This window comes from Sinohyriopsis cumingii, chromosome 18 (assembly GCF_028554795.1).
Source record: "Sinohyriopsis cumingii isolate HCF-2022 chromosome 18, ASM2855479v2, whole genome shotgun sequence".
Classification (NCBI taxonomy): Eukaryota; Metazoa; Mollusca; class Bivalvia; order Unionida; family Unionidae; genus Sinohyriopsis; species Sinohyriopsis cumingii.
In genome coordinates, this window is record NC_142978.1 from 3,369,509 (window position 1) to 3,441,597 (window position 72,089).

Sequence of the window (72,089 nt, forward strand, 5' to 3'; positions counted from 1 at the left end):
TCCACAAAATCCCAATTCAAATTCACCTCTTCTGGAAGTAAGTCCGGGTTAACTTGGGTAGTCGATGCTATTCCATCGCTTTTCGTTGCCACGGCCGGTGCACCCCAATTCATCGTCTTCTGAGTTTCAGTCATGTTTGAAAACTGTCGCATTGATTGACTGTGCACAGACGCTAGCGACTCTATATAGGGAATGTGACGTCACAGACAGCTCTCTTCGGATTGGACGTGTGGTGACTGAATTTTGTAACGCGTGTTTGGATTGGTCTATGAACTCAACCCGTTTCGATCCTCCCTTCCCCTATAAATAACCGCAGTTCTCTGCATTCCTTCACCTGTTCTCGTCACCAAGATGTGGACCAACGTGGAATCCTCTACTCTAGTATCTTCAATGCTGTTCCGTACGGACTTACCCATGTATGTCCGATCATCGTGGACTATTGTCAGGATGACAGATACAAACATTTGGAAGAGAAGAAATCTACGTGGAGAGGCAAGGCTGTTTAAAGAGTGTTTTCATTTACGGACCAGAAGGGAGACAAAGTTTGAGGACAAGAAGAAGACCTAAGAGATGTTATGGCATTGTAACGGCATGGTATTTTAACATAAACCCAAAGGCCCTTTTCAGGGCCACTCCATTATCTCGAAAAAAAATTGACTTTCTTGCCTAACTCCCAATTTTCTTTTAATTTGTTGTATCAGTGTTTAGTCTGTTGTCTGTTGTCTGTGTTATATCCATCTCCCATGTTAAATTTCCCTTGACGCTACACAGACCCACATTATATTCCCATGTTAAATTTCTCCTGACGCTATACAGTCCCAAGATATATTCCCATGTTAAATTTCCCTTGACTCCATAGTGGATATACCCTATTTTAACATTAAAGTCCCCTTGACGCTATACCGTCCCACTACACTACTTACGACTGCACTAGGTATCCAGCTTATACGATTGCACGAAAGATTTGCTCATCTGTTTTGTTAAGGAAATTATTAGGAAAGATCTAAAGTGTTCTCAATGGGCATATTCTGGCAAGAATGCATGTCTCTGATAAGCATAAACGTAAAGCTAAATATTTTAATAAACTTGGGGTCAAAGGTAGTAAATCGTTCTAGATGGAAATATACATATAGGTAGAACAATATTTAAAAACAAAGGCAAATTGTATTGATACCATCGGTGACTATTATGCATGCTGTGCACATTTCCGCCACTGACGTCCCAAGGATATACCTGCGTATCGGGCTGATTAGTAAAAGTCGCTGCGTTGTTTCCGTAGAGTTCCCATTATAGTGATGATTAAATAGCCATATATCCTGATCCAGTAAATGAATGTGTGTCAAATCTTCGAAGTGCACGTAACATGTGTAACAAATTATGATGCTTTATTGCTGTATACGTCATTCAGGTTTACCATTAAGATTTCTAAGTTCAGATTTACGATTAAGATGCATAAATACTGGCTTGCAATTAAGATTAATAAATTCAGGTTTATAATTAGATGTTTAAGTTCATGATTAATGGTAATGCATTTACAATGTAATGCAATTACGAAGATTGTATAAAAGCAATGATATACTGCAGGCATGAAAGTCACTAGTCAAAATAGATACTCATCATACTAATGTTTTATACATATTGTTCTTCCAAACGTTTCTCTGTGTAACATACAAATAAGCAAATTACAACACAAGTTTTAATTTTCAATGTTTATTTTTCAATTTGCGATATGAAATGACTCATTATTGAGAGTAAAAGAAACCAATTTTTGTTTCCCCATGTCTGCCTCGACTTAACGTGATTCGTTATCCTTGATATCCTTGATCTAAAGTAACCATCAGGTATAAGCTGACTTTTGCGAAATGAGAGCTGTCGATATTCGGTGAAGAAATGTTGAATATGCATAGAAGTTAAGGGGGCGTAACTCGCTCTTTCGATGATGTAAGTGTCAGTGTTATATCTTGTGCATTGTAGCCATGCATTTGTACATATGTTGACACCCACTCATTGAAACACTGCATCCCGCTAGGTGCTGTTCTGACTTTAATGAAATTAATGCAAATGATAGTACAGATAATATGCATACACGATAGTACAGATAATGTGCATAATAGGTTGCTTACTGTGTGAATTACATGAACTGATTCATTAGATCATAAGCATATTTATACTTTAATCATACAAGAATCAATATAACAATTTTACAATGAAGGCTGATTGTGACTTAGACAAAATCAAAACAAAAAGATTACCGGAGAATTAGCAAACATTAAAATTACAAAATAGCAAATAGATCAAAAAGATACTTTTTCAGAGCTACACAGATAATAAACTGAAGTATTATTGACTACATCCATACACAAACAACCTAAATCACACCAAAATATTAAGAAATATTCACACTACGGATTATTATGAATCACTATATCGTAACTGTAAATGTCTGCTACAGCAACCAATTCAACGCCGTCCGGAAAAGCGATAACTGTTCAGCGTTTGCAATAGCAATAGTCATCTCCAGCTGACTGTACAAATAGTTGGTCCAGTTCCACCCTGATTTCTGCAAATGTCGGTCGCTTCTCTGAGACTATGCTCCATGCTCTTTGCATTACTCCATACCACCGGGTAAAATAAGTTTGATCGTCATGTTGCAGTGAATTGAAGTTCTTTATCTAAAATTAGACAACATATTCCACCAGTGAAAAATATCGTCTTGGTTTGCATTTAGAGCTTGGGTTTCTGACTTATATGAGCAATGAAACATGAAAATAAAAACCTAATATACGACTAGAATTGAGACAATCATTTCGTTTATCAGATGCATGTTTTCAGATCAGGTATCTTTTCATTTTTGTACCAACAGTACTGATACATTGTCGTAAATTCATATACAATTTTACATCTGTTAATGATGTGTGTGTGTGTGATTTGGATTTTTAACGTAGCTTTGACAAGTTTTCAGTCTTATCGCAACGATGTCTGAAGTGTGGCAGTTTATTGCATGTCTAGCACTGGGGCATCAAGCCGCAGATATGTAGCATAATGCCCCACCCAGTCACATTATTATGCCACCAGGCCAACCAGTCCTAACACTAACCTATTAATGGTCTGCGTCAAACAAGGCAGCTGTTAGTACCATTTTTATAAGTGTCAATGATGCAGATGAGATTTCGAACAAAACCGTGATTTCAGTGCCATTTTATTTCTCCAAGGCTTATTTAAGATCTGTTCATATAACCTTTCAATCTTAACGTGCCTCCTGTACAGGGCAAAATCACGTGCATAATATAAAATATGCTATTGCGATTTGATTTAAAAGGAAATACACACTACTCAAATATATCAACTGAAGATGAGTGGCGTCGGACGAAATTAGAAATACTACATATTTTTAACACTTTGTAATTAATCAAAATAATCGTACAGATCTGCATGTATCATTATTATATTACAAATTTTCAATGGGCTTTCTCGCCTCGCTAAACATTAACACATTGTAGTGTTTAAGCCTAATTACAGTCAATAACTTCCATGAGTTACTTTAGATGGATTCTGCAGTCTCTTATAGTCATGTTAAGACATATGCAGACATGTCATATGATGACTTAACAACATGGAATATAATATTGGTATGACTTTATATCAATTGGAAACAACTCCCATCCTTGAATAAAATTCACGACAAAGGTCACAAACTCTAACGACGTTTTTCCTGGACATAAAAACAAGCCTGATATAAGATACGAACTCAGCACATATATTCACTCAAAATCAGCTGATAAACAGCAGTATATTACCATATAGCTGTCATTAAAAAACATTGCACTTGGAACATGGTCGAAACTGAATGTGCAAGACAGAGCAGGTAATTTATGTTGTCACATGTGAATGAGGCATTCAGTACGTCGATCGGAAAAACTCAAAAGCTACGCAGAATGATTAGTCTTGGCAGATCGGATTGGATGACAGAGAAAAGTGTCTATTTGAGCTTGTGTCCTTGACAAAGAGGACTATCTCGCCACGGTTTCAATGCGTTCCGATAAAAGTTATTTGCTATAATCCTCATAGTATTTACTTTCAAAAAAGTTCAGATCAAAATAGTAAGCACAATTTATATACGAGTTTTGACCAACAAAATGCTAGAAACAAATTCTTAGGTCCTTGTTTCCTAGAACCATGTATCAGGTTCCTCTAACATGGAATTAAAGAAAACTTACGTGTCGTCAAAAAGCTCTGGTTTGGAAGGACTCTCTCTCATTTTTAGCCTTGCTGGCAGGTCACGGCTTCTGATATTCTGGTATGGACACTCACCTAAAGAAACCAATAGGCATACAGATATATATATATATATATATATATATATATATATATATATATATATATATATATATATATATATACATATATATATATATAAGCTTGTAGGGTGGTATATAAATATATAAATGACTACTCTGTGTACGTATTATTATTAAAGAAAATACATGTATCTAGATCACATATATAAATATGTGTGCATTGAAATGGAAGATGTGCATATTGGGGGGGAGGGGAAGAACGAACACAGACCTAGACTAAAGATCTCCCATAAAACCACTCCGTACGACCAGACATCACTCTTTTCAGTAGCCCCGGTGGTACTCTTCATACACTCTGGTGCCATCCATTTAATTGGAATTCTCTCCTATAATGATAATTTTAAGATAATGCTTAATACCACTAGTACCTTTACTTGGACATTATTCTCTTCTTATGCATACTTGTTAGTCTCTTGCAAGTTATAAAACAACAATTTATCTAACCACTGTATACTGAATCAACCCGTATTGTCGATATGTCATCTTTGGCCATAACAATTCTAAAGTCTAAGGTAACACATGGATAATATAATACTTTATATGTTTTGTGCTTTAAGAATGTTTTACTTTTTATATAAAGGAAAGAAAAAACAAAAGTTAAATGCGATGTTTTTATAATGGTAATTAAACTATGCCGAGCACATTAGTATTCAATGAAATTATTTGAATGCGCACGCAGTGAAATAGAAGAGTAAGCTATTTTAGAGTGTGAACCAGAATAAAATGTCATGCATTAAATTACATGTTAACAAAAATCATGTGAATCACAAATAATGTGCGCAATATTTTACACACTACCTACTAAAACGTTCTTGAATAGTATCTGAAAGCGAGATAAATTATATTCTGTTTCTTCGATCAGAATTGAAGAATGTCTCTAGTGTATATTTCCCTTATATTTTACTCATTTACTGGCTCATGAAATGGTGACATTGAAGGCACTGATGATACCCACCTTCTTCTCAGAATCTCCATCATTGTCATCCAGTACGAAGTTCTGTGGTCCGAACCCAGAAATTTTTACTTCATTCATGGAGGTCAAAAGAATGTTTCTTGCAGAAAGTCGGCGATGAACAATATAAACAGATCGTAGGGTGTATTACAAAAGGAGTAAATATATTGCAATACCGCAAGAAAAGGAAAAATAAAAACAAAAAGAAATTAGCATTGAAAAAAATAAACTATACATATAAAGCTCATTTACAGCCATCAACACTAAATATGTCCATTATCATACCTTTAGACCGACGAAAATAATTAAATGCCAATATGGATAAAATGTATAAGATACTGCAAAAAGGAAATAGTTTGCTACATGTTCACTTCTATCATGAAAGAAGCTATTTGGTTTTGTTATTTCGTTTTCAACTCAATTCCCCATTCATTAAATGTTTGTTGGCTAATAAAACTATAGGCTTTCTTATTTCCTTAAGAATATTAGTCCTTATACTAGTACTGATAGTTATTAAAAATGATATTCCACGAAAGCTAATATAGGTAATTCATTTTTGTCACTTTATAGCTTGAACAGTTTATAAACAGTTACCTTTATATTTTCTTTGTCATGTTGAGCCATCATTCTGCACAGAGAACAGTCAGATCGAAACACACACACACACACACACACACACACACACATACACACATACATGCATCCATACATACACACATACACGTATATATATATATATATATATATATATATATATATATATATAGAGAGAGAGAGAGAGAGAGAGAGAGAGAGAGAGAGAGAGAGAGAGAAGCAAACCTATCAGGCTCTTTGCGACCACGGTTTGACGTTGTTTGGAACTAAAGTGCTTTCTATATGTTGGCAAAGCGACCGCTTGTAAGCAAACTGTCGAAGACGACGTCATCACGATTGAATTTTAATGTCCGATGTAACACATTTTTATGTTTGCATTCTTAGAACTATTGGAAATACCGAAAGCTTCATGAAATAGTTTTGGCTGGCAATGCTCAAATATTATAATTATACTAATTCTACTTTATTGTATATTCTCTAATAAGACACAGATAAATGCAATACCTATTGCTCACAACACATATAATAAAAATAAAGATAAATATTACATAATGTTTATATAAGTAGACTTTTAAATTATCATCTCAAACGACATATTTACAAATCGCTTGAATTGCTCTATATTAATTACAACAAAAGCTGACAAATAATACGGGTAAAATATGGACGTGTTGCATAAGGAGAAAACCAAAGTGTGTGCTCGCCTGTGGACAAAAAATGCAGTCTAAAAGCAGAAATAAGGAAAGGTAGCGATTGTCCACTACTAGAGTCTGATTAATCCGAATAATGTAAGCCTCTGTGTTGACATGGACAATACAGTGACATGATACGTAACATCAGCATCTTTCTAAATGGATAGGTGGACAAAATATTGGTAATTAAAACAGATGAATGGTATAAAAACAGTAATTATGAATTTACCTAGAACTCCTCCAATTATTGCCGCGGTGGGAATTGAATTGATAATGATAATGAATATGTAGCACATCACATCGTAAATGATAAAGCAATGGTCATTTAGAATTATTTTGGCTGCAACTATCATAAGGACGACAACGGGGAGTAGAATGACAAAAGTAACTAAGACGCTTATGACTGAAGAATGTGACAAAGAATAACAAATGCAAACGAAGTCTTATTACTTAACTACTTTTAACGACAATAGCAATGGAACGCAGGAAAGATAAATGTCACTGCATTAGAAAACCGTCTTACTGGGGATATATAAGGACATAAAGCAAGGGAGGAGATACCGTTGATAAGTATACATTTCGAACCAAGACATCCAAATAGGCAACTGAAAATTAACAATTAGTAAAATTATAGTTCATTTGATGGTCTTAATGACAGCACTTTCCTCACATAAACATTAAATATATATTGAATGCAGGACAAGTAACTTATCTGCAAAATCGTTTGGCTACTTACTTTGATCCAAAATTTGAATTAACACTTGTAAGAGGATGAAAAACAATAGGATTCCAAAAGCTTTCCTTATCACGCCAAACTTTAGCCAAAATTATGCTCGATGACAAATTGCAATACCTGTTTGAAAAGAAAATGTGATATTCCCCATTCTTTGCTCTCCGTAGCCGAGACTGAAAGCTGCCGTGTAGCCGTTATCTGGATCCAGTCCTATTATGTCTACAAATGTAGTATTTCTGCTGACAGTGTAAACTTTGGTTGAGCCATCTTTCAAGTACAAGATGATCACAATATCCGTCCGTCCGTAGCAGGATTCAGCTTTAGGGAGATCCCATTCCAAGCGAACACCATTGGAATTACTCTTTGCTACACGAATATTTGTTGGGCCAGAGTCTGAAATAATCAAAAGTGAACGATAACGTCCATTGCTCTGCACTTGTGAAAAAACAAAAAAGTTGTTTGAAAATGTTATGACAATCGTGAAATCGGCGTCATGTTGAATTATCTGACATCAAAATGAAGAATAACTCAGCATTAATAGGGAACAAAACAAATAATAGCGGTGTATTTTATCCTTCTTTTCAGAACTAGGTATGCCTCCCGTATAACTTTCTACAACAGTGCATTAAATATGATCATTAACGAATATATAAGACTTGTGAAAACTTTGAAAACTGGAAAAGATTTATTGATTTTGAAGTCTCAAAGAACCGTATTAGTTAAAGGATATACAGTACGGGTAATTAATAACAACAATAACAATAATAATAATATTAATAGATAATAATAATGATGATGACTTTGTAATGCGCCTAATCTTTAGCTATAGCGCTTTGCAACATTAGACAACACATATAACATAAAAAAACATATATAACGGCCATGATTAAAAAAACACACCATGAAATTAGAAAACATAAAAAACATGCTGAAAATATTTAAGGTAAGAGAAATTATTATGTCTTTAAGTTTCTCCTTGTAGTCGAAATAAGTGAGTTTTAAGAGCACTCTTGAATGAGACCACTGTGTCTTTGTGTCTAAGTTCAGTGAGCATGTCATTCCAAGTTGATGTGCCTTCGTATGCAAACTAACGTTGTCCATATGACTTCGTTATCATAGTGGGAATAATGAGTATACGATTGTTAGAAGAGGAGCGTAAGTATATTGCTGGTATACACACATGGGTGAGGTTGGATAGGTATGTCGGACTGGAGTGCGTCAGTGAAACGTAGCACAGAAAGCACATTTTGTGTTTGATTCTGGATCGCATGTATAGCCAGTGTAAGGTACAGCGCAGCGGGGAGGGGTGTTCTGATCATGGTACTCTAAGTATGATCAGAACAGCTGTGTTTTGAAGTTTCTGGAGTAGATATTGAGATGAACCAGACAGAACTGAGTTACAATAGTTCAGTCTTGAAAGTAATAATAAACACACAAGTGTTTAGTGGCATCAGCTGAAAGATATTTGCGTATGTAGCTGATGCATCTCAGCGCAAGATATGCAGCCTTGTGTATATTCATGACATGTTGGTGCAATGTGAGAGTACTGTCTAGAAAACACGTAGGTTTCGTACTGAGTGTGTGAATTTAATGTTGGTTTTGCTGATATTTATTGTTTGAGGTAAAAGATGTGAATGAGAAAGTCTTTGTGTTGTGATCAGAATAGCCTCAGTTGTATCATCATTCATATGCGGCTTGTTACATCTCATCCATGATTTCACATCAGAAATGCACCTCTCTACACCTTGGGTGGCTAGATTTGTATATACGGGTGTCGTCAGCGTACAATTGGTGAGACACTGTATGATGATTTATGACACTTGAGAGCGGATGAGTGTATAGAATGAACAGAACAGGTCCGAGAACAGACCCCTGTAAACCACTACAATATAAATTAACTGGGATGGAGCGTATTCCATTTGCAGACACAAGCTGTGTCCTGTTGACCAAGTTTAATTTGAATCACATAATGTCTTTTATCATGAATGCCAAAAACATGCTGGAGACGGTGAAGTAATATATCATGGTCTATTTGTGTCAAAAGCTGCAGACAAATCAAGGAGGGTGAAGACTGTTATCTTTCCGCTATATACAGCAGAGACAATGTCGTTAACTACTTTTAGAAGAGTAGTTTCAGTACTGTGGTAAGGGTGATGTGCAGATTGTACAATGCTAAGAAGACCGCTTGAATTAAGATGAGAAACAAGCTGGGGTAGAACAACCTTTACTAAGAATTTTTGTATGAATGCGAGATTAGAAACTGGGAGGTAGTTCTTCCTTATGGCCGAATGTTAGTTTTTTTCAGCAGAGGCTTTACAATGGCAGTTTTGAAAAGTGATGGGAATTCCCCGGATGAGAGAGAGGTATTAATAACATCCGTTAGTAAAGGCAATACTGGATCTAAGCGATCTACGCACTCAAGCAGCAGTGATGTTGGAATTGAATCATGTTCGCATGACTTTTTGCTGCACTCTTCATCCCGACTTTGCACTACTAAATCCATAGAGACAGATTCAAGTGTTGCTAATGGTTGCCGCTGAAATTTCGTATCCCATCTGTATGGTTACGACGAGTCAATTGAAACTGTGTTGTCAAGCTTATCTCCAATGGTTTGTCCTTCGTCACGGAAGAAATTTGCAAACATGACCGGAAGGTCGACTGGAGAGAAGGTAGTCGGAAGTGGTGTACATGTATTATTTTATATTAGCTTCTTAGGAATCTCGAAGAGCTCTTTGTAGCTGGAACTTTCCATGATCTTAGTACTGTAATTTGTTGTTTCGCTGCATGGACTATGTTTGTGACATCCTTCTTAGCGGCTTCATAGATTTTCTTATGAATAGTGAGTCTTGTGAAAAGCCAAAGTCTCTCAGCTTTACGACGCATTAAATAGTGCATATGAAATAATTCATACATTTTCAAAAAAGTCCTACGGGAGAATTATATTTGACCAATCCATGCATGTAATAGCTTGGTAGAAACCGACATTAACAATATGAGAAGCTAACACAAACATTTTTGTAATTTGATATTTTTCAGTGACCAAATGAAAATACTATGCCGGCTAAATGTATATCAATAGAGTTGACAGTTATAGAGGTTAGCACGAAATGAGAAGTTAGTTCGTTTTCAAAATTTAATTTAGAGTTCTGAGTGGAAAGTATTTCCTCATACATGACATCAACGAACACACACGGAAATCCATAGGTACTTTAGTCATTCGAATGTATCAATCTGCGGTTTTATGGAAGAATGTCAGTGATTTTCGTCATGTGATTGAAATAATTCCCATGTATGCTTATTGTTGCAACTATTAAAGAAAGTTGCTGGGTAATTTATTATCTTTTCGGCAAGGGTAGCAAAATGCAGACAATTGAACTGTTAGGTTGAATTAGTACTTATGAAGATCCTCATTTACTGAAAGACTTTTTCGAGGAACTATATTAATGACCCACTATCACTGGATTAGCTCTTTATATATATATATATATATATATATATATATATATATATATATATATATATATATATATATATATATATATATATATATATATATATATATATATATATACATACATACATACATACATACATACATACATACATACATACATACATATATGTTAGACGAAACTTTAATGATAGGAGACTTACAATGTTCAAGTCCACGCAATTCATTTAATTTGTCCACCTACAAAAGAAACAAAGATGAGCGAGGGATCTAGCTGCTGCATAGATAATAGATCAAAGGCATTTATCACTCGATGGAAATGGTGCTAAACAAAGTATCTGAATGAGAAACATCTTGTTATTGTTTTCCTTTCGTGCAGTTTATTTATATTTATCAGTAGCTCAGTGTCAGTTGATCAAAGCGTATCATTAGGTAAACAAATACAGTTGATATAATCTTGGAATTTCATTTCCACACCATTCACAAGAAAAATGGGTTTTCGTGTGAAAATTAATAACCTGTAGCTGTAGATGACACAATGTTCTTGCAATGTCAGCATGGGTTTATCGTGGCAGAAGTCACTGTATTCAGCATTCACTTGATATTTATTAAGGTGTTAAGGAGACAATATATATATATTTTAAAAGTTGTCATGAGCGGAGAGGTTGTTCTCTAGCCCTAAAATGGGATCACTGAATTAAGTATTGTTGACAATAAAATGCATATTACGTACAGTCACGTAGAAAGTCTTCTTCAGCATCGCTTGATTGTACACTATAATCTGTACAGTTATGTTTATATGATCCAGTTCCTCCTCTGAAGTCATAAACCAGCAGTTGTCCAGGTCTAGTATCTGATGTTGAATGAAGCACTTATCAAGAACGCATTTACAATCAATGTCAGTATTGCAGGATATCTATAAAATAATATAATTTTCCTCATTATAAAAATAATATCAAGCAAAATATATAATTGTTAATATTAGGCGTATTCTTTATAAATTGTAAACAACTTGAAACTGGTAACGTATAACAATTCATTACAATAGATTGCCTTTAAAACAAAAAATAATAAATGCCCACATGCTACACACTTCCCCCATAAAAGCAAGATGACTTGAAAGAAACAAACTCGCCTTATGTAAATAAAGGTTTTGTAATTTTCATATTGTTGAACATTCTATATAGGCATTGCACAAGAACAGTGAAGCGAGTTAATATTATTTTTATCATTGAATTAAATTTAACAAACAAATCAATGACAACAGTATACACTACATGATCAATGGAAGAATATGCAGAGTTGCAATATACACATTTCCAACTAAAATTAAGAAACTTAGTAAACAATAAACAAACGGATTTTAAATGTTTTATCTTTGAAGTGGGACGAAACACAAGAACGAAAACTAGAAAAGTGCACGTAGGATCCATAATAAAAGTTATACATTGTTGTGTCATTTATGAAGTTTCCAATGGACATCTTAACGAAAACAGTGTTCGTTTCTTGTTCATGGACATACTGAAATATGGCCAGAATCTCGGGAGTGATGTAATTGCACAGTTACAACTTTTTGTACTTATTGTGCAAGCATATCTTTAAAACAGTAAATGTTTTAAGGAACCTTTCATAGCTGGCTATATGGGGGATGCTTTGTTTCTTTGTCTGCACCTACATAATGGTAATATCTGAAACAGGGAAAGGATTTTAACTTGAGGTAGTCCACATGGGTTTCGATTCTTTCTACATGCTTGATATCGTACAATTACTGACGTTTGATTAGTGTCACAGAACTGTGAGTAAATGTTTGCACGTGCCTTATCTATCAATGAAAATGTAGATGTGATTCATCCTGGCATCCTTGGGTTGTATTCTATTATCACGTATATCTTCATTGCATGCTTAACCTTTATCCATCATTGTAAAGTGTAAGGGCCACTTGTAAGCAAATTATTACATTGCTGACTTTAAATGATGTTTGTAGATTATACTTTAAGATAATTATATTTCGTAAACAACATGATTGTTTAGATTTGAGTTCAGGACCATGGTTCTACCCGTCGAGATTGTATTGTCCACCTGAATGTTGATGTTTATAAGTTATACAAAAGTTATTTACTAATATTTAATAATAACGTTTATCCTTAGAATAATCTATAATAACACTATTATATGGGATGGGAAAATGACCCTTAGCCTTATCGTATTATTGTCTTAGGTTTGCATATAAGGTTTTGAAGTAAACAAACTTATACAAACCTACCTTGATGCCACTCTTTGTGGAATCATTTTCATCTGTGTTCATGTTTAATTTGAGAAGTTTTTTATTTAAATTATTCATTGGAATTACAAAGTGCACCTACACGTTTGGACTACAACATTACTTTGGCATTATTGTGAATTCATTCAAAGACATTCTGGATTATGTAATTGTGATGCATAAAGACTATTGGTATATTTGCATATTCAAGATTATAATTCGTTCAGAACACCAAACGAATGCATTCGGAGCACTCTATACTTTTGGACTTTCGATATAAATTTTAAGATTATTCAGGATTTATTTACAATGATGTAACTTGCTTTTAAAATTTCACTTTACATTCTAGGGAAATACATTATTTGTTAAATGTTACTGAAACTTTTTGTCTTTCGTGTAATTAATTTACGACCAAAGAATCGTAACAAGATGAACGTGGGAAGCGTTGGCAATGGGGATTTCATTTTACATTGGGTTCTCAGGTGGTGTACATGACCACGATCATAGTACTTACATTCCCAATTCTCTCTATATCGTCATAATACCGATGAGTATTCTCAAGAAGCTTTATATTTTACGTAAACAGTCTATGTAATTTTAAGTGTTATTAGGAATCGTCAAACTCTGTGGACTTGAGTAAACCACATACTTCGGTCAATAGTTACGTTGACATGAATTTAACTATGCGATCTGTAACAACGCGTCGTCGGGATAGGGAGATATTTCAGTGTCTTTCCATAGGCAGGAATGACCGGGCCACACGAGAACGTTTTCTAACTATCTGTAACGATCTGTGGATCGCAAATATCTCGTGATATAGGACACGAATATAACGTGTTTCTACACCCCCCAAAAACAACAAACTTTAAACAGGCATGGATGTTATTACTGTAAAACCAGTAATAATTTTAAGTTGTTTGACTCTGAAATAAGTATTCTCTCCAACTGTCTCAATTTGTATCCATGCCCCAAACGTACAATGTACTAAAATTGGAAGAACGGCTTAGCAACTTCTACACTTTGACTCAGACTCGGGGCAAAATGTACTAACAATCCTGGAGAATGCAATGAAAGGAGCGATTAGACACATATAAGCAACTCCAAATGTATGCTAAGCCCCAAGTTAAATTACAATATAGATGCATCCTTGTTCGTGGTGGAATGAAACATTGCTAACAAAACGCCAAATTTACCTCCTACCATTTGGCACAATGGATATTTTGTTTACTTCCTAAACTACACACAGAATGGAACCCAAGGAGGTCAATCATTTTGGAAACATGCAGCCAACGAAATTATTTCTAAATTCGTTTATAATTATCTTCTCCGCTTCGTAGTAAAACTGCCTGTATCTACCCAAGAGTCTACACATTATCCAATGAAGATTGAAGCCTAACCTTCCAGAAAACACTCACCACAATGAGCGTTCGTACTTTATGCACTAACATCCCATACTAATCCTTAAACTCTTACTTTTTAATTTAGCAATCCTGTATTCGGCACCCAAAACAAAGGATCATTAACAGAGCTGCAATGGGTGCTAAAATCATCGAATTCCAATATTTGCATCGTATGACTCGAGCAAAAGCTGCTAAATAAGGCACAATTTAAACCTTTCCATTGGTGAGGATTTATTGACCTCGAACAAACAGTAATCGACAACGGCAAACGTGCTAAAATGTTTAAAATTTACAAATTGAACATCAATGTGATAATAAATTAAACTGTTGATTATGACTACATATTCATGGATAAAGTGTTCATGTTCAATTGAATAGTTTGGAAATTAAGGCCTCGGTAATTATTTCGCAAGAAACTTAAAAGGCGTTAATGTCATTGAAACATAGCGACATCATTATTATGGTTTGCGTTGTCGTCGTCATCGTTATTATCTTCATCCTCCACCTTGTTATCATGATGAGCATCGCATCAATCACCACCACTACCACATGTTGTTGTTACTAAGTCATTAATTATGAAAACCTTTAACATTCATCACAATTACCTTTAACATGTAGGCTATATAAGGTCTACTCATACGGGGAGCTATATCTTAAGACAGCTGTTTGTTTTACATTAACTTTGGAAGAGTCTTTTGAAGGTTAAAAGCTATAACAACATTTCGCGAAATACACTTGGGAGTCTCTTTACTCAAATGTGTGTTGCAGAGGACTTCGTAGATATACGTTTAAAAAAAAACATGAATTTCCACATAACATTTTGGAAAATATAACCGATCGCAGCTCAGATGATTTAGAACTGAGTTTCTACTATGATGATTCCATTTTTGCATATAAGTTTTAAAACATGACACCAATTGGTATCTTTTACATGCAGCTTTCATATTCTAATTATAAAAGGATCTGACGATATTGCTAACGTATTACTAACCAAGAAAGGTTGAAAATAATGAGGAAATCAAATTCGATACTTGCTTGCATAAAGTTCAAAGACTCTCGGCTGTCACTTTATAACTCATGCTTTCAGTTTTCCGTTACATTTCAAATAATCTAATAGCTATATCTCATAGTTTGGATTAAGATATGTTTGGACTAACCCATTTTGATTTTGTCAGATTCTGTCGTTCCTTTAAATGCTGACCTTCTTACAGCACTTTTAGCATCTTCAGCGCAAGTGTGTACCGATTTGACTATTGAAAGTACATTTGCGTGTAGAAAATTCCAGAAGTAAATGTTGCCATCAACACTGACCACTTAATCAATATTGGCACCATTTCATATTACTCTGTATCATTATATAGAGTTACCTATGTTAAGTTTAAATCAAAGTTGTCAAAAATGTACGATATCGTGTATCCGAAAAAGATTGAGTTTTAGAATAGCTTTTCTTTCTTTCTTCATAATATGTTTGATATCTTGGTGACAGAGACAATGTTTACCAGAGGTACAATCGTGCTTTGAACATGTAAAGAAGGCGATTTCAGTTCCGATGATGAGACTTTTATTTAATTATTGGATTGCTTGAAAGGCGATTCTACAAAACCAATATATTGTTTGCAACTATGAGTGTACATAGTTAAATCCATTATTCATACTAAACCATAACACAAACTTGCTTGACTTTTCTTATGCATGTAAATTCAGCCTCCGTTAGCTATTTTTATATTCACATGCAATTCTTTGTTGATTCCTCTAAATCTATGTTCTATTTTAATTTCCGCTATGTAGTATTAGTTAGATCTATATTCTTTTATAGAATAATTGAATTCTGCTATTTGATATTTTTACATTTCTCCGTAAGCTTTTCTCAGTTGCAATTGTGACTTTTTGCAATTAGTTGTACTTCTGGATTCTTGTAGCAAAACTTTGGCATTATTTTATATTTAAGTCTCACTCATTTTACATTTAGGAGTCCTAGATAAATCAGTTGTCAGTTAACCGAACAGATTCATCCAAACTTATTTTAATTTTCTCTGTTTGCTTCAACCAAATTTACACCTATGGATATGTGACAAGTGTTATTGTAAACAGAAATTAGTTTTGGTAAAACGTCAACCAAGGTTTAAGTGAAATGTATCCACATTTTGGTGCCTTGGTGTATCTTAAACCATCATACTACCACAACATATGCCGTAATGTCGCCGTAAATTGAAAGTATTGAATGTTTCCCATTTTTCCTTAAATAGTTATTATTTTCGTGATAAAATGCATTTTTGTCCTCACTGGATCCATTTAGATTTGCGCTCCTATAAACGTCCTCTAAAATACTGGGCAGGTCATCTTTCGTTTTCGTTTTCACTTTTAAACTCCAGTGTATTTTGGGAAGACACATCATTCTGCTCATATGAAAGTGCATTAAGTGCTGCATTTTGTATATGACTGAATGTCAAACATATCTGTCTGTCACTAATGATCCAGATACATTTTTGTATTGACATGTTGTTTTCGTTTCCAGTGCAATGTGCTTTTTGAATCTGCAGGAATATAATCCTTCAACTTATTTTCTTTCCTTTTTATTCCAATTAACCTATTCACACTACTAATATATTAGTAACCAACTAGACATCATGAGTCGCATTAAAACTGTCTTTGATATTGTTCTTTTGCGGTCGTCTGCGATAGTGATACGTGTTGTAGGTACACTATTTGAAACTGAACAAATTTATTGAGAATAACTTAAGCTTTATAATTTGTTCTTGGTTATTATCAACCTGCCAGGAGAAGAGGATTCATGCGCAAGAGGTACTTTATTTTGAGCAACGTTTCCATTTCCTTCAAAGCATATGACTAAGTTCTGATTAAGTCAATTTTTTCAGGCCTAAGTGAGATTCTGAACAACTATCTGATATATTGAGTCAAATATTTGTTGTTTTAATTCTAACGTTGTTTCATGTTTATCCTAACTAGGTGTCTAATACATCACTGTATATTGACCTTGCAAAGTTTATGAGATCTTCTCATTGTATTGCAAAGTTAGCACTATTGTGCACTAAATCACATGAAAATAGCAATGTTTTTCTTTCTTATACCGTACAGTCTTAACCACCCATCTGTCAGTGTGCTTATTTCGATGTTAACACAATTCAATAGAAGTTGGAAATCAACATATTTTCTAATGCTTTGCATTACACCTCTTATTCTTTGAATCAGCGTATTCACCATTTAGATATTTTTGTATATTACTTTCTAACTCACCAGCTTGGACAACACTTGAATAGCATGAAGGTTTTGAAAACAACCACTCATTATTTTCTGATAACGACATCATTTATTTCTCTAATGTTAAATTCATTCAATAGGTATATCATCTATTAGATATATGGCTGATTTAAATACATTGTTACTTTGTGCCAAAAAGTAAGACGGGCATACTGCATCAAATATGAGTTGTACTTTGCACTGTGAGGATCTGCTTCTGTGCCCCGCCGCTGTGTTTGTTGCTAATTGTCTTGGATCTGACGTGTTTTGCAATTTTCTTGATTTTCGAGAGACAAAAAAACAACCCAAAGTAGTCATCGTTTAGAGAATTTCAAACTCAGATTTTAATGTTCTCATATTCTTGGACAATGACATACAAACACTCAAAAATGATTGGTCCAGGTCAATTGATTTTCAATATCACTTTATGGGGACATGAAATATGCTCATCTGAATAGAACATACTCATTGCTTCTACATTTAAGCCACTAAGAAGCTAGTTTAGATAATCAGGTACTTTTACCATTTCTGGATATTTTATGGTTACCAAGGTGCAGCAAACAGACTATGCACACACTCACATTTCTTTGTGATGCAGAGGTTGATCCATTGTGTTTCACGGTATCGTTCCGCATAAGAATATATCCAATTTTATGAACACCACTCTCCAGATCAGCAGCTTCAAACTCGATCCTGACAAATGTGACATTATACAAGTTACTTTGTAGAATAGAGATTCATTTATTATATTTATCAGTTATAGTTTTAAACAAAAATAATTTGGTCATAATAAATACTTTCTCATGTTTATAAGTATCATATCATTCTGATACATTAAAGGCCAGGAATATGTATTTGCTAATATTACAAATTAAAATCTTAATTTCGCATTTATATTCCATATAAGATATTTTGCGTATTGAAACTAATGCATTCCTAAGCGAAAACTATTTCCTAATATATCAGAATAATTTTGGACCAGATTCATCAAGTCTAATTCTGAGTTGTTTATCATACGAACATCAACCATGTATGCTTATAGAATTTCTTGGGGGTGGGGGCATTTAATGGTGGGTCTAAAAAATGTGAACTTGTAATATTGAGTCTAGGGACGGTATATGTTTGAATAAGAACACTCTCTTTGGAACACGCCTCATTACAATAAATTATTTTGTTTACCTCGAGGTGTACATATAGGTTCCGTTCGGATGGTTCCGTGAAAAAACAATTGAATCGTTTTTCACCAGGGGTCCGGAAAAATCAAAATGAACTTCTGCTTTATCACTAATAGTATTTCCGAGAACGTCGTGGGCCCTCACCCAAATTCGTGCAGTTCTTCCGTCCCTCAAGGTTTCATTGAATGCAAATTTCTCGGCTAATCCACTGATGTCAAACCATCCTTTCTGAGGCTCATTAGTACCGTCCGACAAACTAATGACTGCTTCGAATCGGATAATGCCATGTATGTTTGGTTTTTCATCGACAGTTCTTTGACCTTCGTTATCGTCCAAACCAGGGAAAACGAATCTATGCAAAATAATTAATTTTATAGATACTAAAACTAGACATTATTTTTCCAAACTCACCCTGACATTAGACATTCTAAACTATTTAGAAAATCAGGACAGTAGTTTGAAACGTGCCATGAAATAGATACCATATATATATATATATATATATATATATATCTTGAAAATATAACATGCATTATAAACACGTTATAATTTTCACACCAACACATAATTATAGAATGGAATAAAACTACTATAAAAAGAGTACATATTCACTGGAGCTTTATATACATAAGATCATGCAACCTTTGAGCTTTTAATGGATAACCATGTCCAACAAAGTGAAGGATGTGGACTTACTAAAATGAGTTAAAACGTCCATGAGATTGTAATCTGCATTGGGTACAAAACCTGAGCTAGAATAAAACAGTAGTCGATGATCTGAAAGACAAGAAATCTGACAGAGGAAACACGACACAGTGACATTAACCTCACATTGTCCCCACGGAGTAATACTCGATATTACAGAAGAAAACCAAAAATAAGAACATGAAGAAATATGTAGTTGATTGCAGCTATATCTCAAAATTGCGTAGAAACGTGTTGAATTTAAAACTTCTACAAGCTTATTTATGAAAGTCTCAGCACAACTAAGGCTGCTGAAACTCATATAAATGTTGCGGCTGTTGAAAACACCTATACCCGGACCACTTCGACGCAGAATCGACAAAGAAATGTGCATTTATCTTCGGCGATTTTTTCCCAGGTAGACGTTTTGCACAGCAATGCAACTTTTGTTGTAATGTTTTTCCACGCATTTTAACAGAATGAGTTGAACTGAGAGCAGTATTTAAACCACATGGATGGACGAAATTCCAGTGTAGTCGCCGATATACAGATATTGAGGATACAATTTTCACAAAACGTTCAATTGATCTCAGTCAAACAAATGGTACAATCAGTAGAGAAATGGAATGGAGACAATGGAGAGAAAACATAACGAAAGTACCATACATGTTACGGCCATGTGTATTGTTGAGACCTCTATAGAAGCTGCTGAATCCAAACAATTTAGTTTTGAGTCTTTAATTGTTATGTTTTGAACATTTGAGTTATTATGTTGTGTTCGCGACGCCGTTGGTCCTTCGAGACAAAGGTTTTGGGACAAAAACTCTTTCACTGACTTCCCGAGCTTGAACTCAAGGTAAAACAACTGTTTTATTTATCATTCACTAAGATCAATTGATTATGATGAGTTTCAGTGACAGCATCTCTATTTATTTGAGTAAAATTTAAAATAGTACGATAGCCGGCGGCATTAAGGAAATACGACTTTCAGGAAATAAAACGGCCTCACACCACCATGAATATGTCCAGGCAGAACATGTCTAATATGACTTTGCCTTATAAACCTTCATAGTTTAAAAATGGGGCCACCTTTAAATTGCAATACCCGTGCCCTATAGTTTCAATTATTATTAAATATGAAATCAAATGCATGATATTTTAAGTACCGAAAAGTAGTCTATCGACACGTATAAAAACGCAGAAATCTTACTTTGAGCTCTGAAGTATGCCTTCTCTTTGAATGTCTTGAAATTGTATTGGATACGCATTAACTTTGTTCAGTAGTTTCCCTTCTGAGATGAACTTATTTACAAAATGATTTTTCCATTCAACACTAATCTCTGCCGTTTGCCCTGCTTTTGTCGTCTGCCACACGTAACCTGTCTCCGATTCTGCTGAAGATATATACAATCTGCTGTCCTCAAATGTGTTAAGGCTGATACTTGAATTAGGAGCATAAAGTACAAGTCTTCTTGCTATCTTGGAATTATTGGCTTTATCGGCTGCCTGGAGCAACACGGAAAACATGCCATCTTCTGACGGGGTGTACGTGTATTGGTATATGCTATCATGCGTATGGTTGAAGTCTGCAGAGTGGACAGGTTTCAGAGGGGTCATTTCTTGTAGATCACCATACGGATCTGGTGAAAGCTTGAAGACTTCAATGTGGTAGCGGTCCATTTTAGACAAGTCATCTGCCCATCCAGCCCAATAAATATTGACTGGTAACTGAGAATAGAGCATTGCAGAATTTCTATTGGAACCTAAATACGAACTTATAGATAGCCATGCAAATGGAATAAGTTTATTACTAGGGGACTAATTTGAGCAGCTTTTCAGACAAAGGAAAGGAAAGAAATTAATTGAATAGTCCCCTATTTTTGAAGCAGATTGGAAAAGGGCATTATTGCAGATTGGTTCCTTTCTATGGAGAACATTTATAATAACATGTTACATTTAAACGTCATAGTTAAAGTTGTCGGCATAAATGATTGGCTAAACATTTTCTACGAGAATATGCATAATCAACGAATTCATATTATACCTCCGAGCCAAATCACTTCTATACCTCTCGATGCAAAAATGACGTAAATGAATCAGTGATATTTTAGTTCGTGTAATTTCGTTTTCGTATAACCCGCCCGACAAATATCCTGAATAAGAGATAGAAAAATTGATTCATATAAGAGAGCTTACGAGGTTTTGGAGATGAAATTCGTTCATATAAGATAATGCCAGTGCAAAAATTGTACACATATTGCTTGTTGAATTTGCTCACTAAGGAGACAAACCATTGAAAATTATTAAGTTTATTAAGTGAACAGTTTATTCTGACTAATTACCTTGGTAAACTCATTTTCTATTTTTAAAGGAACATCATCTACTCTGCAGTTGACTGTGCTGATCGGTTCTGAGCAATGAATCGGTACATATAAATCAAACTTAAATTCCACTTCCTTCTGGTCAGTCAGACCCTGATAGATCTGGGTGTTCCAAATGGAATTAGGAACATCGAAGTTGACGAGTTTTCTGAATCCTCCACTCTTAGCGATGAACACAACGTCCAGCCTAGTGTGAATCAAGCATATATACATTCATTGCTTTGCTGATCGTATTGAAGCATCAGTAGGATGCAAATGTGCAAGTGAACATGATCTGCAACTTAACGTTATAATTCTGTGTCAAGTCAGATATATATATATATATATATATATATATATATATATATATATATATATATATATATATATATTCCAAAATAATAATAAAAATGTTGTTAAAGCTATTTTTTAAATTCTTAAGCAAAGAAACAAATTACAATTGCTTTATAGTCATTTAGATGAGGAGAACTTTACATCAGATGTAGGACATTATTTTTTCATTGGGTTTTAAAACCCTTGAGGAAAATTTTTTTGGCTGACTCTGAACATTAAAAGAGAAAATGTGGATATGATATTGTATATTACTGTAGAGAGAGAGAGAGAGAGAGAGAGAGAGAGAGAGAGCTAACTTACCAGTCACCGTGTTCTATAATAGTGGAGAACTGATTGTCAGTGATTATGCAATCGACGATGCCTTCATTAGGGTTCGTATCAGCGAGACCAGGACATTGATATTCCTTTTGGAAAGCTATATCTCGAATCATCGTACCTGGTAGAAAGTATAAACAGAGTTTCAGAAGTACAAATGACACATTAAAATTGAAGGAACATGTCCTTCTTAGGACTTGGAATTGGTGTAACTTGCAATTTCGCATTTTATTCGTTTACTATTCTAATGGATTTAACGCAATACACCAGGCTATTTGGTTTGTTGCACATATGTTTCAACGAAAGATAATAAACTCCATCAATTTACAATTCTGTTCGAATAGAGAGACGCATAGATTTCATTTTTCTCACACATTGAATACCTGAATATACTTCAGAAAAGTGATAAAACATATCTATTCCCATTATCTGTGAAACGGAGAAAAAAGATGAAACATTTGGAAAAGGCAAGGTTTATGTATTATCGAATATGACTTATTTGGCATTACTCTAATTGTTTCTTAATTTGTGTTAATATGAGGGTTTATTATATGCTCAGTTGTTTCGCTGCTAACTTTACATTATCAGAATCGTCCAGTGCAGTATTTTACTACACTGAACATTTTTATGCTGCACAACACGTGTCTAAAATAGTATCGAGTATTAGGAACTACTTTCTAAACAAAGCATGTGCACTCATGTGGTAGATGATTTCGGTTGATTATATTTGTTTATGAACAAAATAAACCGGCTGTTCTGCACAATTGAATGTAGAGATGATAAAGTTAACGATGTGGAAGTGTTCACTGTTTCACAAACAAAACTAAAACAAGCAAGCGAATGAATGTGATATTCGCAGTGTCAACAACAAAACGTGAGAGACGCAGTAGTTGAAAATCCAATTATAATCATTTAAAGAGTAATTTAGGATAATATTCACAAAGTTTTGATGGATCAGACTATGACCAATCCTCATTAGGGCACACAAACGGCACATACAAGTATATTGAGACCAAGGTATATGGCATATTTATCAGACATGTACCATTTTACAAGTCAGACAAGTAACTAAATTCGAGAAAAATGCAACTGAAAGCTTTGGTAAGAAACTAAAATCCTCAGAGCCAATAGGCGAAGACGACGACAAGCATTATTCCACTGGCTAAACGAAAGTCACACAACATCTGCTTTCGAATTTTCCCTCTTTAGCTATTTTGATGCAATGTTAGGGTAGCTATCGAAGACATATACTGTATGATACATGTCCTAGCAGGTGTTCCTCCAACCGCAAGAAATCAATTTACAGGGCGTTACATGTCTTCAATTGATCGTAATGACAATAGTAATATTTATACTTGCATGTATGCGTCTTGAAGTTATTATCAAATATAATTTGTTAGTTCTGCAAATCCGAATGACACGACCCATGACTTGAAAAATCTGATACAAACCGAAATGTTAAAGCAATTTTGAATACACTTGCAACTACCATCACGTTCTCCTTACAGCTCAGAACTAGCGAAATAAATCTGTCCAGCATAAGCAGAAAAACAGAATTGAGTTGGATCAACAGAAAACAAAATCCATCTATTTCAGACCGACTCGAAGACGTTTCGTTTCAAGTCACATTCAAGCCACATATGATTACAAATTTAAATTTTATGTAGAACAAAAAGTAGTTTTTTTAAAAAAAAAAACGAGTGTTGACGAAGTGAACAGGTTGATGGGCTGTGCTAAGTGCTCCTTAATTACTGTTTCAGTTTATTGAGGAATCTACGTCGTGTATTTAGTTTTAAATTCAACACAAAGTGAATTGCTTTGGTTCTTGTAGTGTATTCCTTTATTCGTATGCCATTAATAGCAAAATCAAATGATTACATTTCATCAGGTTACTGCATTTGTATAGAATATATGTACATAATATAGCTCATTCTTGTGCAGTATTACTGATACAAAAAATCTGTTCATATTTGCCTATACAAATTTAGTAACCTAGAAATCGTTTTTCAGTCATATTTTCCGGTATTTTAAAATTTGATGCCTTCAGTACCATGTTGTTAACGAGCGGAAAGTGTACATGGATAAGTTTTACAAAAACGTCCAACATCTGAAACTTCAAAATCTTGATGTTGATCATCAAATAATTTTAAATGATCTTATGGAATATTTGGAAAAATAGTCGAGTGCCTCTTACCTGATCTTGGAATTTTGGAAATGTTGGCCGTGATACGACCCTCCACAATACCTAGATGTGCATCATTAATGTAGTTTGGCCTATAAGGAAGTTGTGGTTGGATGTAAACGGAATTGAACTCAAAGTTTAAGTAGTTGAAATTCTTTTGGTTACTCCAAAACGTATGCTTATCTTCTGAGGTACCATCCATTGAATAAGAAAATTTTGTCGAGTTGTCCGTTTGTCTGACGTGAGCCAATGTAACCCTGCTTAGACTTATGAATGGCATCCCCTTGTTCCTGGTTACTAATAATAATAATAATAATAATAATAATAATAATAATAATGATAATAACAATCTGACTATTATTACAACAAAATAAGAGTTATTTATTTCAACTGTACGCAACTAATGTAATCAAAGATATTACGATGACGTAGCACACCCCTTACAAAAAGATATGCGATTTGGGTTTTGAATTTTCAGTATCTACATAAGATGTTTAGACCTGTCGTGGAAGTGGCATGTGGTGCAGTAGGTTACAGAAGCGTAATATTGTGACACCATAGTGTCCTGTTATAATACATACAATTTAGGCAACAAAGTCCAGTCCCACTCACTATAATGCCACAGCTTAACTTTTTTACTTTAAAGAAATCAAGAGAAGAATGTCGTGAAGATGCTTAATTTAGTAACAGGCCCAATAAAAAGGTGACGTGAAAATGATGCTGATTAATGTCGAGTTTGAATGGAACCAACAGTGCTAAGGACTACATTATGCAGTAGTGCTTCCACATGTTTCAGTTGTGCAATCGTTCCTTGTGCTGGTTACATCGCAAAAGGAGAACACTGTCAAGACTTCACAATTAAAGTATACGTTTATTAATTGTTTCAATCATCTGCGTCATCCAACCCTGCTCTTTGGTCTTGATTTAGACATAAAACATACCCTGTGTATATACATTGTTCTGCTCTTGCTTATCCATCTGGAAAGTATGCATCCATTTTAAATTATGTTTTACATTGATGTCTGAATATGCCCATCAGTCTTTTTTCGGGATAAGATCTTCTGTAATGAAAGAGTTCGCTCAGCCGTGCATGCATCATCCATTTCCAGCTGACTGTGATTTGTATGGGCAGGTACGACTCTCAACAAGAAATTTTCTTCTTACTAATGGCTTGATATTAACCTAATATATTTACACCAGAACTTTATTTAAAGTTTGCGGAAAGCTCTAATTTTTCATAATTATTTGTAGCAACAATGGTATTACGCCTTGTCAGTTGTCAATCAAACCATTGGCAAGCTCGTGTAGGTCTCCCCCTTGTAACTTCAAAATTTCATTATCTTACCATAATCAGAAAATAAGTAACAAAAAGCAAATATATTTGCATTGCAATTGTTCGTGTTTTCTCATTATTGATAGGGCACAAAGCGCTTGTTGAATCCGTGCCACTAAAGGTCTGACATGATTAGGGAGCAAATTAATATGCTTTTGCGATTTTGGCGTTAAGTATAAACATGTATCCACATTTCTGATCCATCTTGATCATATATATTCCAGATGTCAGTGAAATGATTGCTTGCCTAGCCAACAGGAGAAACACATGTCAAATCTCAATTCAGGACGAATGAATAGCGTTATTGCCAAATCTGTTCTTCAGTTCTAATCTCATGTTGCTGGTAAAGTCGATACGATTTGCGCTGTTTAAGTGATTGTCTTTATCATTATAATGTTTTCCTACGAATCTTTGAATCCGTTGAGATATGTAATGGTAGCTCTTCAAAGCATGAGTTATATATTATATTACAGCGAATAACAAAGGACTTCAATGTATGTCATCACGTTTGATTGGTTGAGAATATAAACTCTTGGTCGAAGATGTAAAAAATTAAACATTCACAATACTATCAATGATACTAATAAACCATCGTAAAAAGTATTATGATGTTAAAACAAGTCGTGGCATTGCTAACATTATATGCTAAATTAACTTTCCTTTCTCTCACCCATGTTCACTACTACGAGACCACCATGATAGATTTTAAAGGTGTGTACTTAATTTCCTCGTCATAAATATAAAGTTTCAGTATTTCAAAAAATTCATCGCTAGAGAAATAGGACTAAATAAGATGACCTATACGTAATCACCAGAACGTGAGTGTTAGTCAATATGACCTCCTTTTATTAGTAGTAATTAGTTTCTCTACTGATAAATAAACCAATAACGTTTCAGTAAATGAAAAAGTTTTTAGAACAATCGACCTAAATGACAACGGTTTTAAATTTGACGTTAATGGGAGCTATTAAAACAAAGCCAATATTTAAACTTTGCTTCGAAGGCAATTAAAAATGTAATGCTCTTTTGAACCACTTCCCTCGGCATCGACAGGTCTAATATTGAATCAATCAATACATCAAACCACGCTTTTCTGTAATTTATACATTTATGGTTTTCAATTTCTAAGCATCTTTTTTAAAAGACGCTCATGGTCTAAATTGTATCATCGCGCCCTCGTCAGCAATGTGTAGACAAGAAATATTCAAATATCTTGTTAAGTAAAGTACTGACGGTGTCCATCAAATATATCTGAATCACGATGATTTGTATTATATTTACACACACGTCGTTTAAAGCTTTATATTGATGGACGAAAGCGAACAATCCAGCAACACTAAAGAAGCATTCGTATACGTAAGATGCAATAATTTTAATTTAAAAAAAAACACTATGCGAGCAAAAGACACACACACACACCCCTCCCGAGTCCAGCAGCATACATCGAGACCAACGAGTCATTTCTAGAATGGAGCAAAACTAGAAAATAGTACTTTAGTACAACCCATAAGAGATAAAATGGCAATCATTAGCTTAAAGGAGGGAAGTAATTTTACTATTGTTACATTCGTGGTTTATAATTTCTCTTTATATCTCAGAAGTTCACTATCTAAGACCAACGCTAGATAGATGATGCTTTGCAAGTGATTGACGTGATAGAATTACGATTACACATTTAATTTAGAATGGGCAAAATGAAAAATCACGAAATAAAATTCGGTAATTTGTTTTACTTGTCAGACAGGCACTCTGACCAGATCCGCTGAATCCATCATCACAGTGACAGCCATTAGGAGAAATACAGGTTCCAGGGTAGCATGGCAGCAAGTGGGAACATGTAACTAAATTAAAATAATTAAACTTCAATTTAAAACTTTCTATGGTAAAAGTAAATAGGTGATTTATACTGATATTATGCTCGATGAAAAATTTAAAGTGAAGAATAAAAAATGTATACATGATTTATCTTATCTTATTTTTTAGAGCCAGCAAATTTTCAAATATATCTGGATAGAAGCTAATACAAACTACTTCTTTCTTTGAAAATAAATATAGACTAAAGAAGGTACCATCTCTGAAAAGAAAAGTATCTGAATTACATGACCATATTATAAAAGAGAGAAACATATTGTTAGCTAATATACTTGTAGATGCATAACAAACAAGTGTCAAAGTCAATTATATCGTATGTCATGTTTTGTGAATATTGATATCAAAATTTATTTTACAATTACTTTATAAAATGAATATTTTTTACATGTGCTTATAAGTCCGTAGAACATAGCAAAGTGTTTGCAAGAGAATAATGCTTACGATTAAACGTGTTTATGATGCATTTTGAAAGTGGGAGGCGACCTTAAGTCTCAAATCCAGAAATCTGACTAAAATTTAATTTTGATTTGAAATTAAGTACAATTTCTACATTTTGAGTATTCTGTTTTCATCCTGGTGAAATTGGGTAAGGAGAAGAAACAAAATACAATATAAAGCGACAAGGGTGCAAGAGGCGTCTATGTTCCAGATAATAATAATAATAATAATAATAATAATAATAATATGGTCAGTCTATCTCTATAGCATATCCTGGTTCGAAAAACATAAGTTTCTGTTTATATCGCAAAATGAGCAAATTCATAAAATAGCATATTCTTTGCATATACTTCCTCATTAAGGGTTGAACCTGTAAGGTCATATAGGTGACATTTCGACATTACGCCACAGATTTTGCACAGAGCTCGATTCTATATAAACAGGATGCGCACTTATTACACTTCAAACGTAATTTATCTACAAAACTATTTAAACTAAATTGCTGGAAAGCAATATTTGATGCATTGTGTTCTTTTAAATTTATTGTCGTTATATGTTATGATTCAACTTACATAATTTCTTTTGATTAGATATTTTATTAAAAAAATAAACAGATAAAACAATTCATAAATGGTTGTTTCTCTCAGCTGCACAAATGTTAAATCATCTAAATAATTTCATTATCAGACGTTTTTGAAAAGAATGAAGCTTTATCCCTCCGGAGTCGCTTTAATCAATGTATGCTGTAAGTTTTGATCATATATTATGCTATTTTATAATTCTCCAATTCTTATACCATTTTCGTGAAAATATAAAAGGTACATATATGAACAATTACGCAATGAACGAATAAATTAATCAATTAATTCAGTTCTGAATGAAGAAATAATTACATTATTGTTACGTGTTTAGGCTCTTACAGAACGTAACAGGAAAAACAATGAAGAAAACAAGTATTATAAAATTAACAAGTAATTTTTTTTCCCAAGAAAAAGAAGGTAAAAGTGAGCAAAAGATATTACGGTTTTACGAACCAATTCCAAACATTATCCAAGAATAATCAAAGGATTAAAAATTAGAAGTTCTAGTAATAAAATGTCATACTTAAACTGAGCTGGGATCCCGATGAAATCCGAAATGGAAGGCGATTAAGTATGTTGTGGTCAGCATCTTAGTGATGCATCAACAGTTCTTTGTTGAATCACATCAAATAATACTCCAGTGTTTGAATTCTGTGTAAATTTTAATGACTATCCTTGTCCAAGAATTAATTTGGAGAACAAATATTTTCAGGTAAAAATAATATCTTGGAATTCAAATAACTTGTAAAAATCAAAAAAAAAAAAAAAAATAACTCGCCCAAAAAACTGGTCACAACATTAAACAACTAAATATCTCCAGTCTTAAGGCAAGTAACGAATATTCTTTCTATAAACGTCAATAATAAATCTAGCTACGGCGCAAAACAGATGCAGGGATGTGGGTAAATACTCTGGAGAAACCTAACTGTTACACGTTTTTATTTGTCACGTATTCCAAGTATGGCATGGATTTCACTTTATGAATCTTATTCTGAGAAAGAATTGAAAAAAGTTGTTTACTTCAACTCTTACTGATTCTGAATCAAGGTCAGCATTAGATACAAAGCTTCTGTTATTAGTTGCTTACGAAAAACAGTCAGGTCACATAGAACTGAACTGAATTTCTGGCAAATGTCAAAACCATTACATAAAGTTACATTATAATAGCATGCAATGGAATAAAAAAAATTATAAACTTACAACACATAAATTAAATCAAATATAAATTAAATCATATATATATAACTAAATACTCGATTACTAAATACAATTATGTCCAACAAAGGATCAATGTCATATTTTAAATGAAGTTTTACAAGATAACCACTATTTTCACAAAGAAAACGTTTATCTTGTTCTCACTATTTATATTTTTGGCACCGTTGAGCAGCCGCCAGTTCAAATCTGCACTGTTCTCAAACCAAATGCTGTTGCTAGCTACTTACCACAAAGTGACAAATCAGCCCTGGAAAAACAGCAACGACGTCAAGTACGAGATGAGTGGCATAAATACTGCGGTCGGAAGTGAGATCAACTATATCAAAATATTCCAGATGCATTTACAACAATAGAACTTGAAAAGGTGATATTCAACATCAAATCAAGCAAAAACGCAGTATATAACAATATTCTGACTGAGTTCCTGAAGCATCTTGTCCCCAACGCAAAGGTGTGGCACGAAGCTTTGTGCACCAGGGTTGTTAGGGAAAAGTGGATGCCGTCTTTGTGACACCAGGCAAAGATTATTGCGATCTTCAAGCCTGGCAAAGATCGCCATAATGCGGCGAGTTACGGCCAATCTCCTTGTTTTCTGGCTGTTGCAAGGTACATGGGCGCTTGATTCTCCATAGAATTAGTCCGGACCTGGAAAAAATCATAACTGTTAACCAGGTAGGCTTCAAGCATGGCCGTTGCACTTGCGATCAAGTCCTTGCCCTGACTACGTAGGTTGAAAACAGATTTCATAGGAACTGTAAAACTGGATTTGTTTTCCTTGATCTAACAGCGGCATAAGACACGGTCTGTCATGCAGGACTGTTCTTGAAAAGTTCCAGAGTATTGCTGCAGGAAATTTATTTGCCGGTATGCGGACATTTTGGATTACACCCTATCATTTACCAAGTTTTACTACAATCTAATAAAAACGTCAAAACTCACTGCCCTAAAGATGGTGATAATCATATTATTTCCCACGTTTCATAGCAATCTATCGAAAACTGCTGGGCAAGTTGCTCTAACAAGATTGTGTCATACCCTGCATTAAAATTTTGATAATCATGGGAGCTGTCGCTGAACAGGCTTGTTTTTCATGATATATGTATTTGTGGTCAGTATTCATCTGCGTTAGTGTGTTCACCATACATTACTTGCTGTTTAACGAAAGAGAACAATTAGACTTTTTCTCAGTCGTACTGAGTCACTGCTACCACCTCCTTTGTTGTTGCACCTGCAGCCATCACTTGATATTCGCTAGTCGACCTGTTTATTACATAATAGACCCTCATTAATTGCATTAAATTACTACTCCTTCGAACCCCAAACTACATTATGATCTGGACGGCATGACCTGGAAAATCATTCATCGTTACCTAAATGTAAACAGCAGCGAGAAAAGAAACATTGTTTCAAAGCCGGCCGGCGTAAAACAGGAAAAAATTCCAGTTTTCTCCATTTCGCCATTTCCTTCCTAATAATTTGAAAACTCGAACAATAATTGGATAACTTAATTCAACTTCCTCTTATTTCATCAATCTTGAACTCTGACCAACCACTGAGCATCACATTAAACAACTGTAAGTCAATATTAATACAGACACGGGGCACATTGTGTACTTTATCAACGGCCAGGATATCTACGTCATTTTCCTGACATGGCGTAAATCCGTTGATAAGTCCAAAGGCGCCTAATACCTCCTGTTAGTCTATTAAGTCAATACCACACCACTCCAGCGGAGGTGGGTTTGAGGTTTTCGGTAAGAACTCCATAATACACCGTATTAGCTACACTACAACGTTCAGCTTCGAACACAAATTGTTTGAACTGGTCCAAACCACACTCACAATAGAACCAAGGTCAGTTCATTTTGTCTGCTTCTACCACCATCCTCCTAGGCGAAGAAAGTTGACATAATCTCTCTTTTTGGAGCAGTTTCCTAACATCCTGGAGTATGGAAATTCAAGAGATGGCAACCTGATTATTTTTGAAGATTTCAACTTTCACTTTATCTGTCCTGGAAAACCATACACATCACCAAACTCCTATATTCCATACACATGTTCAAACCAAACAGTTGGTTAGCCAATCCACCCATAAGCATGGTCATTTTAGAGTGAATTCTTCATAGACCTGATAATAATATCCTGCAGTCTTTGTTAGTATCACACGAAATTGCGTCATATATCATTTGCTTTATATGCTCAATGGATGTATCAGTCCCTAATCCTCCGTATTTGTGAGCTACTTAGATATACCTCCATGTGATAAAAACATTCATTTTTTGCACGACACCTTAGCAAACCTAAAAATGTTGCTACCTCCTACATCAGTGCAACTTGATAAGTGCTGTCGTTTATCGATTGACAAAGATACCTCACCAATCAAGTGCAGAGTATCAATTAAGAAGCGTTCTCCGTGGTATGGTAATGTTTGGAATCAGCTTTGCACTGCCAAAAGAGTACGTCGAAAGGCTGATAGGCTTTCGGTTTACACCAGTCTCACAATTCATAAGCAGTTCTATGAAAATGTTAGAAGAGTGTCACAAACATAGTTCATGCAGCAAATCAGCCTACAACAATCTCTGAAAATTCTAGCTGCAAAGAATTCTTCAAGATTACATGTAAGCTAATGTCAAGGAATAAATGTACATCATTTACACGACGTTTTCTTTGGTGCACATTCCAGAGCTGTTTACAAACTTCTTCCGTGACAAAGTACAAACCATTAAAAAAGGTTGTTATATCCCAACTTGTATCACACCATAATTCAAATATTTTTTAGCAATATACAAACCGCCTATCAGCCTCGCCTTAGTACTAACAATGCCATTCTGAGAGTAATTAACGACCATCCCTCTGCTTTGGATAGTAGAAAGATTACAGTCCTCACCCTCATTGACCTGTCTGCAACATGTGACACAATAGACCATGGTATATTATTTCTCGGTCCATATCATGTATTTGGACTTCACGATACAGCCTCAACATGGTTCAAGTACTACTTTACCAACACGAAAAAGCTGCTGCCGTAAATATAAAACATTCCAGCCCGCTTCATCTATGTTTTGGTGTTCCATAGGGCTATGTTCTCGGCCCAGTTATATTCATTATATACACTCAGTCGCTGTCAAGGTAGATATATATAGGTCGGTTCATCGCCAATGGTACTTTAATGACACTCAGTTATACAAATATATTTGACTAACCGAAATTAAGGCTACCATTTAAAGCGTATGTAGGTGTATTTCCAATGTGAAGTCATATATGACATGAAAAAAGCTGCAGATGAATGATGATAAAACTGAAACCATCCTGATCACCACGCGAAAACGTTCTAATTCACACCCTATACCTCAAACAATAAGTATCAGGAATGCCAACATTAAATTCACACGGTTAGTTTAAAACCTAGGTTTTATTCTCGACATCACTCTCTCAATACGCCAACATGTCATAAACATATTCAAGGCTGCATATCTGGATCTGACGCGCATCAGCTCCATTCGAAATTATATTTCGGTTCATTCCACTAAAACAGTTGTGCGTTCATTTGTACTGTCAAAATCGGATTATTGTAATTCGCTTCTTTCTCTTTCGTCTCAGTATCTACTACAGAAACAGCAAAACGTTCAACACAGGGATGTTAAGGTCATCCATAGAGTATGAATAACTGAGCACACCTCTCCTCCTGTGTGTAAACTCCACTGGCTACCCATCCGATCCAGAATCAAACACAAAATCTCTTTAGTATGATACATTTCGTTGACTGACCCAATATATCTATCTGACCCATGTGTACATCCTATTTAGAAACGAACGTAGTCTCATTGTTCCCCTCTATTAAAACCAAGCCATACGGATAGTGTACTTTTATGTAACAGATCCCATTGATCTTAGACACAAGGAAACTGTGGTCTTGGCAAAAAGTGCTCTAAACACTCATGTTTCGATTACAGGAACATACTTAAAAACTTATTAATATTTACTTCCTAAATTACTTACAGGTTGCTTTTATTTTGTAATTTCATTGATTTATTTTGTAATCTTGTCGGTAGTCATGCTTTTTATGAGTTATGTAATATTGTAAAGAGCTTAGGGCTTCCAAATTAGGCGCTGTATTAAGTCATCATTATCATCATCATTATCATCTATTTATTTATTTATTTATTTACTTATTTATTTATTAATTTATTTATTATTATTATCATTGTTAATTCTTCTTTTTTTCTTCTTCCTATTAGTATTATTATTATTGTTGTTGTTGTTATGTTCATTACCATCATTAACAAGCGACAATAACTGAACAGACAACAATGTGGAGAATATTTTAAGGCGAAGATTATTAAATTTACAAAGTTTCAAGGCGGTCATCAAAAACGTAGTGACTAGTTGCATTAACTACTTTGTGGCATGCGTTGTATCAAGAGCCATGTAAAAAGAGCAATAACTTTAAAATATATTGCAGAACAAAGCGATTTCTCCAAATGCGTATCGTCATGTGATGAACAGGATATTTGCATGACAATCCTCGAATACTGCGGGACCTATTGCTCTATCGAAATTGAATCATTCGTTTCAAGAAAAAGAGGAATTAATGATAATACTTATGAACATACATTGTGTTTTTCATTATGAAAATCGTAGGGGTGAAAGTGAAATTTTCGAGTGAAATTTCAAAACATTTTTAGAATAACTTACCTTGGGGAAATAAAATTAAGTGGACAGGTAGGTAACTGCTACGTTTCCGTGTGTGACGACTTTTAGAAATGTGGATAATACGATTTAATGAATTAATTTCAACTGTCAAAATTATTTTGGAAATGCCTTTAACGGTTCTTTGGACAGTATAACACGAGAGTACAAAATAGAATGAGCGAGCATAAATTATATTCGTTGTAAAAATACATGCGAGATTGGGCAATGGTACGTGTATTTTAAGTCTTATCGGGTCAGGCACATATAGATTCAGTACCTGTAATCAGTACCTTAATGATGGACCTGTATAGTGTTACGTGTGTAGGCTCTAATAAACAGTAACAAAATAAAGAGTGAAAACAATAATCTTTGAACATTATAACAAATAATTTATTTCCCTGGAAAAACACTGTAAAAGTAAAAAAGAACTTACGGTTTCAAGAATCAAAATCCCCAAAAATCCAAAAATAATCAACGAATTAAACTTTAAAAGTCCTAGTAATGAGATGTCCTATTGAATTCACGAATTCACGTTCAAGTCCCGACAAGAAATTGAAGGCCATGACGTATACTCTAGCCTTTATTTTACGTATTTGTCTACATTCGTTGTTGATTCACAAACAATATACCAGTGATTGAATTTCCGAATAAAATTTAAAGAAATGTCTTTGTCCAACAATTCTGTATGAGCACTCGAATAGTTCCAGGGAAAAGAATTAATCGTTCAGAATCCGAATAATTTGAATACAATTAAAATGTAAATCCAAACTGGTCACAAGCAAACACGTTTCCTGTGTCTAAGGTAAAAGATCAACTAAGAAATATCTCCCTAAACATTACTATTAAATCTAACTACTGAGCAATTTCGGAAAACTCAGAATTGCAAAATAGAGGCTGTTTACATATCTAAATCACGTACTTCCAATATGATCATGATAAAAACCAATCATATTACTCCAAGAAAAACATTAAAAAAGAAAATTGGTTACTTGTCTCAGTGATTTCTGAATCAATGTCGGGAACTAAGTCAAAAATAGAAACAGTGTTTCTATTTTTAGGTGTTTATGTAGAGAGTCAGGTCAAACTGAATTTTCTTAAAACATGTCAGATCAAATAAACAAGATTATATTACTTTGACATGTTATGAAATTAAAAAAGATAATCAAACTTAAATCAGACATTTAAATTAAATCAAATATAAATTAAATCAAATATACGTAACAATAGTAACACTAAAGTGACCAGGAAAGTCACACATACAGAACTAGAAATGCATACATTGCAGCAGTTCATGAGCTAGACAGAATAGGAGAACTTAATGCTAAATAATCAAGAATAACGCTTACGATTGGTTCGTAAATGTCTGTCACTATTTCATGAAAAAAGCGACCATTTTGGAAACAAATGCTAATATAATAATACGGCGGGGGAGATAAAGAAATGTTGCAAATGTTAACTGTTATCTAAGGAAACTGTAAGAGTTTCTTACGTGTCGTACAGCTTGTATAAGGTCCATCATAACCGGCCGGGCATGCACATTTGTTTGGAGCTACACAAGTCCCGCCGTTGTGACATGGTGGGTTGCAAACAGCTTGGGAGTAAAACAAATAGTTCAATTGATCTTACTTACATTCTTGCGACTTTTCTCTTTAGCAAAAGACGGTGTTGTGTTTAAATTGGTTTTCATTCAATGATCTATACTGAGTATGTTCATTATACCATATTACGTATTCCTCATATTAGTGTCTCTAAATATCAACAATACAAATTATGAAAGGCAACATTTTAATGTACTCTTATGATGCATGAAGGCATGTTTCGCCACTTCATGATGATGTTTACTATATGAATATAATTACTTCAACAATATACTTCCTTGTTCATTGAGTTTAGGTCTTTTTTGCATTGTAAACACGTATTGAATTAAGTCTCTTCAATATTCATCCAAATCAAAATAATTATATAGCATGTTTAGAAGCAGCATGCATAACTTGTTCAGTTCGAAGGAGTAACTGCAATTTATTCATTCAACTGATCCGAAAGGGAAACATATCAGATATGTTTGAAATCGGAATATAAATATACTCACGAATAACACAATTTTGATCCCCATTTGTATCCGTCCAGCCAGGAGAGCATCTATATCGCGTTTCAGTTCTCCACTCCAGCCTGTAACTTGTCTGAGTACACCTGATTCAAAATAAATTAAGTCTAGTTACCTTGTTTTGCTAGATATTTAAGATAAAGATATTACCTGTTTAGCAGTTTTTTCAAAGGGACTATAACTTCTGCCGTTAGTCGTCCTATATACATTGGTCAGCACAAAAATATAATATTTCTGAAATATTAATCAAATATGAGTCTATTATTTCAAATATTTTGAAGTTTTAAACCAACAATCTCATCGCAAGCACTTCTGTGTTCATTTCCACTCGACATTAAGGGCTTTGCTAATGTCAATCCCTAGCTATACATTTGGGACTCAAAATATCTCATGGTAATCCAAACACGTATCCTGGAATGTTGGATTAGGCAGTGAATTCCATAGAAACGAACGATATGCCAGGCAAGTTTGCAAACGGGGGTTTCCAACGTTGACCAAGAAAACTATGAAAAACTCTACTCGCAGATTATAATCTTTTTAATATGTTGATGTTATTAGGGTGTGCTTTTACCACTGTGTCATCTATATGAAAAGTATCATGGGTCATGAAAGCGCATTTACTGATATAAATTTGAAAATTAATTTTAGTTTTAAAATTTAATTGTTATATATTTCAAACAAAGTTTATGCAATTGTGAGTTTTTAGTGATCTGCACAATAATTGTCATAAAATAATTTCAAGACGAAATTTTCGATCGCTAAGGACCTTTATAATGGAAACTATTAATAATGCTGGGAATCAATATATAGTAGCTTCAAGAAGCATTCTAGCGCATTTTCATTTTTCCCCCGTATGGATGGTAAACTTTGAAGTGGATAGAGGAGTAGCATACATCTGGTATGTGGATTTTATTTTTAAATTTTGCATCTGACCTTTCCTCAAAATATACATTTCGCATAGTGTAAAATTTAACTAAAATTAATCTGAATTGACAGCCGCGTGACAGAACGTGTATGTAGTAAGACTTGTGTATGGGAAAATAGGTGTTATGTACAAATTGAAATATATGACACAACATACTATGCATAAAATACATAAAAAGTTACATAATTACATTACCTCCAATTTATTGGACTTGTGTGCCTTTTTCTGTCGGTTTTTGGTCAGGATATTTTCTTATGAATGACACTGTTTTATTTCTGTTTATGTTTGTTGTACAACTTATCAACATACGCTTTCCTTGTTACATCACAGCGCATCAAAGAAGCCAGTTTAAATGTGATTATCCCACTTGGGTAAATAAGTTAAAACAAGCAGGCGTACGGTGTCACTGAATTTGCCGCTAAGCGTTCTCTTTGAAGTTATACAATAATCTTGAAGGCAACTTTGATGGACAAGGAACGAAATAAAGTGAATAAATACCATTTCAAGGTATGTGTAATCACGTTTTTTTAAAAATCAGAGCTATATATGCAACATGTTACTCAAAGTGCGTACATGACCTATGTGAGTTGTACTATAAGCCTTAGTCCATCGGCTCTGAGCTTAATACACGAGCGTAAAACACTAGTAATACAAACCTAGACTATATTTAGTGTCTCAGATTGCTTCATTGTAACATTATGGTTATACATTGACATATGCCGCGTGTTTCCTAATACGATCGTAAGGCCTGAGTCCCATCTGTGGAAGTAAAGAATTCCTTACTTTTGAAAGTATTCGAGATAACTCTATGAACCTCTAATGGCCGAAAGCACTTGTTAGAACACTTTGAGAAGTCCATTTATGCATCACCGTTCATTACTTTCAAGTGTTGATTATTTAAATTGTCTATGATATTTTTGGGAAACCCAAGAGTTCATGTTTGGTCAAAATGGAATTAATATCTGAATTCACATGATTGCTAGTTTAAGTAAATACCGATACATGAATAAAATGCTCACATAACTGAGAGAAAATCAAATACATCAGATGTGCAAAGGAGTTAAGTTTCTCTAGTCCATCATTGATTACGACCATAGGAAACGCAGCTTTATTTACCGAATGTATAATGGAAGTGTTTGAGAAGGCCTAAATAAAGTAATCTTAGATATACAATCAAGCTAAACTTGATTAAAATACCATTTTCATGATATTATGTTTACGTGATAATGACGTAAACAAGGCAAAGTCAGAAACCATTTAATTTTATACCAAAGGTGTCATAATGTTGGCCATTCGATTGACCCGAGGTATTTGTTCGATAAGAAATTAAAATATCTTGGCATTATCATAACACAAGTGTAAAAATATGAAACCTCACCTTGGGACTTAATTCGTTACTTTAAAGTTATTAACTTCGTAAAGTGTATTATATAGCAATTGTAATAAAGCAATATTGTTGCTTGTTTACTAAGCAAAGGCAACCTTTAATATAATTTGGAACCCTTCTCAAAGTTTTTGAATCCAATGTGCTTTTGTTACAAACTAGAAAAATAAAATGATAAACTTGTTCGAATTTTTAAAACGATTTTAGAAAATCAGTGTGCCGGTTGTATATCATACCATATGCTTTGAACCGATCTGACAATTAACGTAAGAAGTACATAAATGGGAAGAATAATATCAACGTTCTTATCCACATATTTTAAAATATTATACGACAAAAAACTCGTGTTTTCTTTGTCATCATGATCAAAGGCAATATATCTAATAATAATAATAATAATAATAATAATAATAACAACGTTAATAATAATAATACTTACCACCACAAGAAATGGCAGGAGCAGTAGCTACTTCTCCAATATACGACATAGGAGTAAGGGCTAATATTCCTGTAATACCAATATCGAAATATATATGTAAATGGTACATCTCTTGTAATATACAATAATATACAATGCCATCATAAAATGTAATCTGATTTGTGTCAAGATAAACAGAAAAAAAAAAATAAAGTTAAAAGATATGTGCAAAGATCCCTTTCTCAGAACATTTTTACATTAATGCAAAGTTTTATAACTTTTTATCAGCATAGGGGTATTTAGCTGATTTTTAGTATCGAGCATGGAAATATACACTGGATTCCTTTTTTGTAATGGACTCAATGCTGTGTGAAAAATTGTAATGGCGGATCTCCGAGTCCAAACTAGAAATCATTGCTTTAAAAGTATTAAATTAGTACGTGTTATTAATATTTCTGAAGAACTTTTTGTCCTCCACAGACTGTCACGTGGTATATTAACTTCATAGAGAGAAGCATGCGATATATTTTGTGTGCACAGGACATGCAAATCAATTAAATTGATATGGCTATTTGTCCACTCCGGTGGCCTAAGTGGTTAGACCGTACGCATCGGACGAATGAGGTCGTGGGTTCGAACCCCGGCAGAATCATACCAATGACTTTCAAAAAGGGTATCAATAAAAGACATACACAAAAAATATAAGTTAATGAATCTTTACTACGACACTTGCTTCTGCTAAAGAATTACATGATTCTGTCAGTTGGCTATCCAAAATAAAACCCATGTGAATATATCGTAATATTTAATCCTTCCACATGAATCCTTATTTTTATTGTTGGATTGTACTCTTTCCAAGATTAATTTCTTTATCTTTTTTGCAGAGCATTAAGTCTCCTTTTAGACTCATTCTTGATGAATGGATTATTGAATTTGTTAATGTCGAATTAGCAGCTCAATTAAGAAAACAATTCTGTCATGCATAATTAGCAACATTCTCAGAAAACATACGTGTCGTATTGCAAGCAAATGTTCTCCAATGTATAATTTTGATTTGCGTCTTTTATCAATTCATATACGTTTTACAATCATAATCTTAATTCCCGAGGACAAGGTTAAATATATCTTGCATAATTCTCTGTTGTCATCAGTAAATCTAGTGGGAATTCTCTTTTTTTTTCTAGGGTTTAAAACAAACTGAGCGACAAATGTGTTCACGACCCCATTTTTAAAAGTCATGAAAATGTTACAATTATTTACTTTAAACATATTATTATTAAAACAAGAAAAAGGCTACCTGGTACAATTAAAATAATTAGTATAGCCTAGATATAAGAATGTGTAAATGTTCACGTGTAATAATTCTTAAGGTGTCAGTAATACAACTATGCAGTGAATTAAGGTCCTACGTTTCCTACATTCTTGTTTCTTGTTTGTGCGGAAGTTTATATTGTTTATTTCTTGTCACCCTATTTATAAGTAATTTTATGTTTCTACCTGACTTTGGCCATTGATTTTGTAAACAACATAATATGTAGCTAACATGTTCTCTATGCGCGTAGGCGTAATATCTAGATCATTATTAATGTAATCTGAGTCTGGGATATTGGAATTCACGCCATAGCAACCTAGTGTACCCGATATATACCAAGTTTTTTATATTGTAATTTTAGTATCTGGTGGACATGTTAAAATGTTTTAGAAATGTTTACTTGATAAAATTAATCATTCTTGCATTAACTTCTTTGGCAAAATTAGTCTTAGTGTTGTGTTAAGTATTTTGTTTGGGTGGAATTATTTTTACATAATTTTAAATAATTATTTACTGGAAATAAAAAGTGCCAATCAATAATAATATCTTTTGAGTGAAACATTAATTTGGAATCATAGTGAATTAAGGCAAGAACACGTATGGACTATGTTGTTATGATATATGAAAGTACTGTTAGCACATGGCCATATTTCAAGTTACCGCCACATCGCTTCATTCGCTGCTACAGGGACTTCAACAAATTCAATAATAAAGCTTATTAGGAATACCACGGGAATTTAGTTGGAAGTTTAAATATTTGTTTGGCTTTGTGATCAAACATCTAGTACAATTTTGGATTTTTAATTCACAATATTTCTTTTTAAACCTTGGCAATTCATTCTAGGGAAATAAATTATTTGTTGAATTGTATAAAACTTGATGGGTTTCGCTATTTTCTATTACCTAGTTTAAGACTCTAGAGTCGCAACAATATATAAAATACTTTATCCAAATTATTTGAAAACTGACTTATCAAACCGTGATTCCTTAATTTATTATTTAAGTAATCAAGTGTCTTCGTTTTGCATTGATTGAATCCATGATTTTTCCTATGATTTATCAATTCCAATATTATCTCCATACAGTCGTAGAAATTATTTACATTAAAATATGGACCTTAGAATATATGATGCTCATTCAACAAGAAACCCACCCTCAGCCAAAGCTGATTTAAACAAACAGATTCACTATGTAGCCAGCGGAGTATTCTCCTTAAATTAGTGAGTGCAGATCAAAATAGTTTAAAAAAGAAACAAACTATAAAGATTATGGTTACTATCAGGGGTTTTCTTTCTCTGTCCAGCACAATTTTGGTAGTAAAATTGAAACCAGCACTTAATGACATGGAAAACGCAAGCACTAAATTTAGCCACATCAAAATATTTCTGTATAACGTTTATTGTTGACAAAAAATAATTTTTACTAATTAAAATAATCATGCATTATTTGCATCAGCCCGATAGCTAATGGAATTTACCTATGCTTGTAGAGTTGCAATCATAAATAAAATGTTACCGCCAAAGTATGCAACCTCCAGCTGATTCTCAGGTTAATTAATTAATTGATTCGTTGCTAAGCGATTACATTGTGTTGATGGAGATGGAAATCGAGAATAAATGATGAATATAATTTTTAAGTAAAAAAAGACGATGAAGTTGATTTTGATGATTAACCATCGCCGTGTAGATCCTTCATATATCCAAACAAGACCCACGTACATTGGATTTCTTATATCATAAAGAAATAAATTGTGGAGCTAGGCCAGGAATAGGCCCAATTAACAAGTCAAATAAACTATACATTCCAAATGATCTAGCAGACTCTGACCGAGGTGCTATGGCTGGTAAAATCCTACGCTGTTCATAATCGCATCGCAACAGTTCAGCAGATAAGGTATTCTTACCTAAAATTGATACACACAAGTCTCACACGATACTTGCCCTAGCACATTACTACTTGTTAGCCATATATTGTTTTGTAGTTGAGCGGAGGCCTAATGGAAAATGCCAATATAATCTATAAACAATTCAATTTACATGAGACGAGTGCCACCCGCTGGTGACTCACGGACCGTACACTTTAGTTTTTTCCCCCCTTTTTCCAATGCCTGTAAAATGCTTTTAACAAACCACCCATTTCCACCCACGGCACTTTTGACACCATTAATGTGTTAGCAACGAGTTGAAATTGCAGTATTATAGAGATAAAAATACTTCGCGATTTACTATCAAACTCCTGGCTCAAACCATTGGATATATAACAGTTTGAGTTATTTACCTGAAACATGTAATACATGGAACGTAAAACAGATGCAAAGAAATAGTGTGAACAGAAGGCAAAATAAACAGAAACTTGTTTATATTGAAACGGAAATCTTAAAAAGAACATGGAACAAACGTTTACAGTTGTTGTCTCATATATTAGTACTAAAACACGAAATCATTTTACCTTTACACCATTAGTCTGATACACAAAAATGGTTCAACTTGCTGTATTTAAACAAGAAATGGGCCTGGTAGGTTCCGAAAAGGCTTCAAGCATCTACTTATAAAAAAACTACAACAGCTCTCATGCACATCATTGCACTAAAATAAATACAAAATGTACAATAATCCTTTTCTTCAATGCAGATTTCTTGTAAACAATAAATTGTGTTAGAATATGCCAGTAACATAATGAGTAAGTCTATTTAAATCCAGTTCCAGACGATAATTTAAATCTATGTATCAAAGTAATTCAAGAAATGAAAACAAATGAAAACGGATACTAATAGAAATTACACTGTTTTACTGCAATGAGCGCTGATTTTATAACTTTAATTTATGGTCGTGAGTCGCGTTATACATATAATGTTCATGTTTTCCTGATTGCTGATAGAAGAACAGAATATGCACCATTAATGTAACTTAATTTGACCAGATTGTCAAAGAAATACACATAGATTTTATGTTGTTTCACCATTCCATTTTAACAGACCATCTTAGAAAGAAATATCATCATCTGCTGATTGATTGATTAGTTAAATGAACGGGATTTTCGCATTATCGTGCATGCATCACGACTGGCTGTTTGATTACTCATGGTGAAGGAATTAGAGCCTTATCCCCCAGGCATTTATGTGTTCACAGAACACTGTTTAATACAGCCGCCAGGTAGTAGGAATAGTAGGAATAGTATGTCCCTAACGATCTGAATGAATAGCTATTCTGAGTGGGAATGAACCCAACACGGACTCATGCTCAAAGACGAATTACAGTCTGCCATAACTATGCAAGGGTGTCAACCACAGCAGAATGTGACGCCAGTGGTGATTGGTTGACTACTATGACATCACATCGGGGCAGCAAGATTTGGACGGGTGGAAATTGTTCCACATCCCCGTCGATGTAAGAATGTCCGAGAGAGGCAGGATGAGGCACGGAACTCCGCAAGCCGGCCATGGATGTTGTGTACTCCCAGAAACACGATCTCGTACTTATTTCAGATCTAGTCCAGTTGTATAAACGGACAATACAATGCCAATAATGTGTATGCCACCTGTGCAGTTATTCAAATCCGTTAAGTCAGAAATTTTGATAATGATTCATTCTAAGTTGGAATTTAGTGTACAGAGTGTACATTCGGTATACCAATTAAATACTAATCGGTCAAGTCGAAATGACTTATGAATGGTTTGTACCACGCATAAGAGAAAAATAGGAGAATACAAAATTTGATGGCGGTGAAAAACAGGTCAAATTAGGATACTAGAAATAGAGATATTATCAAAAGCAGTTTCCAGCCGAATGCATGACTCCCTACGGCAGTTTGTTAGGCACTCGATCTCTTCAATTTCGAATGATCCCGGGGTCCTTAGATGTAAGCAGCGCCTGATTTTCAGCGCTGCTATCAGTCAGTCCCAATGCATTGGCGGTCCCAGTCTTGAACGGGCCTCTCCTGAGGGATCAAAACCGCAACCGGACTGCTGCTTCTGAGCTGGTAAGAAACGGCTTGTATACTTCGACGGTAAGGTCAGCCTTTAACATCAGCAGTACTCTCCACTATTATTCAATAGTGAAGACCGTTGACATGAAGGTATTTATCGGCCATCTTTGTTTGTTATTCGCAATTCTCTAAGTACCCGTGCCCTTCATGCCGCTTGAAATTTCATGGACCTAATGCAACATTGACAAAGTACCAGTCTGAGGCTCTGAAGAAAAAGGACCCCTAAATGGCGCCGTAGGAAACCTGATTATATCCATCCCAAAGATGTAGTTTTCTGGTGAGGTATTTAGGCCATACTTATTGCTGTCACGGGCAACCAACTTAGTCCTTGTATGGCTGGTGGCTCATCAGTATCGTCATTATTCGTGGGAACTTCATAGCCGCCACGTGGGCAGCTCCAAAGTAGAGCTGTGCGATCTGTGAACATCATTCCTCAATGTGCCTCTTCTATATTTGGCTGCTCTGATCCAAATATTCCCATTAGAATCTGCGCTAAAGAATTGCCTCAAAATGCAACCAGAAACAGAAAGAAAAAACACAATCTCCCATACAAATGACAATCAACATTTGAACGTTAGATTCGTTTGAAGAAACATAAAAGCGCATTCAGTGTTTATGTGAAGTGACCACCTAAAATTGTAAAGCGATGAAAGTAGCAGATGGTCTAAGTTATGCAGTTTGCTTTCATTTTTCTGCTCGTATACAAACATTTGGATATGTGTTAGATGCTTACAAAAAGCATCCTCTATTAAAAATATCAACGTATTCTCAAATGATCTGTCAGTTTTTGAGGACGTCAAAGAAGGCTCAGATCTGGTAAAATCGGATATTTGTTCTTAACACAGGGATGTTTAGCAACAAAATTGTGGTAATTTCACACAATTTCATTAAATCATTTGTACATATGTTGCATTTGATGTATTCTGATTATGGCACATCCATAACAAATGCCATAATTAAATTACCAGTAATAGACAATTTAAAAACAGCTTTCATATATAAGATTGTATAACACCTCAATGCTAATTGACTAGTAATGCCTTCGTTAGAAAAAGAAAAATACACAATATTTGTTTTGATGAGTGAAACAACATAAACGTTTGGCAGATTTCAACTTATCTAATTAGGAAGACTAATTGAAAATTTTATTTTGTGTCATTACGGCGGGGATTATTAAATTTGTCAGCTGCATGTTTTCTTATTTTCACACATTGTTCACCTCACGTAAGACTGCCGATCAAATTCATAGGAAGCGATACATATGACAAAAACCAAGCATATCTTTAAAGGCAAAGTTATGTCTATATACAGTATATAAAACATTAACAAAATAAAGAAAATAAATTTTGCAGATTTTTTTAAGCCAAGATAAGTGTGTATAAAATATATAAAACAACTTTTAAAGTAAAGAAAATACACTTTGCAAATTTTTAATCTACTACAGAGATCTAAAATCTATATTCATTTATTTGAAGTTGATTTATAACAAACATATGGATGACACAATAATGTTAATCCGTTAGTACCAGAAGGGTTTTCAACGCCTAGAAAGTGTTGTTGATACCATATCAATGTACAATCGTTGATGAATCCAGATATAAATTTTAATGCATGCACCAAGCTTATTCCAAATCACAGTATAAAAAAATAAATTACACTTCCGCAATCTGCAGTTGTACTTGAGATTGGGAATGCATGTAAGTGAATTAAATCAATTGCTTGGATTTCTCCATCACATTTGGATTTCCCCAGGCATACACATGAATAGGATATAAGAACAAGGACCTCAAACGATTTTCAAAAACATGTCAAGTCTATGAATTCACACGTACAGCATACTGAGCATATAAATACTGTGTAATTATCATCCACCGTGTACCATGTCGATTGTTCGCTCATATGTTTTGCTGCTTTAAACATTTGGTATCCGCTACCGAAATAAAGACACCGCTAAGGAAGGTCTCGTATTATCGGTTAATCTTCTTTTTGCGTTCATCATCACTATCAGACATTTGTGGACAATTCTTTGAGTTTAGTGCCACTATTTTGATGTCAACGAATCTTACGCCGTGTCAGCTAAATGCCTATATATACATTCTACTATTATACAGTATGTTACATTACAGAATTTATTTTTTTACAGGAAAATTTGTTTACAAACACAAATATATAAGATACTTGTGCAATATAAATTAGCGTGATCAATAATAAAGCAGAAATGATTTTAGTAATAAATCTTTTACCATCTCGGTCCGTTTGTAAACAATAATGTCAAAGTCGCTGTAGTAGTATGCAAGTGAAATATCAGTAGTATTTTATTCTGACCTCCATCCGCTCACAATAAATGACAAATAATCACACTTATAAATTATATTCCATCTATGTTTAAATCCCTCTACTCCAGTAAGCGTTTAGTCAGGCAAAACTATATAAACTGAATGACGCATGACGAAAATAAATCAATACTGAGACATTGGTCATGTGACTCATGCATTAGGTCGAATATTCCATAAGCCTAATAACAGGCCATCGTCTGTTATTTGCACATAGAGCTCACACGACATGACATGTAGTGAATGTTATTATCGCTGTCCATTTTGTTTTAATAGAACTCGCCCGTTCACATTAAAAGAAACTCAAAGTAAAACCGAACATTATAACTATATCACAAGCATACTTTTCTGATTACTTATAAATAAACGTGAAGAAATAATAAAATAAGAAATAATTTTGAAGAGATCTAGTCATAGTGAATAGCAAGCACATAACATTGTCTGGTAATGTGCAATGTAATATATATTGGCGGTTAAAACAAATATATTTTGGTTTTCAAATCCTCAAATTTACGGGTGGATTTTGTACTGTGAGAATTATATTCATATATAAGTAAAAACCTCATCACTGTGAACTAATAAGAAAATATAATATACTCTCTAATCGAAATACGCTCATTGTGGCTCATTCTTCTCCCGTGGCTCCCTGCAAAAGTTTCTGTAAGGAACCAAAGATTTAAAATCTTTGAATCTGGCAGTGCAAGTTTTCATATATGCTGTTGTTCGAAATTGTCTTGAAGGTAATTCGCTATCAGGTTAGAAATGAAAGTAATAGCAAGGTTTAGCAATACGACTTTCATTTAAAATTGATCTCATCATATACTCTTCTGTCCAGTACCTGTTTGATTAGTGTTAAAGATCAGTTTTTCATTCGTTGTTTTATTCGCGACAAACACAAACACACCATTACATTTGTAACAATAAGAAGCAAAAACCTGTTTGCTTATTTGGTCTATCATTCAAATAAGCGAACCCTGTATGTTGTTAATTCTTTCAAAAAGAGGTTTTGAAAGTTAAGAACATTAACTATGGGGTAACATTATGGTACGATAATTCTCGCTTTCTTTGGCAGAAAAGTAATGAATTACGTGGCGTTTGGTAGGATTGGGGATGGTGCACACAATATATTTTTTCAATTACCATAGAAGTCCCACCCGGGCTCGATTTTGTAGGGAGTGAAATTAGTGATAGAGAGAGGTTATATTCAGAGCCCCAGTCAGCGATGCCGACAGCTAAATTATCGAGAATACAAAAGGTGAAATTCAAACAAATAACAATTTAATACAATTCAATTTTCAAAATATAATAATTTCCCAATCACTCTTCTTCCTCTCGACTAAGTGATAGCCTATTGCATCTGAGTTATAGTGTGAGATCGCTTGTCCACATGTCCTTGTTTTCTACTTATCTGTATCTCTCCTATCCCGCCAATTTCTTCTCTCCTTCCGACTTCCCTCCTAACCCTTTCACCTAGACTGCCCCTTTTCCAATTCATCTTCCTCGACTCCTTTTCCTCCACCTCCTTGACTCTGCTCTCTGACTAGCCTTCGATTCACAATCGACTTCTCCTCTAGTCTCTATTCTGTCTCTCTCCTAGAGAGTCTGGACTAAACCACACGGAAGTCTGTCCGCTAAAACTTATGTCGGGAAAGCACATGGACGTTAGCATATTTCCTTAACCATCTCTCCTCACACTAAACCAACAATCAATCATCAGGTGAAGGATAGTACATTTGTCGGTCACGCATTCGTACACATCGAAATACATTATTACATTGAGTCACTTCAGTATATATATATATATATATATATATATATATATATATATATATATATATATATATTGTTAATCTCATTATACTGCTCAATAGCAACACAATCAGACGTATTTTTGTACATTGCACTCCCGCAAGTGTACACAAATATTCAAATACCCATATTAACTACTTTTACACACTGCAACCATTATCCAAAGTTATAATTCAATTCAGCAGTTGCAAAATCTAGAATATCGTATTAATAATTGCACTAGTTTACTACGAGGTAACCAAACAGCGAATTACAATATTAATTCTAACCACGAGCTAGCAATCTACATAATTCTTTACATAATCTTAGCTCATTTCTCAAATAGGCATGTAAATTAAACACTACAAATGTAATTCTACGTACCAACGATTCTAGTAATGCAGTATACATACTGCACATAATTACAAATGCAATGCCGTAATATTCTGCAAATTCGAGTAAATACCTCACTACCCTTTACGAAGCTTTGTCTTTCCTTAGAATATACATTATGACTTTAAGGATTGCTGGAATTAATATAACGTGCATTCGCAAATGCAACTCTCGAACTCTCTTTGCGCAAACTGGCATCTACAGAGCGAACTGTTTAAGGATCGTTTCCTGCAATCATCTGATGTAAATTACAAACCGAATGAATTGTAATAAATGGCATGAAAAGCACTTATAAAAATAATATCTTGAAGGCAAATGTATTTATTTACTTTCTGGCCTATATATTTTCAGGAAAAACGGAATCTGTACCACGATGCCCTCAAGACCCTACTGCTCCTCCTATATCCGTTGTTCGCATACCATGTCCCTTTGTAACGGGATGTGACCAGTTCAAAACTATGGTCGTTTTTATCATTAGAAGTCCTTTCTCCCAGAAGTTCTATCAATAAGGCGCCCGTAATATTCATTTTAGGTCGACATAGAACGTCTGAATATAAATTCAAAATTATGAAGGTTTTAATGTTCATTGAAAATCAGAAAAGATTAGATACGTCTGTAAAAATTGTTTTGTCATAGACCTGATTTGATCAAAACGTGTTTGATGTTCTTTCTATGTGCGAGTTTCAGAACATGATGTGTACGATCAAAATCGTCTTTGCTGAGTGGAGGAAATAGAAACTATCTGCCCTGAAAAAATGCACTTATTGTCAGGTCATTTGTCGATCGTTTGTGGGCTAATGCATGTGTAGTGGTAATAGTGAAAAGAAGCTGAAACAACGCTTTGAAATACGTATTGATAATTTTTTCAATCAATGAAAAGACACATTTCTAAAATGTGATATACGAACCGTGCGCTAAAACAAAAGCGAAATCTTGATTAGGATAAATTTATTATACTTTATGTGTTATTTATACTAAAGTGGATTTAGTTGAGCATATTTATTAAAAACAATAATTCTCATTAAATTAGACAGTAATGCAGTTTTAAAAGAAAGCCAGTGTTCAATAATTATATTTATGAAAAGTCTGTTTGTGTAATGACTATATTAAAACAGGATTTTTCTTACTTAAGTTTTGAGACTTGTATTGCGTCTAGGACAAGTTTTATGTTGAATCTACATAAGCTCATCAATGTTGTATCTTCATCAAAATTGTCTATGAGAAATCATTAAAACAAGAGTGTTCAGGTTTTGAGAGTTTGCAAAACGCCCTCGACAGGTCATATTATGGTGTGCTTTGGTATAGGAAGTGGAGAAAAGAGAGTACCTATAATAATCAGTCGGATTTGTAACGGCGTATAATTCAGTGTCATATGCAGCATGCATATAAAACAGAACATAGATTTTTAAATATTTTAATAAACATCAATATATATTGGTCGTAAAAAACAGAACGTATAATGCAGCAACGGATGCATTACGATAACTGCAACCAATTCTATCTGAAGAGGTATTTTTGCCACTTTAATTGCTTTTGCAATTTCTATCACAAATGAAAGCGTATTCTACATATAAAACAAGAAATCAACAGTTTCAACAAAGATATCACACACATCTACAAGTATTAATATTTATATTTTCAGCTACAGCAATAATAACAAAAGCAAATACCATAACAACCACTGCGCGTTCCTCTATTACAATTACTGGCTAAAACATCTAGTGTCCTTTAAACTACGGATTTTTCAACCAAGTCAGAATAAAACACATTGACATAGCTTAATAAAAAACTGTTACTCGGATTCATATAATTCGTACAATGTTGTTCGTAAGAGACCGGATTTACACGCTTTTGCTACCTCACCCTCACCAAGCTTCTTTGACGGTTACTGGAAGTAGTATAAGTCCCGCAAGGACGGAATTAATATGTCTTTGAGCCACATCGCAGAAATGTGTTGATTTCAGTTCGGTGTAAGTTTTAATTTGTTATGTATGCAGTATGCTCTTTTCCATCTGAAATGCCCAAGTCTAAAGTTTATGCTGTAGAACTAGGTCAGAGGCTGGTGACGATGATAGGTACACTTTTGAATTACTGATTAAATCTTATTTATATCAAATAGGAAGTTATGTTGTTTCATGAAAGAGATTGGTTTAGATAAGCTTGTATCTACGTATCCAGATCTAGTTACTCGCGGATACATTGAAATGACACCAGTTTCGTTCGTTCCTTACTCCAACATTGAAAAGAAAAAAAACCAATGTAAACATGCCTAGAACAAAATAAAATGAAGCAAAACAAGTAAGGCAAGTAATCAAAAAACAAAATAATGGTTATCAATGGAAGTTAAATGAAAGTACTCGCATGATTTAACGATACGACTTTCATTTGAATTTCATCTCATCCTCTATACATCTCTCCAGTACCTGTTTGGTTAGTGTTAAATATGGGTTTTTCATTCACAGTTCTATTCTCAATAAACACAAATACACCATTACATTTGTAAAAATAGGAAAAATAAAACATGTTCAGCGTTTTGGTCAATTAGTCAGTTAAGCGAACAATGTATGTTGTTGATTCTGTAAAAAGAGGTTTTGAAAGTAAAGAACATTAACTATGGGGTAACTTCGTCGCACAATAATTATCGCTTTTTTGACAGCAACGCGATATATTACATTCTTATAATCGTTTGCTGTTTCTCAGTCACGAAACAAATAATGTACGTTTAGCAGCCCTACATGGCACATACACTTTATTCTTTGCCAAAGTTTGACCTTGTTTGACACTGATGCAATGCCTCGCGCTTCTCTGACAGTAAAAGCGCATTACGATAGGTAATATTTTAATGACATTATTAAATCTATAGCGAGAGAAACGAAACCATTACATTTCAAACAAAGTAGTTGCTCCAGTCCACACTGACATTATAAATGTTGCAACATACTTAAAATTGTAAACAGTTGTTCACATAAATTTTCAAAACATTGACACGTGTGCTATATAACATAAACATGTTAATGTCTGACATTTACTAGGTTTATGTTTTGTATTACCATACATGTTCAGTGTGTATAGAAGGTTGTTGTGGCCTCAATATATAATTCCCATTCTGGTGTTGGAAAGTATGTGTGGGTGAAAGACAGTAAGATGGTGTCTGGTACGTAGAGGACATGGTGGTCAGTAAGACAGTATGTTAGTCAGGAATGTTGGGGGCCTAACCTGAAAGGCGGAGTGTTCCTAGGTAGAAATGACTGCTGGTAAGCAGGACAGATTGTTCGTCACTATCTGCGTGGTTGGTCAGTGGAGGTGGATACAAGTTGTTAACACCGTTTATTGGTCAGTAAATGAGTTTTTGGTGGTATGTCAAACATTTTGCTATGTTGATAAATCAGTAAATTTTCAGTATAATCGATATTGTGTGCTTATAAAAGTAACCGATGATGTACCTCTCGCAAGGTCTTTTCTCACTACACATTCTGACCTTGTTTGGCAATGTATCAATTTCGTGTTTTCTTTGTAGCATATGCTATCTCGTTAAATCAGTAAAACAGCAGAAAAGTTATGCTTTAACAAACTTAAGGCACACTCAAACTTTCTCTTACATCCAATCTTGAAGGCCTGTATTGTACGTATACCCCTTCAGGAAAACCCCCCAAAGCATAACAAATCAACCCCCAGCCCCAAACATAAAACAAACATGGTCGTTAACAAATCCAGCTGCAAGTACTATTTGTATGATAATACTAAGAACAAAAATAGTCGCAACGAATATTACTCGCATTAGTGTAAATACAATGTATTGTATTTGCGGCTTTTATGTTCTCAATGCAGTTGGAACCAAACAAATTGTCGTTGTTACTTAAACTTTGCTTCTAATATTCATATCCTTATTTTATTTAAGTTCACAAAGGGTTCAATACGTGTTTACACTGCCTGATCATGTTTTAGTAATGGAAATTGGAAATCAAAGAAAGGATAAATGCGATACATTTTTAAACCACATCATAAAGCATATGTTTTAATTGTTCTTAATCGTTTATCTGGTCTTTGTGTAATATTATCTTTTCCATATGAGACGCTCACGTCTAACGCGCATGTTGTATAGCTAGCGATATACCTAATGACGATGATATGTGAACTTATAGATATTGATGAAGTATATCTTTACTAGGAAGTTATGTTGTGTTGAGAGAGTCGGGTCTAAAATAGTTCCAAATCGTGCCGAAGCTTGCCTCTAGAAAATGACAAGAAAATAAGTGATCAAGGTCAAAAACTGGCTCAAATGATATCATTGTTGGCGCCGAAATGGAATAAATCGTATTAGAGAAAAATACCCCACAGGGAACTTTACCGGCTATGTTGCGTGGCTAATATGCATATAATTATAAGATATGCATCGGCCGAAATTTGTGACAGTGCAAACGAACTTGAAGATATATCCTATTTCAGACTTATGGTAGTTTTCTACTTAGGCCTAACCGAATATTAGCTTTACATTTAGTCATAACCTCTATTGTTGGAAGATGTGCCAAGATTTTATCAAATTTACTAAGAGAAAAGTTTTATATGTTAATGATTATTGATTTATTTAAGGATCTTCACTACCTGCGATGATGAAGTGATACGATTTCATCGCTGTTGCATGTTCATTGATTGACATCAAGAATAAACATAACAATATCATTTCCTGCAATCATCTGATTTAGATTAAAAACTGAATGAATTGTAATAAAGCGCAGGAACAACACTTATGCAAATAATATCTTAAAGACAAATGTATTTCTTGACTTTCTTGCTTATTGTTTTTCGGTAAATATGCAATCTGTACCATGATGCCCCCAAGACCCTCCTGGTCCTCCTATATTTGTTGTTCGCATATCATGTCCCTTTGCAAGAGAGTGAAACCAATGTAAAACTATGGTCAGTTCTAATATCAGAATTCCCTTTGTCCCCAGAAGTTATATCAATAAGGCGCCCGTAGTATTCTTTTTTATGTCGCCATAGGATGTATCAATATAAAGTCAAAATTATGAAGGTTTTGAAGTTCATTGAAAATCAGAAATGATTAGATAAGTCTGTCAAAAGATATTTTGTCGTCGACTTGATTTGATCAAAACGTGTTTAATGTTCTTTCTGTTTCAAAACATGCTGCCCACGATCAAATTCGTCTTTACTGAGCCGAGGATATACAAAATATCTGCCCTGTTAAAATGTCACATATTATCAGATCTTGTGCCGATAATTTGTGGGCTAATGCAGGGGTAGCTGTAATAGTTAAACGAAGTTGAAACAATGCTTTGAAATACGTATTAATACCTTTTACACTCAATGAAAAGATTAATTTCTGAAATAAAGTCTACGAACCGTGCGCTAAAATAAAAGCGAAATCTTGTTTAGGATAAATTTGTTATCCTTTATTTGTCATTTACACTACAGTTCATTTAGATCAGCATATCTATTACGAACAGCAAGTCTTAGCAAACTAGATATTAATGCAGTTCTAAAAGAAAGACAATATTCGCCAGTAATTCTATTTATGAAAAGTCTGTTTGTGTAATGACTATAATATAAAAGGATTTTTCTTACTTAAGTTTTGTGACTTGTACAGTTATGTGCGTCAAGGGCAATTTATATACTGAATCGACCTAAGCTCCTCAGTGTGGTATCGTCATTAAAATTTTCTATGAGAAATCATTAAAACAAGAGTGTTCAGGTTTTGAGTGTTTGACAAGACACTCTCGACAGGTCATATGATGGTGTAATTTGGTACAGGAAGTGGAGAAATGAGAGTACCTATAATGATCAATCGCCTTTGTAACATATTTTAATTCATTGTCACATGCTTCATGCATATAAAGCAGAATATACAATTTAAATAGTTGTATAAGCAGCAAGACATATTGGTCCAAAAAAGAACGTATAATACAGCAACAAATGCATTACAATAACTGCAACCAATTCTATCTCAATAATTATTTTTGCAGCTTTAATTGCTTTTGCAATTTCTGCCACATCTGAAATTGCAGTCTACATATAAAACAATAAAACAGTTTCAACAAAGAGAACACTTCCATCTACAAGTATTAATAGCTATATTTTCAATTACATCAATAATAACAAGAACAAATAAAATAACAACCACTACTCGTTCCACTAGTATAATTGCCGGTTAAAAGAACTAGTACTGCGTAGACTACGGAAGTTTCAACCAAGTCAGAATAAAACACGTTGACATAGTTTAATAAAGAACTGTTACTACGATAATATAATTCTTACATTGCTTTTCATAAAAGATTGTATTTATATGGTTTTGCTTACTCACCCTTTCCACTCTCCATTGACGGTTATTGGAAGCAAAAGTCCTAAAAAGGACGGAATCAGTACGTATTTGAACCACATCGCAGAACTGTGTTGATTTAAATTCAGTTTAAGCTCAAATTTGTTATACATGCAGTATGCTCTTTTCCATCTGAAACGACAAGTCTTATGTTTATGCTGTAGAACTAGCTCAGTCGCTGGCGACGATGATAGGTACACATTGAATTGCTGATGAAATGTAAATTGTTTCAACTAGGAAGTTATGCTGTTTAATAAAAGAGATTGGTTTAGATAAGCTTGTATCTAGGTAGACAGGTCTTGTGATCGACTCATGGGTACTGCAAATTATATACATCTTACACCAGTGTCGTTAGGTCCTTACTCCAACATGTAAAAGAAAGAAAGAAAAACAAAACCAACAAGTAAACACATACCTTGAACAAAAAATAATAAAGCAAAACGTGAAAAGCAAATATTCAGCAAGCACAATAATGGTTGTCAAATGAATTTCTAAATAAGGAACTTTAAGCGGATACGTGGGTAATAGTGCAATAAACTTTAGGATATTTGGATTAGCTGAACGTTTTATCTCCTAATCTATCACTCGCACGTTTGGACTAGCTAAATCGAGCCATTTTCAGATGCATATATACGAACACCCAGTACAAGTTGTGTTTCTTCACTATTAGGTTTTGAAATGGGGGTTAGGATAATGTTCGTTGATGAGTTGTTTTTTTTTTTTGTCGAATATAAGACTTCTTCTATCATCTAACAACGTAGTTAAAGGCAAGTGATGTTTTGTACCATCGGCATTGTATTGGTCCTAATAAAGCAATCGGACGACAAACATATAATTATCATGGGTTTTTATACTTAACAGGCTGTTGATAAATTTGTATTCACCTCTTTGATGTTCAAATAGTACCATATTTATACTATTGTATGTATAAGGTTTCTAAATCTAGCCCATTGTTCTGAGTTTTGAATTATGAATCATGGGTTAATGTTTCTCTCATAAACTACTACCGCCTGCCTGATTTGATTTGTCCGCAAAGACATTTTGTAATTTTGAAGTAGTAATGACGATTGACGAAAGCAATTTCAGAATAAATCGGATTCGACCCCTCCAGTGGCCTAGTGGATAAAGCGTTCGCTTCAGGTGCGCGTGGTTGTGCGTGCAAATTTCGGGACGTTTCATACCAAAGACTTTTAAGAATGGTACTAGCTGCTGCCTCGCTAGGCGCTCAGCATTAAGAGGTTAGTCTTAGGACTGGTCGGCCTAATCTCAGGTTAATGTGACTGTGTGGGACATCATGCAACATCCTTGGCTGCATCTGTCAGCACATAAACAGTGCATTATGTATTATTTACAAATGCTTTTGCTGTTTGATCAACCACCTAAGCTGTGTACTGCATCAGACGCTCGTGGATCGGTGGTCTGTCCGGGGTTTTCCAGGGTTCTTCCTCCACCAGTTATACTGGCTGAGATGTATAGCCTATCTCCTGCTAAAACAAGACGTTATATCCTACTAATACAACAATAACATCAGATATTTTATTAGCACAATAACTGAATATCGTCGGCTATTAACACATTACTGCATCACTCCCAGACCTAAGATGATTTTTAGTACAAGTGCATATGTCAGATTTCCATTCAGTGTATCTATTCACAAAATATTAAAAGTCAAAATGAGTACTCTCAGAAATACCTGTTACATGTATCAGTCAATTAATTAGTGAACTACCTCCATCATAACATATGCTGCCACCAACACTTATAAGACCTCCACCTCCTACAAATAAACTTTAAACATAAGTTGCCACAACATATACCAATAATTACTAATGTTTCAAAAATAGCTACAACAAATGTAGCAATTGTTACGTTTTTTGATCATCTATTATAAATGTCCACAAGAAAACCACGATAATGCCTAATACAAATGCAGAAAAATTAAATACAAGGAAAATGACTAAATTCATTAAATGATACGTTGAAAAACCAAAGATTGGTTTGTGCAGGATTTAAACAATGTATGTTATACTGGTTTTTAATATGTATTACTATGCCATTAATTGGTTGTACCATTTAGATCGAGGTATTCATTGTATAATCTCTGTACCTATGCAACCGTTGACTTGATAGAACTTGAATTTTGGATTAACCACTTCAACTATCTTTAAAGCAAACTATTATGAGTTGAATTAACTTTATGAAAAATGTTGTTGTAACCGTGTACTTCCGCAGAGTTAAGTAGGTTTCTATCACTTCGGTTGCGATGTCGTCGTCAATGTGGGCTAAGTTTATTGTCCAGGCCTTTCAATATAGTGAATACAATTATCTCAGTACAAGGGGAGATTATTAATTGACGAGTTTTGTTTTTATTCGATACATAAGGTAGCACAATGGTACTAATCTGAGAATGATCTGCACTGTTTTGCATACAACCAAGAGGGTAACATAAGGTAAAAGACTGAGCCATATCGCCACTGTTTTCCATTTGGCGAACAGTGATACGTGTCAGACTGCATTAACCACAACTTTCAACAAGCAGATACCATCATTTGAATGCGAAACTGCCCACCGTTCTCCATCGTATGCAATAGTTGTGTTACTGTCTTGGTCGAGTGAGCGTGTGTGATTTGTGTGTTTGATTTGGATTTTTAACGTAGCTTTAACAATTTTTCAGTCATATCGCCACGATTTATACAATGTGGCAGTTTATAGTGATGTCTAGCACTGGGGCATCATATCGCAGACATGTAGCGTGATGTCCCACCCAGTCACATTATCCACACACCAGGCCGACCAGTCCTAATACTAACTCGTAATGATCAGAGCCAATCGAGGAAGCTGTTAGTACCATTTTTATGTCTTTGGTATGACTCGGCCAGGGATCGAACTCACGACCTCCCGCATCCCAGACGAACGCGCTCTAACCAACAGGCCACCGGAGCAGTATGGTCGAGTGAGAAAATTGCAAATTCGTAATTACCCTGTGTAAGAGAGACATGTGTTACTTTTGAACAGAATCAGTTATTTTGTCACTGGACATTTCGCTGAAAGACTAGCTGTATCTATAATTGTCCATCAGTCAGCCACACATTGTATTCCACTTGTTTGCGACGAAGTGCGTATGAGAGGATAACAAGCACTCTAAGTATAATGTGTGAGCATACATATTACCAAATGATTGTAAAATTTTTAAGTTGAGGACAACAAGGAAAAAAGGAAGAATTTGAGCATAACGAATACAGCTGTAAAACGAGTTTTTTATGGAGGCTACAGATGTAACAATTGTATTGAGAATTATAGGTTCTTTTGATCTAGCATGCATAAAGTTAGTTACAAAATTACTTTAACATAGTATGTGATAAAATAATTAGTTGAAATTCAGACTTCAGTATAAATTTGTAAATCATCAACCCAAAACCTTCAATTTGCGAGCTGATACCGCCATAACACAGGAACCATGCAAGTCACCAAAGTAGTGAAAGGGGTGAGATTAGCGACAATGGGAATTAGCATTAAAAACACCCCCTGGGTAAGATTAGCGACAATGGAAATTTAACATTAACCACCCTGGGTAAGATTAGCGACAATGGAAATTTAACATGGGCAAAAAACCCTGGGTAAGATTAGTACAATGGAATTTAACATTGGAGAAAGGAAAAAAAGGAAATATCCATTTTAGCGACAAAGACATTCGAACAATGGAAAAAAAAATATCGATTCTAGGGACAAAGGCAATTGAACATGGGGAATAGAGTTTGGGTCTGTCTAGGGACAAGGGGAATTGAACATGGGAATAGAGTTTGGGTTTGTCTAGGGACAAAGGGGAATTGAACATGTTAGAAAAAAAAACTACTTTAGGGACAAGGGGAATTGAACATGGGATTTTTTTTTTTTAATTTTTATAAAGGGGTAGGCAATCGAAAGGCTATCTCTTTTCGAGAAATGTGGGTGGCCCTGAAAAGGGCCTTTGGTTTTATGTTAATATTAATATTAACATAGATGGCATCTGTCACATCTTCTTCTTCTTAAACTCCTTCTAACTGCAGGTCCATACACAAGTACCCTCTTGAGGCATCCTTGTCTTTCTATGTAAACTCTTCTCATCCATAGACTAGTATCTGTCCTATCAACAACAGTCCACTTGGACCGGACATACATGAGCATGTCCGTCCTAAACATCATTGAAGACACAAGGGTGGATGATTCAACTGTGGTCCACATCGTGAGGCGACTAGAACAGGTGAATCAATGCAGTGAACTGCGCTTATTTATAGGTAGAGGAAGGATTGAAACGGATTGAGTTCATTCACCAATCCGAACACGAGTTACAAAATTCAGTCAGTCCGCATCCAATCCGAAGAGAGCAGTCTGTGACGTCATGTGGTCTATATATATTCGCTAGCGCCTGTGTGCTGTGAATCTATGCGACAGTGATTCAACATGACGGAAACTCAGAAAACGATCCATTGGGGTGCACCAGCAGTGGAGACCGCCCAAGGGAACCCGGACTTACTTTCAGAAGAGGTACATTGGGATTTTGTGGATTTTCTTACCTCGCAAGAATTTGTTCCGGAACCTTCGTCTCATTCTTCATTACCGCAAGTGGAGAATTTTAGACAGAGACAGAAAGAAGAATTGGAGAAATTTATGCAACGACAAAAGGAAGCGGAACAAGCTTTTCTCCTACAGCAACAGCAACAGCAACAAGAAGAGGTAAGAAAAAAACAAGAAGAAGAAGAAGTAGCAGCAAAGAAACAAGACGGTGAAAATCAAACGGCTACGGTACTGTTGGACATTTTAGCGGAGTTAAGAAGTCTGAAACAAATGTATCAGACTTCTTTATCACGACCGAAGAGAATACGACCTTCCCGAGCTAAACACGCCAACCCTGTGACTAAGCCTATCGTACCACCCTTAGTGATTTCAACCCAATCATCATCATCAGAAGTAGGCCTCGGCCGTGGCAAAGGCTTAAGGCAGTTAAAGTTGATTGCTTAAACTCACCCCTACACCAAATAAGGCCCTTTTCAGGGCCACCCACTTCTCTCGAAAAGAGATAGCCTTTCAATTTGCCAATAACTCAAAAATCAACAAAAAAAAAAAACATTTTACCCTTATAGTACATGTCTGTGTATGAGTGCGTGAGTGTAGCTTCTTATTTTAAAATCAAAACTCAAAGACACTTACCTTATATAATTAATGTATTCTTTTCTCCATAGTTACAATCAAATTCACAATTCACAACAGAACACTTTATAAATTACATTCACTTCTTCTGTTTCTTTTTTTTTACTCTCTCTTTTTTTTCAATTTCTTCACCGTCACAGTCTTTTCCTCCTCTTCCTCCTCACTTTCTTCCTTTCTTCTTTTCTTCTCCTGTTTCTTTTTCTTCACCTGGCTGCTTTCTTCCTCTGAAGAATCTCTCTCTTCTTCTGAAGAATCCATCTTTTCTTCCGACTCCTCTTGTTTCTTTTTTGGGCAACCTGGAGACCAATGTCCTTTTTCTTGACAATAATAACAGGTATCTTGACTTTTGTATTTTCTAGCCCCTGTTTTTGTTCTTTTTTGACGGTCTGGACACTCTGAAGACCAATGCCCTTTCCTCTGACAGATATAGCAAGTATCTTGACTTTTATCTCGAAAGGAAGGAGAGTAGTCCGTCGGCTGGTCTGAAGAGAATTTTCTAATGACCCCTCGCAAAGCTCTGATGAAACGTTCCATCTGGGTAGTCTCTTCCATCGTTGTGCTCGGTTGGAGAGTGAAATGAATAGTGAAAGGACAAGACACACACCCTTTTTATATACGCTGGTTTGCCATGACTATAAATTAGTATATGGTGTTTAAACTTGAGTCATTTGACATTTTTCACTCAAGATGAAACGATCCTATTCATTCGAGAAGAAAGAAGAAGAAGAAAGTAAGAGGCAGAAACGTGATCTATCGCCTCGTACCAGAGCTGAAGTCTTGGCACAAATTCATGCCAGTGATTGTGAAGAGGACATGAGTGAACCAGAATCCGAACCCTCTAAACAAAGTTCACCACCCTTAGTCAACCCTGAAAAGTACTATTCCATTCGAGAGACGGAAAAGCGCTCCTCTAGAAAATTTAGAACCACGGCTTACACCTACACAGTGAAGTTTAAAGATTTCAAGTCCGACGTACCATTGGAGAAAGCAGAAGGGTTTATCACCGAGATGTGGGATTCTTTGCTCACCGCACTCAAGCGACAATGTCAACCCAAAGAAGACGATCGCTTGACACTATCCATAGATCACGACAGCTTGAAATCCCCTGTTTGGATCGAGTTTAGCACACCCGAAGAACTAACCCCTTCCAAAGTCATGGACAAGATTCAACACGTACAACAATCTAATGACCAGGTTGACATCACCGATGGTAAAGCCACACTGAAAATGGCCCACGTCTCTCCTCCTCAAGGGACCGGACAACGCAATAAGGTGTTATTGGTGAACGACTTTCGCAACACCAAAAAGAGTCTCGTCCAAATTCACAATTCTCAAGACCAGATGTGTTTAGCCTGAGCCATCGTTGTGGGACGAACCTATGCCAACAAGAACGACACGGTAGAATGGAAAAGAGCCTGGAAAACTATTCGACAATCGGACCGAGCCAAACAACGAAACGAAGCAGAACTCCTGTTACAACAAGCTGGACTGTCCAAAGACACACCTTGTGGCATTCCTGAGATGCAGAAATTGCAAGATGTCCTAGCTCCACTTTACACCTTGAAAGTGCACCCTCAAGAAATGCGCGGACCTCTGTTGTTTCGAGGGAAAGACTTTAAGGACGGAAAATACATTCATGTATATTATCACGATGACCATTTCGATACCATTACCACTATCATTGGATTCCTAGGATACAGTTATTACTGTGAGAAATGTGACTATGGCTATAACAATCGAGAGCAACACAAACATTGCGGATGGAAATGCCCAGGATGTTTGGCTTCTCCACCCTGTCTGAGCGAAGGACAAGAAAGAGTACATTGTCCTGATTGTCTGCGCACGTTTGTCAGCCCTGCCTGTTACCAACAACATCTGAAGACGCAAGGTTCACAGCAGAAATGTGCTTGTCAACTGCTGAGACTGTGCCCTACGTGTCGACAAGGCCTACGTAATAATAATGCCAAGGCACACGTATGTTCAGGAAAGAAAAATGTCACATTTGTCACCACATCGTGGACTTGGAACACGAATGCTACGTGCAAAAATACCAACCCCCACCAGAGAAAGAGGACGGTCACAAGAAGAAAGGCAATTTCATCTTTTTCGATTTCGAATGCATGCAAGAGACTGGCATTCACATTCCTAATTTCTGCGTGGCTCATCGAGCGTGCGAGAAGTGATTTCAAGAACCTATCTTCAGTCATTGCCCTCACTGCAGCAAGATTCCAGGAGGGCGTGAAAAAATCTTTCGAGGACCGAACACGTTAGCCGATTTTGCCCAATGGGTCTTAGATCCCATCGACAAGACGTGGAGCCAAGAGGACATCGAACGTTACGGAGATTGTCATCGTCATGCCACAGTGATGGCTCACAATTTCTCCGGATACGATGGACAGTTTCGTCTCAGATACTATACGGAACAAGGCACCGAACGTCCTAAAGTCACTTTAAACGGAGCCAAAATCATTTTCATGCAAGTGGGACAAGTGCAGTTTAAAGATTCGATGAGCTATTTGGCCATGCCTTTGAGTCGAATGCCTAAAACGTTTGGAATGACAGAAATGGCTAAAGGGTACTTTCCACACTTTTTCAATACGGAAGCCAATCAACATGCTGTTCTACCCCATTTGCCTGAGGCTCACTATTACGACCCCGACAACATGCGTACCGAACAACGAGAAGCTTTCTACGCTTGGTACCAGGCTCACGCCTCCGACCCTTTCGACTTTCAGGAAGAAATGCTAAAGTATTGTCGTTCTGACGTTGACATTTTACGGCGTTGCTGTGGAAAATTTCGAGAACTGTTCATGGAACACGGAGGGGTCGATCCTTTGAAAGAAGCTTGCACCATTGCCAAAGCGTATTCCTTAGTGTATCGACAACGATTCATGCCTGAAAACACCGTGGCTGTCATCAGTCCTCAAACGACCCACTATGTCAAACGTCAATACTCGGTCAAAGCCCTACGTTGGTTACATTACTTGTGCGACAAGGAAGACAAATGGATTCAACATGCCCGCAACGGAGGAGGCGAAAAGACCATCGGAACGTATTCGGTCGATGGCTGGGACTTAGAAAACCCCAAGATCGTGTACGAGTTTAACGGTTGCTTATTTCACGGATGTCCCGTCTGTTACCCTGATCGTAGCACTAAAAATCAGTTTTTACAACGAACCATGGAAGACTTGTGGAAATGTGGGAACACGAGTACGATCACCGTATGAAAACCGATCCCGAGTTTAAACGTGCCGTGGAAAGTTACAAGCTCATGGACCCCCTAAACCCGAGGGATAGTTTGTACGGAGGAAGGACCAATGCCACCTGTTTGCTGTACCAAGCCGACGAAGAGAAAGGAGAAGAAATCAAATACTTGGACGTGTGTTCGCTGTATCCTTACGTGTGCAAATATTGTCCCTTTCCTGCAGGGCACCCACAATTGTTCACGGAACACATCGACCTGAAAAACATTCGACAATACGAAGGCTTGATCAAGTGTAAAGTTTTGCCTCCCACGAACCTATACCATCCCGTCTTACCTCACCATTGTCAAGGCAAACTGATGTTTCCATTGTGCCGTACTTGTGCCGAAACGTGCAACCAAGACCAACCTTGTCAGCACACCCAGGAAGAACGGGCCTTGACGGGAACCTGGCTCAGCGTAGAATTGTTCAAAGCTCTGGACATGGGATACCAACTGTTAGAAGTGTACGAAATTTGCCACTTTCCCAAGACACAACAATACCACAAGGGTGACCACACGCAGAAAGGCATTTTCGCCGACTACGTGGATGCCTTTTTGAAACTGAAGCAAGAAGCCAGCGGCTATCCTTCCTGGTGTCACACTTCCGAAGACGAAAAGACATTCAAAGAGAAATACTATGAACAAGAAGGCATCTCTTTAGACCACATCGAGAAAAACGAAGGCAGGCGGTCGTTTGCCAAAGTGATGTTAAATTGCTTGTGGGGTAAAATGGCACAACGACCGTGTTTACCCAAGACGGAATATTTGACAGAACTTTCCCGCTACTTTCAGATGATTCACGACAAAACCAAATACATGAAACACGTGGACGTCGTTCGCGAGGATTTGATCTTGGTCAATTACGAAGAAGATCTGGAATTTGTACAAGACGACCCCTTTGGAAATGTCATCATTGCGGCTTACGTGACAACTCATGCTCGCTTAAAATTGTACGAAGCTTTAGAACTGTTAGGGGAACGTGTCCTGTACTTTGAGACGGACAGTTGCATTTACATCCATCACCCGAGTCAACAGCACCCTGACATCGAAGGAGACCGTTTAGGAGCCTGGACAGACGAACATCCCGACGACAAGATTCTAAGTTTCGTCAGTGGTGGTCCCAAAAATTATGGCTACGAATACCGGGACCCACAAGGAGAATTGCACACGACGTGTAAAGTGAAAGGATTGACTCTGAATTATCGTACCAGTCGTGTGGTGAACTTTGGGGTATTGAAAGAAGCCTTGCAATCGGGAGAGGATGCAAACTTTAAAGTGACCACCTATCAACAGAACAAAATTGTACGTTTACCCACTCACCACATCGTCAGTCGACCCTTGGAAAAAGTCTATCAAATCGTGTACCAGAAGCGAGTGCGACTTCCCAATCATTTCACCTTACCGTATGGACACGTCGGTATTGGTCTGTATATAAAAAGGAACCCTAGGCAAGATCGATAGTTCATTGTGACTACCAAGACCGAGCGAACAAGATGAATACTTTCAGAGAAACACAAAACAAGTTTAGACAGGCACAATTCAAGTGTGGGGCTTCTGAAGTGGAATGCGATTGTGAGCCTTGCGACTTTTCAACCTGTGTTAGTGACGGTGCCAGAAGAACCCGTCACCCAGGACGGGACTGTCGTGGACAGGCCTGAAAGACCCTTTCGGGAGGACACTTGTGTGACCTTACCCCCTACTATAGAACTGGTTAGAACATTACCCAAAACATGTTGTACAGACACTTGTGTTTATTCCACGTTAATGGTTATCATGTGCCTTTTATCCTTATACTTAAGCCTTTGACTTTTATGTATTTTTGTCTTTCGTATTCATGTTTGAAACATTCAATAAACGTGTTCTGAAAAAAGTATATAAACTCTTGTCTTGTTTGTTTTCGTGTCACAAGAAACATTTCTCACACTATGGCTACCTCTGCTGTCTCTGCTCCCTCTTCCTCTACTGTCAAAGTCATCGACGAACACTTAGATCGTGCCAGTTGGGAGGCTTTGTATCTTCGCCATCCCTTTAACATGCTCATTGCTGGACCTAGCGGTTCAGGCAAAACCGAATTCGTCAAACGTTTGATCGAACATAAACATCATTTGATCGATCGGCCACCTCAAATGATTGTGTGGTGTTACAAAGAGTGGCAATCGGCGTACAGCCTCTTGCGAGAAAGTCAAGGCGATTCCATCGTGTTTGTAGAAGGCATTCCTAAAGAAGACGACGGCATCGTCTCTGACTCCCGTCTAACCCATTTGGTCATTTTTGACGACATGTTAGGAGAAGACGAAGAAGAAATTAAACTGTGGTTCACGCGCAAAGGGCATCACCGTAATGCCAGTGTCGTTTACATCACCCAAAATTTGTTTCAGCAAAGTAAAGCCCATCGCACCATCAGTCTCAATGCGCATTACGTGGTCTTGTTTAAAAGCCCTCGAGATAAATCGCAAGTGCAAGTCTTAGCCAAACAGTTAGGAACGCCTTGGCTGACTCAGGCGTACGACGATGCCACTCAAACTCCACACGCCTATTTACTCGTCGATTTGAAACCTACGACCCCCGAGGATTTGCGATTTCGTACCCACTTGTTTCACCACTGGTGCCAAGACGGAGGGCCTGTCCTGTACACGTCTCCGTCCTCGACTTAATTTCACTCCACAAAAAAATCTATAAAAACCTCAGACCCTTTTCGTCTGTTTCACACAGCGTCAACATGACGTCCCTTCAGTCGCATCTTCCCGTCAAATTGATTCGTGCCTTGTATGGCATCAGTCGAGAAAAAGATCCACAAACACGAGCTCGTGTCTTAGAAGCTAGTCTCAAAGAAGTCTTACGATGGTTCACGGTGACGGCACGTCAATTACTCCAAGGAATCATTCAGATTCCTCATCAAACCAAACGCTTTTTCGATGGAAACAAAGTCGCTTTGGTCCAACTGGCCGATCCCCGCATCGACACTCAAACTAAAAAACAAATCATTTTGAAACCTGGAGGGAGCGGTACTCTAGGAGGGGTCATCATTCGTTCTCTCTTAAGATGGGATCCTAATGCCCATAAACTTCTCCCCAAGAAAAAGGTCCAACGAAGCCCCAAGAAGAAGAAAAAGACCAGGTCCCCAAGAAGAACTTCTCCAGTGGCGGGACCCTCCTCTTACCAGACACCACCCCAGAAAAAGAAAAGAAGCCCCCAGAAAAAGAAACAGAGAAAAAGTCCCCAGAAAAAGAAAAGTCCACAGAACAAAAATAGTCGCAAGAGAGGCACTTCGGGCAGGACGCAACTTTACACTCGCAAACCACGACCTGCCACGGCGGTGACCGTATCTCCGGTAGCCTCACGTTCATCCACTTCTCCGTGAACTGAAGAGTACTTGGAGACGTTGATCACACCAAGAACTTATCCGTTGATGACCCCAAAAATTACTTCCCCAGTGGCAGGACCCTCCAATTTAGTGGCAGTGACTGCTGCTCACAAAGTTCCTTCTCCCAAAATCAAAGTTCAAGAAAGATCGGGCATGTTACAAAGTTTACTGGATTTGTCCAAGCAAGAACTGGCTCGATTTAGTCCGTTACGTACCCCTGCACGACGTGTCATGCCTGTCCTCAAATTGATACGACGTAAAGACAATCAGTGGCGACGCGTTCCAGTATAAAAAAGGTGTGTGACCAAGTAGGGTATCAGTGTTTTTTTTGGTGCTCCTGAAGACTCAAAGATGTCACCCTCCAGAAAACCCCAAGGAAAGAAAAGGAAAGGACTACCACCACGTTTAGTCAAACATGGGGACATGTTATCTGTCCTGTCCAAAGCTTCTCCACCTCTACGAAAAAAACTCATTCAATCGGCCTCCAAAGAGGTCATCGATACCGTGTGCGAATGTTGTTTGAACGTCTTGAAAGGCACGATCCCTTTGTCCAAACACCAGAAACAATGCTTAAGCAAACATCGTCACGTTCTTCGCCAAATGGTTCAAAAGAAAATTCCCATTCGTCAAAAAAAGAAGATGTTGGTCCAACGTGGAGGTATTTTACCTCTCTTGTTAGGCCCCTTACTGAAAGGAGTCTTGGGAACCATGTTGGGAGGACTGGTGGGAGCAAGATAAAAAGGCCCTCGGAAGTCCCAAGATTTCAGAATCGACCCCTGACAACCCCATGGAAGGACGAAAACTAGCTTTAGTGCCTTACAAACGATGGATGGAATACCATCGGTGGCAAGAACAACGCACCCGCATTTACCTCCCAATCCCCATTTGAGCGAGATGTCCCAGTTACAACACGAATTGCAGTCCTTGATGGATCGCCAAGATTTGTCCGAAACAGAAAAATCGCAAAAGTACGGTCAACTCTTGCAACGACTGCAACTCTTTCACCAGAAAGCTTTAGACGAAACAGCTCTACCCAATCTGAAAGATTTTAAGACCTTGATGAAAAGTCCAGCACCATCACCAGTACCAGTACCAGTACCAGTACCACCACTACCAGTGACCAAGACAGAAAAAGGAGAAGAAGAAGAAGAAGAATGGTTTCAAACTCCACCAGAAAAAGTACGCAAGCTAACAACACCACCTACCTCCAGAATTGGATGGATTAAAAAGATGATGGCCACCCCTTCTTCATCACAAGAGAAAAAGAACGTGAAAACAGAAGTGAAGACAGAAGTGAAACAAGAACCGATATCCCCCGCTCAGACATCCTCCTCTTCAACACCTATGGCCGGTCGCACACGCAAAGCATTGCAATCCAAGAAAATACCCCAAGAGAAAAAGAGTAGCATCCTCCAAGAGTGGGTGTCTTATTAACACACCAACCAACACAAAAAATGGAAAAAGTCTTAGCCAGCATTTACTACAATCCCTCGCATCCTGTATCGTGCTGCCAAAACGCGACTGAAAAGTCTCCGTTTACCTCAAGTGCAACGATGGTTACAAGAACAAGCTACCTACACTTTACACAAACCCATTCGACGCAAGTTTGCCAGAAGTCGCACCCGAGTGGAAGGCATCGATCATCAATGGCAAGCCGATTTAGCCGATGTCTCTCATTTGGCCAGCTACAATCGTGGCTACAAATATTTGTTTTGTGTCATCGACGTCTTTTCCAAATTTGCCTGGGTCGTGCCCTTGACTTCCAAATCCAGCAGCGAGTTAGTGCGAGCCCTGCAACGAGTGTTAAAACAAAGTGGCCGTCACCCTCTTCGATGGCAAACGGACAAAGGCACCGAATTTCTGAACCAAGCTTTCCAAAAAGAATTAAAGAAACGTGACATTCATTTTTTTACCACCGAGAATCCCGAAACCAAAGCCAGCATCGTGGAACGTTTTCAACGCACTTTGAAAGAACTCATGTGGAAATATTTTACGCATCACCACACTCTGAAGTACATCGACATCTTACCGCACCTGGTGCAAGCGTACAACCAATCTTACCATCGAAGCATCGGACGTGCCCCGCAAGAAGTGACTCCCGACAACGAAGTGTTGGTGTTTGAGCGCCTGTTTGGTACGTCCCCGACGAGGGCTGTCCCCAAGAAAAGTGGAGAGATGGCCGTAGGAGATTGGGTGCGCATTGGCAAAACCAAACACACTTTCGACAAATGTTACTTACCTAACTGGACGACCGAATTGTTTCGTGTCACTGGACGAGTGCATGGCCGTCATCCAGTCGTCTATAAATTGGAAGACATGAACGGAGAAGTGCTCAAAGGAACGTTTTATTTGCCCGAGTTACAACGTGTCACCAAAAACGAAGACGACGTGTACGACATCGAAAGCATTCTCGAACGCAGAACCCGTAAAGTGGGCAAACGACGTGTCAAAAGAAGTCAAAGTACGTTGGAAAGGATATCCACCCAGTTTTGATTCTTGGATCGACGCTTCGCAAGTCATCGACTATAAAAAGAAGTGACCATCATGCCCTTTCACACAGACGCAGCTACGTCGACCACTCCTTCACCTAGTTCTTCTGTGCAAGATTTACAAAAACAACCCTTGTGGGTGTGGTGTGGAGAACGTGTGCCTAAAACGCAAATCGTCATTTTCTGCCAAATCTTCGTGGTGTATTGTGTCATCGGGGCAGCCATTGCCAATTTGAGTTTGCAACAAGGAGACAAACAATTGTGGACCATTTTATTGAGCAGTTGCATCGGTTACCTGCTTCCCAATCCCTCCCTGAAATTCTCTTCCAACGGGAACCACGGGAACCTTGTGTCCAGTACCAGTGCCAGTCACCACTCCAACCACAACCAGAACCCCATTTTGAGCGGAGACACGCCTCTGACGTCCAGTAACCCCTTGGACAGCCACAGAACTCTGGAATTATGAGTCACCAAAACCAATTTTACTTAACCTTACCCAGTGACAGTTCCATGGAGGTGTTTCCCCACAACACGTTGTGCTGTTACACGGCCAAATTACCTCAGGCCATCCCCTTAGATCACGAAGCCCATTGGGAAGTGGCTTTGGTAGAAATGATTCACCCAACACAAATCAAAAACATCACTGAAACTCAAAACACTTTTGACGTCGAAATTCTGGACCCAACAGTGCAACAAGCCATGACGACCACTTCTCAACATAAATCACTTCCCAAGACCCCAATACTCAACAGTGACACTTCTCCTCCTTTTTACGTTTATCACTTTAAAATTAACTCAGGCCATTATTTTAGTGGTCAACATCTGGTGGAGGCCATCGCTGACAAATTCTATGCAGCATTTGACAAAGTTCTGACCAAACTAAATAAACGTGTCACCATGGAGTACCACAAACTGTCTCACCGTCTACTCATCAGATTTGAAAGTGAGGAAAAAAGTATACGTATTAAATTTTGCCCTGAATTGTATGACATTTTGGGTGGAGACCTCAGTATGGTAACGGATAAGCAGACCAAAAACATTCACATAGCAGACATTGACAACAACGGGCATTTTGCGAGGTACTTTCGTTTCCCGGTAGAACTGAACCAGGGACTGAATTTGATCTTTGTGTACTCCGATGTGGTGGAGTATAACGTGGTGGAACACACCTCTGTGCCGTTACTGCGTGTCATTCCTTTCAAAGTAAATTCTGCCACGGTCACTGACGAGGAAGGTGGAAACACTTATCACGTCCACCGCGAATTTGTCCATCCTCACTATTTGCCTGTCAGCAAGTCGTATTTGGACACGGTCAACATTGCTATAAAAGGAGATTTGGGACAAAATATTCCATTCACCAAAGGAAAAGTCACGGTGAAACTCCATTTTCGAAAACGGTTCTCTCACGACTCGTAAGTCATGTATCCAGTGTACCGAGGGGTTGCTCGACAGCGAGGACACGGTTTAGGAGATATGTTAAAATCGGCCTTTCGTTCGGTGGCTCCGGTGTTGAAACCGATGGTGACACGCGGATTGCACGCCTTGAAAGATGCGGCACTGACGCAAGGCAAAGAATTTCTCCAAAATGTCATCATCGACAAACAAAACCCTAAAGAAGCTTTCATGAGGGCAGGCAAAAATGTCTTGGTGCAAACGGGTAAAGACCTTTTGGGCCAACGAGACACACCTATAAATGCCCTGCACGCTACCGAGTCAGGCATTCAGCAAGGACAAGGCAGAAAGAGACGACGAAGAAAACACCCTTTCACCAGACTTCACACTTCTAAAACTAGAATGGCCAAGAAAAGAAGAACCGTTCGAGACTTAGACGTTTTCGATTATTGAGACACAGCAACAAAAAAATGATGCACCGAGAGTCATGCGCCTGTTCCAAGTCGGAACTGGATCTGTTTGCCATGCCGCCCATC

The 72,089-nt window shown here is 36.1% G+C and overlaps 1 protein-coding gene across 1 annotated transcript; it reads right to left on the reverse strand.

Annotated features, from left to right (window-relative positions):
• Window positions 1–1,778: 1,778 nt before the first annotated feature.
• Window positions 1,779–56,117, reverse strand: LOC149775978 (uncharacterized). The gene is made up of 19 exons (XM_089942562.1): window positions 55,863–56,117; window positions 39,755–39,823; window positions 36,992–37,092; window positions 36,392–36,493; window positions 27,835–27,942; window positions 24,781–25,065; window positions 22,572–22,707; window positions 21,900–22,125; window positions 20,768–21,285; window positions 18,878–19,225; window positions 18,280–18,391; window positions 11,514–11,696; window positions 10,984–11,020; window positions 7,427–7,722; window positions 5,314–5,448; window positions 4,570–4,684; window positions 4,218–4,311; window positions 3,798–3,843; window positions 1,779–2,672 (listed from the first exon to the last, which is right to left on the reverse strand). The coding sequence occupies exons 1-19, from the start codon at window positions 55,988–55,990 to the stop codon at window positions 2,490–2,492; spliced, it is 3,222 nt and encodes a 1,073-aa protein (XP_089798688.1). The 5' UTR covers window positions 55,991–56,117; the 3' UTR covers window positions 1,779–2,489.
• Between the last annotated feature and the right edge of the window lie 15,972 nt (window positions 56,118–72,089).

Bases quoted from the DNA above. Each gene is read 5' to 3' on its own strand.
- LOC149775978 (XM_089942562.1), bottom strand. From the start codon at position 55,990: ATGTATAACAAATTTGAGCTTAAACTGAATTTAAATCAACACAGTTCT. The intron at 21,286-21,899 runs GTAATTAGTCAG...CTCTATTCTCAG, and splicing joins TAGAAAATGAGTTTACCAAG to TTACCAGTCAATATTTATTG. The intron at 11,697-18,279 runs GTGAGTGTGTGC...ATTATTTTATAG, and splicing joins CCTCTGCATCACAAAGAAAT to ATATCCTGCAATACTGACAT.